A 60,948-nucleotide genomic window follows, 5' to 3' on the forward strand; every position below is an offset into this window, starting at 1 on the left:
GTGTCCTCACATGCTCTTTTATGGCCCGCCTGGAACCGGCAAGACTACCACTGCGCTCGCCATTGCTCATCAGCTTTACGGGTAACAGTGACTTCATATATTCTAATGTCTTGTGAATTCTTTATTTTCCTTTATCCTATGATTCAATGAATGCCACTGTACATGTTGTCATGTTCTAGTACTTTCTGTACAGATTGAGTTAACTTTGATGGTAAACAGGTTGAATTAAAACACAACAGTTTCTTTTTTATTTGTGTGCATTTGGTTGCTTTAAATGTTAGGTTATGTGTTTTAAGTATAATAATCTTTCCAAAGTTCTATCGCAATTGAACACTAGGAATTGAACTACTTTTGCATCAAAGCTAACTTGTTCACTAATCAATTTGCTGCCATCGCTGTCTCTTTTTATTTTCAGGCCTGAACTCTACAAGTCCAGGGTTCTTGAGCTCAATGCTAGTGATGATCGTGGAATCAATGTAGTTAGAACTAAAATAAAGAATTTTGCTGCAGTTGCTGTTGGTTCTGCACATCAAGGGTATATAGTTTACCCTTTTTAACTATCATTTTTTGTAAGTACCTTTTGAGTTTTATTTTGATATGATGTTTGCTTGAAATGGATTTCTTTCTCTCTGTGATGTAGTGGTTATCCATGCCCTCCTTTTAAAATCATTATTCTTGATGAGGCGGATTCTATGACTGAAGATGCGCAGGCAAGTTCTCTACCTTTTTACCTATACTACACTTGAATACCTTCTAGATATGATAGTTATATAACTAGACTAATAACATCTATGCATATCTTATTTCATGCAAAAAGGGATTGGTGTTTTAGTTCTTATATAGACAGATATTAACAAGTACTCTAATATGTTTTCGTATTTCAGAATGCTTTACGTCGTACTATGGAGACCTACTCAAAAGTAACAAGGTTCTTTTTTATATGCAATTACATTAGCAGGTCAGTGCTCAAAATTTTCTATAATAATACTTGCTTCTGTGTTAGTGATACATATCTAGAAAGATAATACATTTCTCTACTTTTGTAGATTCTTTTTTAAATTTACTTGTTTTGAAATTAATGAACACTTATTTTTATGCAATTCTTTTTGGTTTCTTGTTCACGCATCTTCAATCTTTCAATTTTGTTTCATCCCTGGTGCAGGATCATAGAACCTCTTGCTTCTAGATGTGCCAAATTCAGGTTCAAACCACTCTCAGAAGACATCATGAGCACTCGTATACTGCATATTTGTGCTGAGGAAGGCCTTAACTTAGACTCAGAGGTGCTGACCTGGTCAACTCTGCATTTTCTACATTTTGTTAATAAAGTTGGCCTGCTGAGTTTATACAAATCTAATTGGTTTGATTGTGATTGCTTATAGGCTCTCTCAACCTTAAGTTCAATATCTCAAGGAGATCTTCGTCGCGCTATAACGTTCTTGCAGGTAATAAAAATTCTCATTTTTTTACATCTAATTTGTCCAATTATTTGTGACATCTGTCTTCTGTTTTGATGTCTCACAGGGAGCTGCTCGCCTGTTTGGATCTTCAATTTCTTCCAGGGACTTGATTAGCGTTTCTGGGGTAACAAGAATTATTTTTAAACAATTAAATGAACAGGGTTTTCTTGTTTGTGTTCGTTTGTTAAGAAAATAAAGTTGTTCTTGTTCGCTTATGTTTGTTCGTTAATAGAATAAACAAATGGTTCACTAACATACACAAGTGAATATAACTGAGCATAGATGAACGTATATAAACAAACATAACTGAGCAAATACCAATTAAAAGTAAATGCGAATACTAATATGTTGAACCTAAAACGGTAATAAAACTAGACTAAATTGTATTGGGTGATATTTTAAATTCAATAAAACTAGACTAAAAGCATAGTTATTAAAAGCACACTAGGCGCAAATTCAAGGCGTAGCGCAGGTAAAGCGCCTGGTGGCAGTTGAGGGCCGCTTCTGGCCAGATTCCGGCTAAATCCTGGAAATTCAGGCCTGAAATGGAAGATAATTACCTGAAGGGAAGAGGATGAGTGCCTTTTTTGTGTTCTCTTTTTTTGTATGTGGGTGGTTTAAAGCACACAAAAGCTGCAGGTTTAGTTTTTTTATATTTTAAATCACACCATTATTGTAGCTGTTCACTGTTGCAACTCTGCTACTCTGCTGCTCTGCTGCTCTGCTGCTACAGTAATTAAAGGTTTGACTTTCCAAATCAATGGATAACTTAAATATATCTTTGTTATAAATGATTTTTAAATTCGAATGAATTTATAATGTTAAAACCTTTTGTTATTGAACTACTAAAATAATATTTGAAGTTTTTATAAATCTTTTTAGCTATCTAATCTCTATATTTTAAAAATTTAATCGTATTGTTTAATTTTTATTTTTATGCTTATTACATAATAGCTTTTGCTTTCTATATATGAATAATAGTATTATCTTTTAATACATAACAAAATTTTATTTTATTTTTATTTTAGTGCGCTTTATTTTTCTCAGGCTCTCGCTTTTTTTTTTGCGCTTTGCACCTAGGCCCTATGCAAGACCTGTGCGCCTGGCACTATTGATAACTATGACAAAGACTAAATTGTAACAGGCTTGACAACTAATGTATACACATGCGAACATACTTAAAACAAACATAAACTAACGAAGGTAAATGAATGTCCACGAACATAAATGAACGAATGGACATAAACGAACTTCAAGCCTCACTGAACGTCCTGTTCGTTTACAGGCGTACACATGACACATTCTGTGATTTTCTAAGTTGGCCTGCCAAATCAGAGAATAGTGTGACGTGTGACTTGTTTAATGCTGGTTTACGTTCTAAGTTCCTTTCATAATGAAGCATCTTTCAAATGTCTTTTAGATATAAATCCTTTCTCTAATTATTTATCAAATACTGAGATTTAGATTTTATCAGGTCATTCCACGTGAAGTTGTTGAGGCTCTTCTTGCAGCTTGTAAAAGTGGATCATTTGATGATGCAAACAAACAGGTCAATAATGTTATTGCAGAGGGGTATCCAGTCAGCCAGATGCTTTCCCAGGTAAATGTTGTTTTCTTAATTTATAGTATTATTATGTCAAATTGTGTCTTAAATGGTTATTTGATGAGATTGCAGTTGTCTGACATGGTTGTTGAATCTGAAGATGCATCTGATGAACAAAAGGCAAGAATATGCAAGAAGCTTGGTGAATCGGATAAGGTGCTCATCATATCTAACTACTAATTTAAGTATTACATGTGGTTTTTAATACCTCCTGACACATTTTTACTGTAATTTTTTTTTTTCAAAAATCATAATAATAATTTTAACGTTTAGATCATGATTAGTGTTTGGGGCTAAGACTTATTATTATGGGCGTCCCACTTAGAACACATTCATACATTCATCTCTAATGGGACATGAAAGTTGACATTTACCAATGATTCAGACCATTTCGGAACAAGTGGTAGGGTCAGACTTTCAACATAAAGGGGCCGACTATATATTAAAAATTAATATAAACTTCGGAGAAATAGTAACACTCTTCAAGTAAAAGAAATGGGTTGGTGTAAAGTAGCGTACTCCTGTTAACAAGACGGCAGCGTTTGACTGCAGATTTTAGTAGTCTTTTTGGCTAATAATCAAAATTTGAAAATATACATTAACAAAAGAACATTGAGAATATGTATATGGAAGTCGAATGTCATAATTACAAATGGATAAATAGGATATTTAGATTGAAATTTTAATCGACTCGAATATGGGATTTGCCCTTAAAAGTTAAGATACATGTAACTTGTTTGCACTTGTTAAACAATACGAATATGCAAAGTTGATTGTTCTTGTATTATGCAGTGTCTTGTTGATGGGGCAGATGAATACTTGCAACTGCTGGATGCTTGCAGCTCTATGATCAAAGCATTTACAAACATGCCTGAAGTATTTTCCAATGAGATGTAATGTTTCTTCATCATTTTACTATGAGCCCGTCCTCGGATAATTTTGGTGTATGACCGCGTAAGGCTTTAGCCTAATCATGCGATGCATGAAATCTTCTAAAGTACCATATTCTAATGAGCTGGTTTGAACTGACCAAAAAGCGTGCTCACAATGCACAAAACCTCCAAAAATGTCACATATTGAAGGCCTTATAAAATGAAAATATATTCTACTTGTTATGTGATTATTTGTTAGATGTGTTTTAAAACTTACATTCTAATGTGATCAACTTATTTTTAGATGTAAATGGTTACCCAAAACCGGCTCGTGTCATCGGCTTTTGACTTGCTTTTTTTTTTTTGCTTATATTACCAAACTAAACAATTCAATAAATCAATAATAGATGTGCCCTCTATTTTTATCACACGTTATATGATATTATATTGGTGATAATTGATAAAAAGAGACTGGTTCACATGATAAAACCAAAACTTAAATCATTAATAGGCGTGTGTTGGATTCACACGGGCACTTCAACATCTCCCATATGAATGCATACAGGCATATATCACTGAAGAAACACTAAGTGACCCCGGGCAGATTACGGATAATCTGGGGGTTAAGTAGATGTTTCCCACGAGGGTTAAGTCCGGCAAAGATGGTTCTTCAGATGACCTGCAAAACAGACACCGTGAGCTCGTCACTGAGAAGGGGGAGTACCTCCTTGTGACCACCCTCCGGCGTGAGAATCAGACTAGATTGCTCTTGAATATAAGTGTATATTAAGAGAAAATGACTAGAGCAGATATGATGGTATGAGATAAGATGATAATACCGTCCCAAGGTGTTGGAGTATTTATAGCCGAAGGTAAGTTTCCAAGCAGGTACAGCCGGCTGAATAGTATTCCTGTTCTACCAACTGTGTGCTACGTACGTGCCATGCTGGTGGTTGGTGGGTAGGCAGCGGCTGATAGTGACCAGGCCGGCTGTGTACTATTCCTTTCCCACCAACTGCAGGCTATGCATGTGCTACGACAGTGGTTGGTGAGTATGCAGCGGCTGATAGTGACAGGGGTTGGTGAGTAGGCAGCGGCTGATAGTTTCCAGGTCGGCTGTGTACTATTCCTTTATCACAGTGAGCTGTCGCAGCTTTGGTCAGATCTTTTGTCCATACCTTGACAGGTACAGTACAAAAGATCCTCCAGTAATGTACGGACTGGCTCATTTGGGCGGGAGTATTCCCGGCTTTGTGCGGGAGTATTCCCGGCTTGCTCATTCCTTCTTCAGGTGACTACTGAATTATTTGAGTTAGTGCCTTGTGCGTGTAGCCTTGCTGTGCGGGTAGCCTTCCCTGATGGCTAGTACCCGTAGCTGCGGGAACAGGCGGAGTACGTCACCATTGGGAGGCTTTTCCTGCGGGAACAGCTTGCGTACTGCGCGTAAGGACGTCGCGTCTCTGAGCGTGGTTGGTCCTGCGGATCCAGTTGGTCTTTGCGCAGACGTCCCTCGAGTCTTGCGAGTTCAACTGCGCAGACGTCTGTGTTTAAGGTAAGTCTTGCGGGTCCAACCGCGCAGACGTCCTTGTTCAAGGTGAGTCTTGCGGGTCCAACTGGGCTCTGCTGGGACCTACCTCTTCAAGTCCCCCCAGTCCAATATTCTTCTCATGAATTGTTAATAAGTGAGGTGAACTTTTGGACTTATGCAAGGGGTTTTGAAAAGGGTTTGGTTTTAAGGTTTTCCATGGGGATTCTTCCCGCGGAAGTCCTAATGTCACGTGCAGAATTTCCCACTGTTCTGCTTGATCTTTGGGTATGATGCGGGTAGGTGCGTAACCTTCTCGCAAGTCGGGAGCGTTGAGTTTCACTTGTGTAGATTCTCCACGGGGTTTTGGTAGTTTTAAACATAGTGATCAATTATGTTAAACAACCAATTCCATCTTGGAGCTTCCCACAATCTAGTTCTTAACGTTCCCGCTATGCGGTGATGTTATATCCCTTTCGGCAATCATGGCCCAGAAGATCCTTCTTGGTTTCAATTCCCTGCGGAGTGCTAAGTATGTGAAGGGTTTTGCCTTAACACCGTACCCGCACTCGTCTTATAGTTACTTTACTTCCAAGGTAATCCTGGCTTCAATTCCCTGCGGGTGCTAAGTATGTGAAGGGTTTTGCCTTGACACTATACCCGCACCCGTCTTATAGTTACTTGGTTGCCGAGGTATTCTTGGCTTCAATTCCCTGCAGGTGCTAAGTATGTGAAGGGTTTTGCCTTAACACTGTACCCGCACCTGTCTTATAGTTACTTGGTTGCCAAGGTAAGGGGTATGGTCTCGCTTACTTTTGAATCTTTTTGATTTGCGTTATAAACGTTATATGACTTGCTCGTGCATATTTTAGTTTAACTTAGCAATTTTCTAAGTGTTTTTGATAAGTTAACCTGTCGACGCGCGGTTGTCAATAGGTTAATAGTTTCCTCTATCATGATTGTGCGGGTAGAACCGTCACTTTCATTTAGTGGGATGACCAACCTTTACCTATAACTGACCTGCGTGAAGGTTTTCCTCATCTTTTCCTTAGAAATTTTTGCCGTTTTTTGTGTTTATGCGGGTTTTGCCGCCGTCCACACGCAACGACTTCTTGCCATATTTATGCGGTGAATATCGGCATATCCGTCCGGAAAGTTCATAAGTGTAAATGTAAGACTATCAACACAATGTGATAAAGAAGAATCATTTCCATTAGAAGTGGCTCTAGGCCGTTTCTTTATAAGTTTGGAATTGATCTACATGTAACATTTGCGTAATTGAGCTCCGTTCCATGTTCTCGGGACGGGAGTGCCATCGAGCCTTTCGAGCCGGTATGCGCCCTTTCCCAGAACTTCTTTAATAATGTATGGACCTTCCCAGACCGGGGCCAGCTTTCCTGGGCGTTCTTGGTTCGAAGCCTCGTTGTTACGCAATATGTAGTCTCCTACATTGAAGTTGCAGAGTTTTACCCGCGTGTTGTAGTATTTTTGCATTTGTCGCTTGTAATTCTCTTCACGCGCTGCGGCTAAGTCTCTGCGTTCTTCGGTTAGCATGAGTTCTAACCGTCTTTATGCATTATTGTCTTCTGGTTGAATCATGACCCTTGGTGAGGGTAGACCAATTTCGACCGGGACCATGGCTTCAGTGCCATAAGTGAGGCTGAACGGGGTTTCTCCCGTGCTTGCCTTTTTCATTGTTCTGTTTGCCCAAAGGACGTGTGGAACTTCGTCCACCCAGCCGGATCTGTGTTCCAAGAGTCTTTTCTTTATGCCGTCGACGATACTCTTATTTGCTCTTTCCACCTCACCATTACCCTGTGGGTGCGCCACTGAGGTAAAGGTGTGGGTGATTTGAAGTTCTTTCAGCCACTGTTGTAGCTTCTTGTCAGCAAAGTTGGTGCCGTTATTGCTCACCAAATTCTGTGGGAGTCCGAAACGACAAATTATAAATTCCCAAATAAATTTTTTGATATGTTTTGCGGTTGTTTGGGCTAAGGGTTTTGCTTCTATCCATTTGGTGAAGTAGTCGATGGCTACTACTAGATACTGAACGTTCCCTGATGCTGTGGGGAACGAGCCTGTCACATCGATGGCCCATTTCTGAAATGGCCATGAGGAGGTGACTGGAACAAGCTCATTCTTCGGGCGATGCGTGTTAGGTGCGTGGAGTTGGCAAGACCTGCACTTTCTGATGTATGCCAGCGCATCCGTATGCATCCCCGGCCAAAAGTATCCCGCGTTGTTTAGCTTAGCTACAACAGCACGTGGACCTGCGTGTATCCCACAGATGCCCTCGTGTACTCCCTTAGGAGGTAGCCAACATCCTGGTCATCCACGCACCGTAAGAGTGGGCCAAGAAAGTTACGTCTGTAAAGGATGTCATCGATGAGTTGATAGTTCAGTGCTTTACAGCGTAGTTTTCTTGCCTGCGTTTTTGACTCTGGTAGTATACCCGCCGCAAGGTAATTTATTATTGGTGTCATCCACGTTCTTGTGCCGGTTTGGATGACACAGACTTCCTTGTGTGGGACTGATGGTGCTCCAAGGAGTTCAATGCGGATGTCTTTTCCCAAGTGGGTGAAGGCCAATGACGCAAGCTTGCTTAACGCATCCGCAGATTTGTTTTCGCTACGCTTGACGTGTATGACTTTACAGTTGTTAAAATCGCGCATAAGGGTTTTTGCTTGCGCGAGGTACAGGGCCATTGTGTCGTTTACGGCCGTGTACGTCCCGTTTATTTGGTTGGCTACTAACATGGAATCCACGTGGGCTTCCAAGTTCTTCACTCCCATTTTCCGCGCAATTCTCAGCCCGGCCAAGAATGCTTCATACTCAGCTTTGTTATTCGTACTTGGAAAATCCAGTCGAATAGTGTAAGTGTATTCTTGGCCTGCTGGGTTGGTTAGTTTCAACCCTGCGCCTGAGCCCTCGTTGTTGGATGTTCCATCAGTGTAGAGCCGCCAGACATCATCGATGTCCTGTGCTGGAGAGGGTTGAGCCTCTTCCTGGCACTCTTTCTCCCGCGAGGCGGGGACTTCTGCAATAAAGTCGGCCAAGACCTGGCCTTTTATGGCTGGCCTTGGCTTGTACCTTATCGCGTATTCTCCCAATTCTATTGCCCATTTGGCTAGGCGTCCCGATAATTCGGGTTTGCCTAGAACGTTTGTGAGGTTGAAGTTGGTGAGAATAGTGATTGGGTGACCCTGGAAGTATCGTCTTAGCCTGCGTGAAGCCTGTACAAGTGCTAAGATTAATTTTTCCAGGGTAGAGTACCGGGTTTCGACGTCTGTTAGGAGACGGCTAACATAGTAGATTGGCATCTGGATGCCTTTTCGCTCGACTAGCAGGACGGCCCCGGTTGCTCTATCTGTGGCGGAGAGGTGTAAGATTAATTCCTCTCCCGCTTCTGGTGCTGTGAGCGTTGGGAGTTCGATCAAGCGTGACCGAATTTCCTGAAAAGCTGCTTCCGCTTCTGGTGTCCAGCGGAAGTGCGTTTTCTTTAAACAGTTTCTCAGCGTTGACACGAATGGGAACGACCTATCCGCATGGTTTGCCAAAAAGCGGTTAAGCGCGACTAGGCGTCCATTCAGTGTCTGAGCTTGCTTGATGGTAGTAGGTGATTCCATTTTAATAATGGCTTCGACCTTCTCAGGGTTCGCTCTGAAGCCATATTTAGTAACGATGACTCCTAAGAACTTCCCTTCTTCCATCCCAAAGGTACACTTGCTCGGGTTGAGCTTCATGTTTATCTTTCTGAGTGTATTGAAAGTTTCTTCGATGTCTTTCAACATCGTTTCTGGGTCAAGGCTTTTGATAACCAGGTCATCCATGTAGACTTCCAAGTTCCTCCCAATTTGGGCGTGAAACTCTTTGTCCATCAGGCGTTGGTATGTGGACCCGGCATTCTTGAGTCCGAATGGCATCATTTGATAACAAAATATGCCATCGGGCGTCCGAAATGCGGCTTTGTCCTGATCGTCAACGGCCATGTGGATTTGATGGTACCCTTTATACGCATCAAGGAATCATTTAAGGCGAAACGGTGCTAACGAATCTACCTTAAGATCAATTTCGGGTAACGGGTAACAATCTTTGGGGCATGCTTTATTTAAGTCTTTGAAATCTATGCACATGCGCCATTGTTTGTTAGACTTCGGTACCATGACGGGATTTGCAACCCATGTTTGATATCTGCTAACGCGTACGATGCCTGCGTCAAGGAGTTCCTTGACTTGGGTTCTACACGCGTTAGCTTGTTCCGCCCCCATTACTCTGCGCTTTTGTATGACCGGCGTAAAAGCCGGGTCACACTTGAGCTTATGCTCTGCCTTACTTCGGGGTACACCAGTCATGTCAGCTGGTGTCCACGCGAAGGTGCGCTTTCGCAGCTTTGGTCAGATCTTTTGTCCATACCTTGACAGGTATAGTACAAAAGATCCTCCAGTAATGTACGGACTGGCTCATTTGGGCGGGAGTATTCCCGGCTTTGTGCGGGAGTATTCCCGGCTTGCTCATTCCTTCTTCAGGTGACTACTGAATTATTTAAGTTAGTGCCTTGTGCGTGTAGCCTTGCTGTGCGGGTAGCCTTCCCTGATGGCTAGTACCCGTAGCTGCGGGAACAGGCGGAGTACGTCACCATTGGGAGGCTTTTCCTACGGGAACAGCTTGCGTACTGCGCGTAAGGACGTCGCGTCTCTGAGCGTGGTTGGTCCTGCGGATCCAGTTGGTCTTTGCGCAGACGTCCCTCGAGTCTTGCGAGTTCAACTGCGCAGACGTCTGTGTTTAAGGTGAGTCTTGCGGGTCCAACCGCGCAGACGTCTGTGTTTAAGGTGAGTCTTGCGGGTCCAACCGCGCAGACGTCCTTGTTCAAGGTGAGTCTTGCGGGTCCAACTGGGCTCTGCTGAGACCTACCTCTTCAAGCACAACGGATGTAAACGGATTGAGAGGTACTTGATATTGACTCGTTAAAAGTTTGAATGTATTCGAGCTAGCCTGGCTCAAACTTATATTTTAACCCACTAACTAATAAATTGTGTCGTCTCACATTCCCACCCAACCCACTACTCACATTCATTCTTCAAGTTCTACTACCTGGATATTTCCAACTCGGTGCACACCTGCCACACCAGGGTGGTGTGCGGACCATTATGAACTTGCAAGGTGGTGAGTAGAGTAGCGTGTCCTCCCTTAGAGATTTAGAGCTTTTAACACGCTAATTTCAAGTCACTCATGAGTCGTATGGGCTTATTTACACTCCTAATTGCAGCCATTCTGCATTTCAAGTTCCAACGGCGAGCTAATTAGGATTTGTTATTGACAAAATTGATCCTTCCACTTTATTTCTTTCACAACCGTTACTGTTAGCAATCGTAATTTGATTTTTAACTCTATTTCAACACAGTTCATGAACCGAGCCGAACTGAACTATTTGAATTTAAAGAAACTAGCAATAAGTTCATGAAGATCCTAACAACATAATGGCTTCAAACTATGCATATGGTCGTCATGCTCCCTTTGTCAACCAAATCCTGGCTGCCATCATCCAAAACCGCCCATTCGACTCACATCTCGCAAAATCATCATCCTTAACCAATCATTTTTCAAACCAACCATGGGCAACAGACCTCGTCACCGAGGTACTAAGATCCATACCCAGATACTTCTTCCAATCCACACGATCCATCGGCCGTCATACCGGTTTTCGACACCGAACCCCTCTCAAACAGCGAAACCTTCACGAAGAATCAATCAAAATCCGCGAAGGCATGCTTGTTCTCGGTCCAGCTGCTTACAGGGACCCACAAAAGGTAAAATTAGGGGTGCATAAAGCCCTCGACTTTTATTACTGGATTGAGTCCGAATTAGGGTTCAGTCATAATGAAATGACTTGTAGAGAGATGGGTATTGTTTTAATTAAAGCAAATAGGTTGAAAGATCTTTATGGTTTCTTGAAAGATATGTCAAGAAGAAGTAGCGGCGGGCTCGTTACGACCGCGACCATGACCTGTTTGATAAAAGTCCTGGGAGAACAAGGGCTTGCAAACGAGGCGCTGTCTGCGTTTCATCGAATGAAGCAGTTTCACTGTAGACCAGATGTTTGCTCGTATAATACGGTAATCTATGCGTTATGTAAAGTCGGTAATTATAAAATGGCTAAGTTTTTGTTTGAGCAGATGGAGCTGCCCGGGTTTAGGTGCCCGCCCGACACCTTCACGTATACGATTTTGATCAGTTCGTATTGTAAACATAGCCTGCAAACCGGGTGTAAGAAGGCTATTAGAAGAAGAATGTGGGAAGCTAGCCACTTATTTCGGTTAATGCTGTTCAAGGGTTTTAAGCCCGATGTTGTGACTTATAACTGTTTGATTGATGGTTGTTGTAAGACTTATAGGATCGAGCGGGCTTTGGAACTGTTTGATGATATGGTTAAACGTGGTTGTGTTCCAAATCGCGTGACCTACAATTCTTTCATAAGGTATTATTGTGCAACTAATGAGATTGATAAGGCGATAGACATGTTGCATAGGATGCAAGAATTGAATCATGGGTTACCGACTACAAGTTCGTATACTCCTATTATTCACGCGTTTTGTGAAGCGGGAAACGCGTTAGAGGCGTGGACTATTCTTGTTGAACTGGTGGATAGAGGGTCAATACCTAGGGAATATACATACAAATTGGTTCATGAAGTGGTGAAATCTGCAGGGCGAATGGATTTGTTAGATAATGAGATTTGTGGAAGAATTGAAGACGGGATTAAGGTTAGGTATAAGCAAGTAATGAAACTGAAACCGGCTATGTCTGCAGAGGCCTGTTTTTCTGTGGGAGATGACTGTGCTATGGAGTAACATGGAATTCTGATGTAATGAAAGCTTCTCTTTATCTATCAAAGGTAACATGAGTTTGTTATGGTTTCGGATTTTAGACTTGGGTTAAGGCTTTAAATAACCATCAACTCATTAACCAAATCCAAAATCTAACCAAAAACACTTATTATTCAGTTTATGACTTGATGGTTATCAGTAGGTTTTCTATGCTGAGTGGACCTGCCCTCAAACATTTCTTATTCAAGATTTACTTTTACATAAACAACTAAGGTGTCAAATCTGACTATATAAACTATATTATTCAAACATTTTTTTGTATGAAATGATATATGATGTTTAATGCACAAAAGTTACATTGTTTTTAACTTTTTATTGTTGGGGACTTGGGGTGTATCATACAGTGGTCTTTTTTGGGTCATTGTTCAAATACACAGCTAGCAAATGGCAATGGAGTATTTGGCATAGCATTATGGGTCAGGGTATGCTCGGGCCGGAACTGTTTGTGCTAATTATTTACAACCAAGATACAATTGTGAAAAAACATTCTGCTTGAAATCATTTCACAAGTCATATATGCTGCAATTTGGTGGAATGACAGGCTGCTATGGACCATGATTGGATTATAACAGGGAATGACAGGCCCATCTGCATAAATATATAATCATTAAGGTTAGTTTCAAACTTATCTATTAGAACTAGAGGTAGCAAAATGGACTCTTTAAGTAGTTTAAGCATATAGTTAGCATGTCAAATAAAATTACAAAATTACATAGTTACCATAATAAGCTACTCTTTGGATAAAATGAATGAGGAGCTACCTGTTTGGCCTGTTTCCTTATAACTTTTTATTTTCTCTGTTTTATCCATTTGAGCTTTTATAGATAAAGCATAACCCATCCCATGGCATCCATAAGCAAGCAGATCATCTCAAATCAAAATATTTCTTAAATGTGTATTAAACACGTTCGGTCAACGGTTAATGTGTTTTTTTTTTTGCCCCAAACTCATCACATCAGTTGGGGTCTCAAGAAACAGTTGCTCGATGTCTAAAGTCGAATATCATGATCTTGCACGTGTTGTTGAAATCTGTTGGATCATTAATATGCATATTGTCCTTGATTTTGTTAGCTTTTAGCTGTGAAATAGTTTGAATCGACGCTTATTTGGTTCATCGTTGAATTTGCAGCTTTTGTTGGCTAATGGATGGAAATTGGAAATAACTGAAAAACATTCGTGGAAAGTTGGCAAGAAAAGTGAAAATTTGGATTTTGGAGATTAAATGGCCGTTTAGGCTTTGTTTGGTTGTTTAAACCTTATCCCGATCATATCTTATAAAGCCAGATATATAGGGAGTTAAACGACCGTTTACGTACATCTTAAACAAACATTTAGTCTTAAGGGGTGTTTGGGTGAGCTTCTAAAACTTGTTTATTTACTTTTTTAAAACCAAAAACACTTTTAAACACCTTTTGCTTTTCAAAAAGCAAATAAGCAAGTTTTAGAAGCTCACCCAAGCACCCCCTTAGATGGTTTACTTTAATGTCAAACAACCAATTACTTAACACAATTCATTTTAAACTGTCGGCTTGTTTGCAAATGAGGCCATTTTTTGGGAGCAAAAATCCTGAATTTTTCTTAAAGTTCAAAAGTCTGCTCAGATTACTTCATAAAGCCATAAAGGTGAAGACTATCAACTCCAGAAGTATCTACTGATCTACAACTCATATCATCTTCGTTTCGGCTTTGATACATTCTTGTTTAAGCTATGTTTCATGTCGCTTTTAAGTGTTTTTTTGTTTTTGTTTTAGCTACAATGAGCTAAAGTTCGTAATTTACTTATTAGATTAGATGAATCATTAAAAGGTGTATATACTATTTTTGGTGATGAATATGTTGATGGCCTTAACTTGTTTGTGAAGCCTCTTCGTTAATTACGTGTGGTTGTTTAACATGATTAAGTGTTTGATCCCGTGGGCATCTTTCAACATAAAACCCGTATGCGTTAAGATAATTTATTCATAAATATGTATGTGCGTGTGTTTTTGGTGATGAATATGTTGATGGCCTTAAGTTGTTTGTGAAGCCTCTTCGTTAATTATGTGTGATTGTTTAACATGATTAAGTGTTTGATCCCGTGGGCATCTTTTAACATAAAACCCATATGTGTTAAGATAATTTATTCATGAATATGTATGTGTGTGTGTGTGTTTGGTGATGAATATGTTGATGTCCTTAACTTGTTTGTGAAGCCTCTTCGTTAATTGCGTGTGGTTGTTTAACATGATTGAGTGTTTGATCCCGTACCATAATTAAGTGCTTTATCTTTTAACATAAAACCCGTATGTGTTAAGATAATTTATTCATGAATATATGTGTGTGTGTGTGTGTGTGCCAGTTTGAGTGTGACTAGGAACTGCGGACGGGGGTTTTAACATTCTATGTTTGTTAAATCAACCGTTACGTTTATTGTGGATTCCTCATATCATTGTGTATGTGTGAATATGGTTTATTTGCATGAACTTGTAGCTCATATATTCGTGGTATAGGATTCACAAGTTGAGGAATTTTATGATAATAATTTCATTACGTGATTCGAGATGGTTACTTGGTTGGTACGTGTTATCGTAAGAGCTTTCTAAAGGATTTTGGGATATCATTTGAGATGGTGAGGTCACATTACATAGGGTGAGGGAAATGGTAGTAGACAAACTGATTTGGCAATGAAGATTAAATCCACCAGAAATAAAATCAACATTTCAATCTAATTCAATTAATTCTAAAATTAAATCTATTTATTCAAATTAATACAATTAACTCTATGATTAAGTCTATTTATTTCAATTAATAACCATCTTGTCAAATGTCTTTCTTTCTTTTTAAGTTTATGTTTTATTTTAAAACCAAAAAAAAATCATTTAAGTTCAGTTTAAACTAAGTGCATTTAAGTTTTATAACTTGGTATTTCAAATAAATTTAAATCATTAGTAATTTAAATCATCAGTTTAAACAATGTGAACACGTGGCCTCTTTTTAAAGTGTCTGCATAGCACGACACATAAGCTATTTCTAAAATTAAACCCTATTTAAATATATTAAATTAATTTTCTATATTTATTATTATTTTTAAAATTCCTAAATTAAATTATCATTAACTCTCATTTCATGTTTTCAGAAATAAAAAAATGTTTAAGGTTTATTTATTTATTAGATCTTTTAAACTAATTTTTTAAATACTTTATTTCAAAATATTATTATTAAAAATATTCTTTTGATTTGCATAAAACAACTAACATATGCCTAAACTATTAAAAGTCTATTTTTGAGCGTGTAAACATTTAAATACCCAGAATTTGCCTTATATGAAAATTTAGTTAAACTTGGCTTGACTCTTGATTTATTTTTTCATTTTAAAACTTTAAAGTTATCCTTTCGTACCATTGGATAATTAATATGGGAAAACCACATATGTTATGTACAATGAGATATTTGAAGGTTTTATGAACAATTTTTGTATTTAATCTTTTTTCAAATTTATATATAATGTAATATTTAATTTCATATATGAGAAATTGTTATAAATTCCTAAATTATACCATCTATATAAACGTTTTTTAATTGATGCTATATTCTTTATTCAGCCCGTATAATGATTATTAACCTAGTTAACAATTAAAGGGCAATGCTAAAGATAGTTACGTGCACCATACCTTCTTACCATACTCCACCCGTAAAAATCACGTCGAAACTTGTCATATTTCTTATTTTATAAAATTATTTTTTAATTATGGTTTATTTTAAAAAAATCTAAAACCCCTCTATTTAAAATTGTAACTTTTAATAAGAAAAAACTTTAAAAAATATGAAAACCGTTTAATTATTTAATGACAAATCTCTAACTAGTATTTTCATTTTATATAAAACATATTTAAAAGAATAAACATATAAGGTTCTTATAAAAACAATTAGAAAAGTTATATATTTTTTTTGTCACACTCCCTCTACACCACCCAAAAAACAAATTAATTTGACTTCTATTTGTTTGATTCGAGTTTATGTGATTAATACCACTAGAGGAATATGTAATTAATGTCACTAGAGGAAAGAAGACGAATAGCTGGTGATGAAACCGAATGTTTTGAGTTTTATTTATTTATTTATTAAAAAATAATATAAAAAAATACTATAAAAATATAAATTTTTTTTGAAAATTATTTATAAACAACACTCTCTAAAAGGGAAAAAAACGTTCTTTAGAACAATTAGGAACATTTAAAAGAAACTTAAATAAAATACAAAAACCAAAAAAAAAATGGTTTGTATTAATATAAAACTTGAAGGAGAATGTATTTTTTTTTTTATTTATATTAGTTAAGTGACACGAAACGGCCAACCTTACCCCGATAGCTTTGTATCTCAAGTGATAGACATCCAAATAAGAAACAAAATGATATCGATTTAAAAAAAAATCTTAATCCGATGCTAACGGCAAAAACATACCCATGATTTAGTGGCCTAGTGGTATGATATTTGATCTTTTGAAAACAAGATGGTGGACTCAAATGTTTGCAAGTGTTTAAGTGGAAAATTTTTACTGTTAAAATAAATAAATAGTATATGAGTTTCAGGATCAAATACAAATCATTTTTAACATGAAAACAGTGAGAACCAAATTGCTGTTATCATTAGGTTTGTTTTTTTGTTATTTGCTAATTTTCGATTATGAAACGTTATAAGTATTTGTTGATTTAAATTTTATTGTTATTATTAGTTTTTTTCTCTTATAATGTTATAAGTATTTGTTATATTTTGTTGCTACATTTGATTCTTTTGTTGTTATTATTATGGCTTTTTTTTATTTATTATTATTATAAAGCATTATTTATGTAGATTGATATGGTTGTTGGTATTGTTTCCTACGTTCACATTTTTAATAAGTTAGATATATTAAGTCATTTTGATCGTAAACCTTCCCTTATATATGAAATAGGTAACTAAAGTCAGCTGGTAGTTGTCATGTCAACTCAAAAATCAAAATACACCCTATGATATTGTTTTATATATTCACACCTTTTCCCTATTTTCAAACATTTAATTACATTAAAATTGTTACGTTTTAAATTAAATAATATTGTTTTATATATATTCTTTTTATTTCATTCACAACTATTTTTAAACAATATTAAAAAATTAATAAAATGTAACAATAACTTTTAAAATATATAGAAATATCACTACATTTATACCTAATTAGTTCATTTAATTAAATTTAGGCTTCTATTTTAGTTGATTTCTTTGTTTATTTGGTATTAATTGGTAAAAAAATAATATTACACCCTGAAGTAGTAAAGTGTAGTAATTTCTCAATAACTCATTGATAACACTTGAGATTACTATAATCATGGTCCATTATTATAGTAAGTGATATAGTAAAATACCCGCTATTTCTTATAAAATTCAAAACAATTACAATAAAGTGGCAGATAAACGGGCAACAATATACATCATATATTTGCTACATAAAAAGATCTTTGCTATTCATTCTATATTTGCATATATATTAACAGTTTTGGTTTGGAGATTTGATTTTGTTTGTGACTATCTTTGGTTTTGGTCCCATGAACCTAGCCGAACAACCATATAAATCAAAGGGTCGGTTTTGATGACCAAAACAATTCTCGAAGAACCTGCTAATCCATTTGATTTGAAGGGGTGCTTTTGATCCTTGGATTCAAATCTATCATCTTCACTTCGAGCATTTGCTTTTCATCACTATTGTATCTGCTTTCCATCACAATTGTATGTACTTCTAGTCACCACAACATTATGGTTTAGTGACACTGAAAATGTTTTTATGTTTAGTTGATGAAGTATGGGGGTGGCTTTTCAAGCGGGGCCAATAAATATAGGAAAAAGAAATTGATTTTAATAATAAAGAGTATTTTGGTCATTTTGAAGGAAAAAAGAACAAACGATTAAAGAGAATTATGATTTACGTTTCTTTAATCCTTAAATGAGGAATTGAGGATGATTATGCCTTCCACAATTCATGTGACATGCTTTGCTTTCTCGCTGATACACTTCACGTGTAGGTAATGTTCTCGGCCTCACGTGATCCTACATCGTCTTTCTTAGTTAAAATGAAAAAAAAATGCAAAATATCTTTTAATTTAATTTTATGATATAAAACAGATATTAATTGTTTAACATCAAACTATTGTTTTCTTGATCTACTAATAATTGATCAACTCTTTAAACCAAAAAATTTGTAAGTATACTTGTACAAACTCATTTTTGTATTTTACAACCTTGTACTAAAATCAGTATATGCTCATATGAATAAAAAAATAATATGTATGTATGTATGTTTGTTCCACACTTAAATAATGAGCATAACCCACCAACCTATAAAAACCATGTTTGCCGTGCAATGCAACAAATATGTTGTTTGTCATCTTTAACAACTCCGCCATCTCTTTCCATTTCATTTCACAACATTTTAGTCCCAATGTATATTGCATCTCAAGTTCCTCTCTCTCACTTTGTTTTAGACAGAGAATTAAGAGACGATGTGGTTCCGGTGGTGCGTTATTCTACTAGCGGTGGTCAGTGGCTGCGCGGTGGAGGGAGCAAATGTGAGTTATGACGGGAGGTCGCTTATCATCGATGGGCAACGCAAGATTTTGTTTTCGGGTTCAATTCATTATCCTAGAAGCACTCCTGATGTAAGTACACATATTTTTCTTCTCTTTTGTTTTATTGTTAAAAGGAAAATGTTTTGGCACACCAATTAGGATTCATACACGTTATGTTGTAAACGGCCGTTTACCTTAGTGTAAACAATAATTTACATGGGTTTGGTGGTGTATGAAACCGTAACCCTTTGTTAAATCATCTCTCCTCTACCTCTCACATGGTTGGAGGTTTTATTGTATTATTATTATTATTATTATTATTATAAACAATCAAATATGATCAAGAGTTTTAATTATAAAACCCATTTCTAAAATTCTATGTGTGCTAAAATTATGTCTGAACCGGAATTGTTCCTATTATCTTCATATGGTCCGGTCTACGCTTACCTCTTTGGCTCTTTCTATACTTTTGGTTTCTAAAACCGGATTGGCGGTCCGGTATGTTTTTTTTAGTGTTTTCCGGTCAGCTGAGGTCGGTTTATGAAATGTTCATATAACCTACTAAAATTATTATCATGATTCATGAAATACTTTACAATTTATGAAATTGGCATATATAGGTAAAAATCTAATAAAGAAAACACGATATTCCTCTTGGGAAAAGCATAATAAAAGATTTATTCCGTTTAGATATGATAAATGTTTTCTTAATATATAAAAGGAAGACTCTATACATGTTTGACTCGTGAATAACCGCTATTAATGATTCCTTTTGTTTTAAAGACTGCTATTTTAGCCCAATATATTTTTTATTCACACAGAAATTAAAAAAAAAAACAATTTATTGTATTTAAATTTGAGTGTCACACGAATAATTGAATGGGCTATAATTAAAATTTTTAAACATTTATAGAATAAATAGCGGGAAAATATTTGCCGAGGAGCTGACCAACAACGTTTTCTGTCGGTATATGTTGTGGCGCCAACAAATCACAAGATTGCCAACTGTGCCTTGTGCATTCAGACGATCTTTTCCATGCCTTCCTTTTGTTTTTTCTGTTTGTAGTGTACATTATAATAATAAATATATAACATACAAAGTGATTCTGACATTAGAAGCTATGAAGTAATCTGAGTAATTAATTAATATAATTGAATTCTCATCCAATCCCTTATATTATGTGAGTAGTGTTTTTATAATTTAGAGAGTGATTCAGGATGTTGTGAGTGAAGAGTTTTTATATTTTAGAAAAAGTAGTGATTTTTCTGTATATTTGAAAAGTTACTGTTCATCCCTTATAATTTTTTAATATATTTTGAAAGTGGTTGTGAGTGAAAGAAAGAGAAAAGATAATGATAAAATATATAAAAAGTATTATTTAATTGAAATGAAGAGAGAAAATAAATTGAGTTTTAGTGTAATTTTTGGTTTTAAGATAGATAGGGTGAGAACGCTCTAATATTAGTTAATGGTTGAGATACTTAAGGTGTGACACATGTATAGAGAAAATTATGTGAACCTACCGAGTTCAAAACTGATGAACACTGTATATATGTTTAGCTAAACGTGTATACTGGTTCGACCCGAGACTAATTTCCGAATCTATTTAGATTAAGTTCTAGTCATATTTTCTTGTCGTGTTAGAAATTCACATTTTCATACCCTATATGTTTTTAACTTTTTATAGTACCCAAAAAAAGGTATAGGGACATTTTAGAGATCTTAATGGTTGACTATACATGTGAAATTATGGGCAGATGTGGCCATCTTTGATAGATAAAGCCAAGCAAGGTGGTCTAGATGTCATACAGACCTATGTGTTTTGGAACCTCCATGAGCCACAACCTGGCCAGGTCTCTCTCTAACTTACACCCATGTGATAGTAACATGTGTTAACTAATCATATACATATAACATAGATGTATATATAAGGGAAAATCTCACATAATTGTAACCAACTTTCAAAAGTGTTCTAATTAGGTCACTCGTGCATATTTTCCCCAAATCGGGTCACTAAATCTTCAAATCGAGTCTCACCAGTTTTGTTGTGCGTTAAGAAAGAAATGAAGGATAAGATGTGGGGGTCGGAATTTGCAACATATGTAGTTAAGTTTAACAAATTAAAAAAACGTTAATTATATTAAAATTTAAAAATAAAAAATATAATCCATGTCGCCACTCGACGTCAACTTCAAAAAAAAGATAAAAAGATTTTCTATGTGAAACAAAAAAGAAAAAGGCTAAAAAACTATGTTAAAACCTTTAATTTAATAAAATATGAAAGTTGAGTGACTTAATTAGAACACCTTTTAAAGTTGAGTGACCTAATTGGAACACTTTTGAAACTTGGTTACTATTATATGAAGTTGCCCCTATATATAATTAACAATGTGTTTTTTGGATCAACTTGTAGTATGATTTTACTGGTAGAAATGACATAGTAGGTTTTATTAAGCAAGTGCAACAACAAGGTCTTTATGCAAGTCTTCGAATTGGACCATTCATCGAGGCCGAATGGAAATATGGTTATGTAAATAACATTTGTAACTAGAAAACATATATAGCTTCGGATCGAAAATTAGTCACTATGAACCTGTCTTTCAGAGGTTTGCCATTTTGGTTGCATGATGTTCCAGGCATTGTCTTCCGAACCAACAATGAACCATTCAAGGTGATCACACTTTTGACCCTCCAAATCAAAGTCAAAGTCAAAGTCAAAGTCAAAGCAAGCTTAAATGAGTAATCCGAGTTATAATAAAAGTTTTGCATTTTGTAGCTTTACATGCAAAACTTTACAACCAAAATTGTGGACATGATGAAGGCAGAGAACCTGTTTGCTTCACAAGGAGGCCCAATTATTCTTTCACAGGTTTACAAGTTTAATGCTTAAAATGAGTTGAACTAAAACATTAACACGTGAAAATATTATCTTGTATGCCATGATAAATGTTATAGATTGAGAATGAGTACCAAAACATCGAAGGAGCGTTTCATGATGACGGATCACGATATGTGAACTGGACCGCGCAAATGGCAGTTGGTCAAAACACAGGTGAACCATGGATGATGTGCAAGCAAGACGACGCCCCAGATCCTGTGGTTTGGTCTCTTAATCATACTTTTAAGCAGTAAAAACTCCTTTAATTACCCTCTAACTTTAAAGGTCAAACATATAATTGCAGATCAACACTTGCAATGGGATGAGATGTGCTGAAACATGGAAAGGGCCAAACTCACCAAATAAGCCTTCCATGTGGACTGAAAATTGGACTTCTTTGTAAATGCTAATTGCCTTCTTATTAAACAAAAGTCAAAGTCAAAAGTCAAAACCAGAGCGTTACTAATTAACTTATTCGTGTTCTTGAAGCGTGCAAGGATATGGAGAAGTTCCATACTTGAGATCAGCCCAGGATTTGGCCTTTCATACAGCAATGTTCATCATAAAGATGAATGGAAGCTTTGTAAATTACTATATGGTAATGTTACAAATATATTATGGGAATTCGCATAGACAACTATTAATGTGCTTGACAAAAACACAAGATCCGCCATTATACATGTGTATATAGATTATTTAAGTAAACATGCTTGAACTATACCTTTTGTTTTATGACAGTACCATGGAGGAACAAACTTTGGCCGGTCAACGGCCTCGTTTATTATTACAGGTTATTATGATCAAGCTCCTGTTGATGAATATGGTATAACCAGACAACCGAAATACGGTCATCTCAAGGATATGCATGCAGCATTGAAGCTATGTTCACAGACATTACTGTATGGAAACTTAGCAATTGAACATATGGGTGATAATCAAGATGTATGTACATGTGTTTCATGTCACATTTTATGTTTGTTGTGCCTATATAAGTTATAACAATCGCGGTTATGCATTTAATCGTATAGGCGTATGTCTACAATGGAAACGCAGGCGAATGTGCTGCATTTCTTGTTAATAACAATAGCAAAGAAGGTGTTATGGTGTTTAATAATACTTAGTACACTTTGCCATCGAAGTCAGTTAGCATCTTACCTGATTGCAAAAATGTGGCCTTCAATTCTGCCATGGTATGTTTTCTGGATTCTAGCTAGCATATTTGTTTGGGAATCTATGTGATGAGATTAATGTTTTTCTAAATGTAATAGGTTAACACACAAATTAGTACGCGATCAATGCAGCCGATCATAAGATTCGACTCGCCTCAACAATGGCAGGCCTTTAGTGAAGCTGTACCTCAATTCGACCAGACTTCATTGAGGTCGGATACATTGCTAGAACAAATGAATACCACGAAAGACACTTCGGATTATCTTTGGTTCACAATGGGGTAAGGTTAACTATTATGTGATTAACCGGTAAAATGAGAAAACACTGTAATAAGCAATTTACAATCCTATTTATTAAAACAGTGTTGACTGAATATAATCATGTGTAACGATGAAATCATTTATTCCATATGATTTTTCCTAGTAATTAAACAGCAAACATATATAAATGTAATGTTTATGAACATATATATAGGATGCAGACAAACTCCTCAGAAGCTCAATATATGCTCAAAGTGACCTCTTTTGGACATGCTTTACATGCTTATGTTAATGGAGCTCTTGTGGGTATGGATCTTGAATTAATATTTGTATCATGTGATCATATATTCATATGTACTTATAACCTATTGTGATTAATAATCTTGCCTTGTAATTTGTGTTAGGTTCTGTACACAGATCTCGTAAAGTTACAAACTTCACGTTCGAAAACACCATTTCTCTCCCAACTGGAATCAACAACATTTCCTTGCTAAGTATAATGGTTGGATTACCGGTAGGTGTCCTAAACTTTAATAGCCAAATTTAGTACCAAAAACATAAAGGGAGGTTACTAAATATTTGGTCGAATGATCGAGTTTTGAAGGATTCAGGAGCGTTTATGGAGCGTCGAAGCGCAGGGTTACGTGAGGTGTTGATTCAAGATCTCAACTTCACAAACTCACATTGGGGATATCAAGTAAGCCATTCCAGCCAGCAAAATATACATACATTTACTACAAAAAAATAATAAAAATAATAAGTTTAACGGAATCATTTTCTCAACTTCTACACTTTCATTAATCAATAAAGATCGGATTGCTTGGGCAGAAGCTATCGATTTACACAGACGAAGGGTCGAGTAATGTCTCGTGGAGTCAATACCAAAACCCTAGCACTCTAACTTGGTATAAGGTGAGCTTTGGAACCTTTCTGACCTCAAGTTGATCTTGGATATAATTATGATCATTATTAACATAAACTTCCAGCATATTTATGTGTTCTTTTACCAGTGGTGATCATTGTTTTGTACTTAACAGACAACATTTGACGAGCCTGAGGGCACCGAACCGATTGCATTGAACCTTGGTTCGATGGGGAAAGGAGAAGCTTGGATCAACGGCCAAAGTATCGGAAGATATTGGGTCTCCTTTAAGACTCCTGAAGGATCTCCTTCACAAACATGGTTTGAAACATGCATCCAATATTTTCTTACATCACATGTTTGATTGATCTTTGTGACATACAAAAGTTTTGGTCTATGTTTGACAGGTACAATGTAGCCCGGTCTTTCCTTAAACCAACGGGCAATCTACTAGTTTTGTTCGAGGAAGAAAATGCAAACCCGTTAGGCATTTCTCTAGATACTATTTCGATCGACAAAGTTTGTGGGCACGTATCAGATGTACATCCTCCTAGGGTAAACTCATGGAAAGTACTTGAACACTATCGATGGAGACCAAGACCTAGATTGCACTTGCGATGTCCTGAAAGCCGAATCATCTCCAAGATCGTATTTGCAAGCCACGGTAACCCTTCGGGTGACTGCAAAGGCTATTCCATTGGGAAATGTCATTCCTCTAATTCTCAACAAATCGTTGAAAAGGTGATCTAGCTTCTTCTGTGTTAAATTGCATTCATTTACAAAGTAAATAACTCAGCTCATAACTTTTAATATTTCAGGCTTGTTTAGGGAAAAGGCAATGCTCGATTTCTCATACGACAAAATATTTTGGCGGAGATCCATGTCCAGGCACACCTAAAACACTTTTAGTGGATGCGCGATGTGAATAACAACAAGTAGTTTACTTCGTCTGCACACAAAATAGGAAGAAATAAACACACAAGAAGTGATATAATTTACATGCTATTTAACATACTCATATTCATTTATTATACTTCGATATATGTTTATTTAGATTGTAAATTGATAAAAACTCGAATACAAATAAAATGCAATGAGAAAGCTAGCCAACTACATATGTTGGTGTAGCGTGAGTATTACAACCCTTTGGTTATGTGTAAATACATAACTAAGTTTAAACGTAAGAATGAACTGTGAAAATCGTACAACTATTTCTACGATGCGCTAATAAGATCTTTATAAGAAAAGGAGGACGGATTATGCGGTTAGATAATCGTCTATTACGCACATAAATTATGGGATTCCATTCCTAGTTATAATAATATTTGTTCAAATTCGTTAAAAAAGTTCATTAGGATCGTTCACAAGTGAGTTCGGTCCAACGTACGAGTTGTACTCCTCGAGCCAAATCGGTCCACGTGCCAAATCTGGTCGTTGTTGTGTACGAGTAAGCTATCAACAGGTCGAACTTGACTCAAAACATGTATACCAATACGAGCAAGCTACCCACAACCCAAAGAGTTCGAGTCAGAGCTAATGTACACTAGCAGACACACAATTACAGTCCACGAACTATTCAAATAACACTAGTCTTAAGTATATAAATTTGAAGGTAAGTTTTAGAAATATTTATGCACTATTTAAATAGTTTAAAACAAGATATTAGCTCTAATGAAATAAGAATTAATTACACAAATGAACTTTTACAGTTTGGTTAATTAAGTCACACCTTTAACCATTTATAAAATTTCTGAGATATCAAAAGGGGCACAGATACTTTATTTATCACTAGGTAGAGTGTTATGATACAAACGTAAAAAAGAATAGATGATATTTTGTGTCATCGGCTCTAGTTAACAATCTTGTATTTTGAACATGAAGAATAAAGAAGCCATTGCAATTGTTGGAAATACTAGGCCTACTAAAGGGATTAAAATAGTAGGAAAGTTAAGAATTATCATAGATAGATTAGGTACCTCGATTGACTATAAAGTTTCAAAAGTTGTAAATATAGAATTTTGGGTTTGATTTTGTAACATATATAAGGACTTAGACTAACTTTTGTTATGTTTGAGTAAAAAGAGCAAATTACTCTCATGACGGACCATGAATTTTTAAAACTAACTGTGAGCATGATTTACTCTATGATGCTTTGTTTTTCTCTCATAATTTTTAATATACGATGTATAAATTCCGAGTATGCTGCGATGGGTCTATTTTTATCTACATCTCGATATAACTTTTTTTTTCAGAGACCAAGTTATAAGTATTAATGTACAAGTAACTGAAGCGCAAACGTAAATGTTATGAATGTTATCAAAACTGCCTCACTTTTAGTTCTACTTTTCTCTTAACTGACTCCGTTTACCCTTTCCGTAATTCTTTAATATAATGTAATGTTTTATGAAATTCCGAATATATCATTGCAGCATACTTATAACGAACCAAACTGACACCTTTCTAACAATTGGCAAATCTGTACTATCGCGATTGTTACTAATGTTCGTTTTCATAGTTTTCAATTGATGTAAAATATGTGTTGAATTGTATCAACTACAACCGAAACTGAACAACTTTTTACTGAAACACAATAAACCATGGATGGCTGTTGCTGTCACATAAGTCATGTTTAGAAACTTAACATGATCCAATGCCGTCGATTTAGGACAACCCATCATGGGTTTTCCGTTCTCAATCTTCTGCTGCAACTGTCTTATCATTCTTACGGAAACGAATTGGATGTGGTAAAGTCATCCAACAGGATGATCACGGAATACATCCGTCAAGGCGATCTTGATTCAGCCTACAATGTGTTTAACAACATGTCAATTAGGACTACGGTAACATGGAACTCAATGCTAACCGGGTATTCGAAAACAGCAGGAAGATTTGAAGATGCCCGCCAACTGTTTGATAAAATACCTTAACCAGATATTGTCTCTTATAACACAATGTTGAGTTGTTACATGCGTAACTGTGGCTTTAAGGCTGCTCGGGCTTTTTTTGATCAAATGGTGGTTAGAGATACCGCGTCTTGGAACACGATGTTATCGGGTTTGTGTCAGAATGGGATGATGGATCAAGCCTATCAACTGTTTGATGAAATGCCCCAGAGAAATAATGTGTCGTGGAACGTTATGATTTCGGGGTATGCTGCTACGGGTGATTTGATCGTTGCGGAAAAGCTGTTTAGGATTGCGCCTTCTAAATGTGTGGTTGCGTGGACTGCTATGGTGACGGGCTACATGAAGTCTAGAAAGGTTGATTCGGCTGAGAAACTGTTTGATGAAATGCCTGAGAGAAATCTTGTGACATGGAACACGATGGTGTCGGGTTATATGGAAAATGAACGGGCAGACGATGGTTTAAAGGTGTTTAAAACAATGGTTGAAACCGGGGTTAAGCCAAATTCGTCAACTATAAGCAGTGTGTTACTCGGTTGTAGTAATTTGTCTTCGCTAAAACTAGGTAAGCAAGTGCACCAGTTCACAAACAAATCTCCACTTTCTTTACACACCATGGTGAATACATCTTTAATCAGTATGTACTGCAAGTGTGGTGAGTTGGAGACAGCGTGGAAGTTGTTTCACGAAACTTTACATAAAGATATCGTCACATGGAATGCTATGATTTCAGGATATGCTCAACATGGTGAAGGCAATAAAGCTCTTATGTTGTTTGATTCCATTAAAAAATCGGGACTTAAACCTGACTGGATCACTTTTATAGGAGTTTTAACAGCTTGCAACCACGCAGGATTGGTCGCTCGTGGGATTGAATACTTTGACTCAATGCAGAGAGACTACAAAATCAAACCAAAACTTGATCACTTCACTTGTATGGTTGATCTGCTTGGTCGAGCCGGTAAGTTTGTTGAGGCTTTAAGTTTAATAAAAACCATGCCTTTTAAGCCACACCCGGCTATATTCGGGACCCTTCTAGGTGCTTGTAGGGTTCACAAGAATTTAGAGGTGGCTGAATATGCAGCTAGAAGTTTGCTTGAATGTGACCCGTCAAGTGCAGGTGGTTATGTTCAACTTGCTAATGTCTATGCAGCAATGAAGAAATGGGACTGTGTATCTAAAGTTAGAAGATCAATGAAAGACAATAAAGTTATTAAATTTCCTGGGTATAGTTGGATTGAAGTGAAGAATACTGTACACGAGTTTAGATCAGGCGATAGAGTCCACCCTGAACTGGTTTTAATTCATGAAAAACTTAACCAACTGGAGAAGAAAATGAAGGTGGCTGGCTATGTTCCGGCTCTTGAGTTTGCATTGCATAGGGTGATGATCTTAAGGAAAAGATGTTATTATGGCATAGTGAGAAACTGGCAATTGCTTATGGATTGATTAAAATGGCAAAAGGGGTTCCAGTTACGGTTTTCAAGAACTTAAGGGTTTGTGGGGATTGTCATGAGGCCACGAAGTTTATATCTGCAATAGAGGAAAGGGAAATCATTGTGAGAGATAATTCACGGTTTCATCATTTTAAGGATGGAAAATGCTCTTGTGGTGATTATTGGTGACCTTTGCAGTGGTTTACCGCAACGTGTTCGTAAACCGTCCAAACCGAAACAAGTCGGCTGGTTTGGCATCCAGACAGCTTGGTTTACAATTCCGTTTGGAGATCCAAACAGTAAAACTTTAAGCAAAGAAGGCAATTCCACCACAGTTGTTGGGCGGATATCTTTAAAGGCTGGTCAGAACTGAAATACTGTTGGATTTTGAATATGTCGAGTGGGGATGGTGTGTTTTGGACTAAAAGCTGGCTTTGAGTGAGCTTAAAAGGTAAAATATAGAAATTGTCCCTTAAGGAGACCTCAAATGGCTTGTTAGGATAGACAATCGATCAAGGATCAAAGACAACAAAACAAGTGGTTCTAAGTTAAAAGACTCTTCTTTGGTTGTTGCTTGTTTAAGGTATGCCATAGATTGCAATTGCATATCAGGATATGATTTTGGTAACTTTTGGTTGGTTCTTACAAATCCTTTTTAATAATTCTTTTTGAGTACTTACATGTGTCAAAAGGGTTCTAGTAGAAATGAGTCATTATAATACAGGTTGAAATTGGTCGGAATCGGATTGATCTGACCCGCAAACATTTCTCTTCATTTGTTAAAAGATTTATATTAAAGGGTTGTATTACATTTAATGTTTGATATGTAGGCTGTTAATCAGTAATATGAAGCTCTAGACTGTCCAGATGTTGTTGGAGTGCCTTTGTTGTGTAGTCTTTTTTTTTCATGTATATATTTTATTGTCTATTGCATAGAAATAGACTTATTTAAAAAATAAAAATAAACTATGATAAAAAGCTTTTGCTTTTGAGTGATTTTTCAAAATGGTCCGTTTCGGTTTTGACCGTTTTGTCACAACCCACTCTAACCTAAACCAAAATAACTATTAAATGCCCCGTCTTGAGCCGAACCAGTTGACCCCACCTGCCCATTTTGTCAGGTCTATAAGTTTCACTTTTGTTAAACACACACTCATGGATGGTTGCTTTGGTAAGATTAGATTGCAGTTTTAGTCGCAAAAATTGTAATTACAATTAAAACAAGTTTGGTTATCACCGTTTGTTTACCTGTAACACGTTTGGTCTTTGACATTAACCAGTAAAATTTCTGTTTAATTTATATGAAACAAACAAAATAGCCCTTTTATTTAAAAATGCCAAAAAAATAAAAATAAAAAGAATTTATGACCCCAACACTCCAGCTCTCTTCTCTTCTCTGCGGTGTAACATACCACCCTCCATGGGGTCTTGAAAGAATTTTGTTGATCAACTTCAAATAAACAACAAACAAACACAGGCAAGCTAGCTTAGACGGATGAAATGATGCATTTGAAGGCAGACAACAAAATAAGCAGTGATAGCTGGACCTATGTGATATGACAACAAACTTTTGGTGATTGGACTTTGCTCTTTTTAGCAACGATAATACCAAGTGGTGTTTGAATACATCCTTATACTTATTTGATTTTTTCAACGACTCAAGTAATCAGATTTGAGTTTAAAGAAATAAACAAGAAATATCAATATAAATATTACTTATTAATTTACCACTTTTAATTATCAACTTCTTGAAAAGAACAAAAAAGGCATCCAACTTTCTGTTCCTTTCCTTATTTGGTTAAAAACCCAGTTAGTGAGCATTGCTAGATATTTCGATAATAGTTGTTAGGCAACTTAGGTCTAACATCATCATCATCATCATCGTACTCAGTATATCCCACCAATAGCAACTTAGGTCTAACAATTATGGGGAAATAGTTTAGGTCTGAAAATAATGATTCATCAATCTTGTTACTAAAGAGAGAGGGGGAAGGGCGGGGGATTAATTAAGCGATCAGTTATCTCTAGTAATATTCTTATTGATAAGAAGTTAATTACCATTGAGGGTTGCAACTTACATGACTTCTACTAGGTTGCTACAAATCAGGATATTGACGTGAGCTTGCCACTGCTATGACAAGTTACTACTGATGCGCCCCTAAGATGACGTGACGTGGTTCAACCGTGCAAACATTGCCAATTAGCATCTTCTACTTCCTACATTTGTTGTTGAAAAATGTGTAAGCAGTTCAAGTTACGATTGATGTAATCTCTAACATGGGATGTCATTGATAAAGATAGAGATGATGCAAGTTCTTTGATTTCTTCACGTCTTCGACTTTGCTACTCTTTGTTTTAATTCTCTATTTGTTCTTCGTTTCTTTGATTTCTTTATGCCACTAACTGCTCCATGTTGTTTGTTTTATTTTCTTAAATCGAATCTAGTTCAAGCTCAATTTTTAGCTCGGATAATAAATTTAATCGAAACTCAAAATCTTATTTAAAACTCAAGCTGAGCTGGAGCTGAACGTGGCATTGAACTCACTGTTATAAACGTGTAAGTAAAGAAACATCCATGTGAATGGATGAACATTTTCAACACAAATTTATTGTGTATGTCCCCAAAACAGTAATAATAGTTGTATATATATGTACCTTGTGTAACAAATAAAGATACACACAATCGAAAGTTACTAAATATATATCTCTCCTATTTTCTTGTTTTTTGTCATCTTCAAATTATTTAAAGAATACATTGATATAATTGTTGTTATAATTTTAGTGGTAATATTATAACACGTTATTAGCACGAATCGCTTGTGGCTTAATCAAGAAGATCAACCAAGTAAGAAGACGGCAATCATAAACAAGGTAAACATATAATAATAATGATTAAAAAGATAACTATAATGATAAAACAAAACAAACATAAAAGACATCTTACTATAAACTTTTACTAATTAAAAAACTAATAACTCTTTAACATTTACTTACTATCTCTATAACTTTTATTCGTGTACTAATGATTATTTATGTATCATAAACAAGTTCATCATTATTATTATTATGCATACTAATTTTACATCTTATTTAATAGATTATCATTTGTATCTCATTTATTTTATTACTTACAAGATAAGTTTTATATATATATATATATATATATATATATAACCGTTGACGAAACGGTCATATAGCTGCTGTAAAACGGTTAAAAATTTTTCACTATAAAAAACCAATTATCAATCTCAATTTTTTTTTCACAAATACAAACCTATTCTTCTCAGGAATACCCAAGATAATATTTTTGAAAGATGCTTCACCCAGTTTTAATGTTAGCCACCATAATGATGATAATCTTATTGTTCTTAATTTGTAATCTCCCACCTAAGGAGTTTGATTTTTTCTTTTCCTTTATCTACTTATTGCTCTACCTTTGTATTTTGTTTCAATTTTATTAAGTATGTAATCCTAATATTTATCTAATTTGTGTTTAGTAATAAAATAACGAATATTGCAAAGCGTGAATTTTTGGCTCTCAAAAGTTCTGGAGATAACTATATGCATGGACAACAAATGTCAAAAGACACCTCAAATCAATGGGTGCGTTAGAAGCAATTAATGAAAACAACGCATTGGATGCCCACAATAGAGCAAAAGCTGATGTCTTTATTCATAAACACATCAATGAAATACTTCAGTTGGAGTATTTTAATTATGATAATTCAAGTGTTTTATGAAAAGAATTAAAAAGCAGATTTAATCATCAAAGGGATTCATTACTCCCTACTACTAGAGCCGAATGGAACAATCTAATGTTCCAATATTTTAAAAAAGTGAATGATTACATATCTGCTCTATTAAATATATGTTCAAGGCTTGAATATTGTGGACAAATTATGTCCGGGACAGATAAGTTAGAAAAAACTTACTCTACTTTTCATGTATCAAATATAATTTTGCAACAACAATTACAGTTTGCAAAATTTTCAAACATACTCTTATCTGAATACAAACCTCATCATAGCAGAGAAAAATAATGAGCTATTAATGAAAAACCATCAAGCTCGTCCCACAGGATCATTAGCCATACCAGAAGCAAATATTGCTTATAATAATGATCATAAGAATTCTAGACGTAAATGGGAACAAGGCCGTGGGCGTGGCCGAAACTATTTCAATAAAACCCATTTTAGTAGTCACAACCACTCATTTAAATGGAATAATAATCGTGGACGTGGACACGGTCGCGGTCGTGGTTGTAGCCAAAAAGCTAATAATTACCACGCTAACCAGCAAAACAAGTTTAAAATGATGCTGGTACGTCCCAGAATGATGGAGGCTCATGTTTCAGATGTGGAAGTACTAATCATTGGGCAAAGACTTGTCGAACACCTTCACATCTATGTGAATTATATCAAACATCTCTGAGAGGAAAGGAAAAGGAAGTGAATCATGTCGAAAAAATTGATGGTACCGATATTGAATTGAATATCTCAGATTTTATCAATGAATTTGAACCCTGAAAGTGATATTGTAAAATCACAATGATAATTATGTATTTCATTTCATGTTTATGTCTTAACTATGTTTAATTACTTTTCCTTTCATACAAAAATAAATTCTCTTGTAATAAATTTAGGAATGTATAATATATGCACTTACTGTTTTTCTTTATATTTGAAGATTAAAATGAATTTCATTGGAGCAAAAGATCAATCAAATGATGCTGATTTATGCATAACGGATAGTAATGCTACATACACTATCTTAAAATATCAAAAATAATTTTACGAATTACAACCAACAAAGGGAAATATTAACACAATATCAGGTCCCTCAGACATAATAGGAGTGGGAAAAGCTAATTTGGAATTATCGAATGGTACAAAGCTTTTAGTAGAAAATGCTCTATTTTCTCCAAAATCAACCAGAAATTTATTGAGTTTCAAGAATATATATCATAATGGATATGATACCCAGTCGAGGACTGTTGATAATGAAAAATATTTACATATTGTAAAGAGAAGTCATATATTGGAAAGACTACCAATGCTTCATTCTGGTTTGCATTATATATATATATATATATATATATATATAAATGTGCCTCAAGCACATATGGCAGTTAAAGAAAACTGTTGTGATTCTGGTATCGTAAACTTATGGCATGACAGATTATGCCATCTAGGATCCACAATGATGAAAAGGATCATTGAAAATACACATGGGCATCCATTGAAAGATCAAAAGATCCACAAAATAGATAAAATGCCTCAATGTATATCTTGTTCTATTGGAAAATTAATTACAAGGCCTTCGCCATTAAAAGTTGATAAATTGTCACCAATTTTTCTTGAAAGAATTCAAGGTGACTATAGAGGGAGGGTAGCAAAGCTACCCACAGGTCCCTCATCCAACCCGCAGATCGTCAAAAGACATCCGCATCCCACGGATCCATCAATCAACCCGCGGATCGCCAAAAGACATCCGCACAAGGAACAAGTGGATTGATGAAGCCATCCGCAATCCAAGACACTTCGTGGAACTCCGTCATAACCCGCGGACGGTCACGCGAACATCCACGGAAGGAATCCACGAATAATGCAAGAGACTCATCATACGCATGATCCCCACGTGATATGGAAGAGCAGTTGTAACAAACTACTTCTAGAAGATTCCCTCAAAACCTCCTGATAGCGACATCGGCTAATGGAAAGAAGACACCTGGACACGTAATGGCCATCCCACGATGTGCACAGATAATGGCCACACCATAAACGGGTCCAGGCTTTCGCATCCAATAAGCGCCCGACACGTGTCCATTCAGGCAGGGAGGGAATAACTCGATAATGACAACCCCACCAATCACCTTCCCTCCACCTTCGGCTATAAATACGAAGATCATCTCTTCAAGGTATTCATTCACACTCTCAAGCCTTAAGCAATCACATACTGTGTCTTACTTTATCCCGGTCAAAAGTATGATACTTATTCTCACGCCGGATGGTGGTTACGGGAGCCACTCTATCCTTCCCGTAACGAGACTCAACGGTGTTCTGTTTTGCAGGCATCAGCTTGGATATGTTCTCATCACTTCAGTATACTCACATCTAGGGAAATACCCGGTCAGACTATCCAGCTCGACTTAGTGTTTCTTCATTGGCGCCATCCGGTGTTAGCTAGATACACGGTTTTTATGGTTTTTTCGCTTCACTGATCTGAAAATGAGTCAGAACCAACAGCCTTTTGCTGCTCTGGCTAGGGCCCGTCGTACTGAAATTCTGGACGAATCAGTCCATGAAGGACAAGTGTCGGAGGAACCTCGCCGAAACACCAGAACTCTGGTCTTCGAAAACAGGACCGGAGAAGTTCCAACGTTTGAAGACTTTGCACCACGCAGGAACACCAGAACCCTGAGAGTTCTCAAGGCATAAAGTCACCAAAATCCAACGGACCACTCAAACCGCGGCTCTGGAAGACGGAGCCGGAGAGTTTCCCAGATACGATATGGACGAAACGAGAACTTATCAAGCCAGATCTGGTAAAAGCATTCTCACCCCAGAAGAGTGGTACCAAAAGGAGAAACATCGGCTGAAAGAGGAGTATAAGCGAAGAGTGAGGCGAGACCAGGTCCAAGCCAGGACGCTGACGTACGACTCGCCATCTCCGCCTCCGCCACCAGTACGACATACTCAAGATCTAGAGTTGGAAGACAACTCTAGATCAGCTGGTCGTTCACTGGCAAAGAGCCGCGAAAGAAGTTATCACACCCAGCGTACTCTGTCCCAAAGAACTCCACGAGATACTCGACAGAAAGAAACGTTTCAAGAGGAAGGTTACGCAAGTGATGGTAGTTGGGACTATGGTAGGGAAACCTCCAGCCGTCCCAAGCCGTTAGTCAAGCATGCTGAGTACTTCAGTAATGCGGAAGAAGACTTCACCAAACCATACCGCCCCGCTGCATTCGCGGAAAAATCAAAGTTCATTCTGTGGATAGCAACCGCTCCTTTCCCAACTAACATCAAGATCCCGAGCAATTTTAGAAAATACAATGGGATGACTGATCCAAGGGATCACCTGTTAAACTTCATGGCGGTCGGGGGAGTAAGCGGATGGACCCTGCCCTATTGGTGTCATATGTTCGCATTGACACTAACAGGAGCAGCCAGAGAATGGTTTGAGAAGTTACCGGATGGTCAAATTAGCAGCTAGGACGACCTGGTAGCAAAGTTCTCGCAGCATTTCAGTCAGCAACGTAAACATACCAGATATGCGTCTGAAATCCTGAATGTTATCCGACGAGATAACGAATCACTGGAAAATTTCATCACCAGGTTCAACAAATGAGAGCTTGAATATTGGTGGAATCAGTGAAGACATGCTGCGGGGAGTGTTCCGAGTGAACGCGAGGAGCCCCGAGATGGTCAGATGCTTAACAGGCCGGACTTGGGATGCAATCAAGTCCGCGGCTAAGGTCTTCGCAGCCACAGAAAAGTTGCTAGGGCGAGAGGCACCAAAACAGCAAACAAGAACCGAGCCGCGGAACACTCAGTCGAAAAGGGAAGAGAAGGGTTCAATATGGTCAAGGATACAACCCCCGGAAAGCTCTTCCAAACAGTTTGATGCCAAATCGCTGATCGGGCAGAAACAAAAGGATAGAGCAGCGGGCAAGTCCGACCGACAACATTGGACACCCTTGAAGAAAACCCGGTCCGAAATCTTAACGACGGAGAACATCGAATTCAGGAAACCTCAACCACTGGTTAAGCAGGTAAACCTGAATCCGAACAAGCATTGCATGTTCCACGAGGACATTGGACACGACACAAATGAGTGCATAGCTTGAAGAATGAGATCGAATCCGCTATCAAGTCCGGAAAACTTGATCATCTGCTAAAAAACGTACGACAAGGTCCGCGGAAGAACGCAGCTCCCGCAGACAAGGGTCCCCCGTGAAAGCAGATTAAGGATTTAAATGTACACATGATCCAAGGAGGACCCCCCGGAAGTTCAAGCGGAGAGAAACAGATGAAGACGAGTGGAAAAATAAACCCGTTGTTTTTCCAAGAGTGAAAGGAGGGCCATGCATGAAGCAACCTCTAACCGTCACGGCTTTGTTCGGTCACTATCGGTCTTAGTATGTCTTCTTCGATACTGGAAGTACGTCTGACATAATGTACGAAAAGTGTTTTGAACAGCTAGAAGAAGAAGACAAGGCAAAGTTGAAACCTGTGCACGCCCCAGTTTCTGGATTTGGGTACGAGGTTATGCACCCCAAGGGGGTCATAACATTCCCTGTCACGCTGAATGACGGAATCCACTCAAGGACCGAGAATGTTGAGTTCCTTGTCCTACCCGCGAGATCCAAACATGATATAATCTTGGGGCGGGAAGCAATTGGTGACTTCAACGCCAATCCTTCCACAGCACACAGTGCAGTGGGTGTTCCCACGAGGATTGGAGTAGCAATCATCCGAGTCAACAAACATTGCTACGCAACAGAGGGATCAAAGCCTGCGAAGATACCTAAAAAGACACTGCGGACAGAACCCGAAAAATGTGTCGTCAATCCGGAGTATCCGGAACAAACCGTCACAATCGGGGCCACTATTTCAGAAATGGTGCGCGTCTTTCTGAAGCAGTTGCTGATAAAAAACGCAGATATCTTTGCCTGGAAGCCTTCGGATATGACGGGCGTCCCACGAGATATTTCAGAATATCGGCTGCGGTTTAATCCGGCATATACACCGATCCTTCAGAAAAAGGGAAGATGGGTCCAGAACAAATTAAAGCCATGAACGAACAAGTACAAGACCTGTTAAACGCAGGGACCATTCGCGAGATTCAGTACCAAACCTGGGTCGCGAATCTGGTGATGGTCCCTAAAAGCAACGGCTCATGGCAGATGTGCATCGATTTTAAGGACATGAACAAGGCCTGCCCCAAGGATTGTTACCCGCTTCCAGAAATCGACCTCAAGGTAGGCGCAGTGGCACCCTTCAAATTCAAGTGTTTCCTCGATGCTTTCCGATACGTATGGCGGCCCGCGATGAAGATAAAACCGCTTTCCGAACTGATCAAGGCACATTCTGCTACAAGATGATGTCATTCGGTCTAAAAAACGCGGGAGCCACGTATCAGCATTTGATGGACAACACTTTCCGAGGTCAGATCGAGAAGAACCTGGAGGTATACATGGATGATCTGGTCATCAAGAGTGTGGAGGAAAATCAAATGCTTCGAGACATTGAAAACGTTTTCTCCACACTCAGGAAGATAAACAAGAAACTTAACCCTTCAAAATGCTCCTACGGCATGGAAGAAGGAAAGTTCCTAGGTGTGATTGTCACCGGGGAGGGATTCAAAGCAAACCCAGAGAAGGTGCAAGCCATCGCCCGGATGCCCTCTCCGTCTTCACTAAAAGAGGTCCAAACATTGAATGGAAGAGTAGTGGCTTTAAACAGATTTCTGGCAAATCATGCGGCTAAATCTTACCCATTCGTGTCAACGTTGCGAAATTGCTTGAAAAAGGCGCATTTCAAATGGACACCGGAAGCAGAGGCGGCGTTCCTAGGAGTGAAAAAATGCCTCATGGAGCTTCCAAAAGTTCGGTTTTTGGTTCGGTCCTTGACTCGGAATAAGACCGAGGATGGTTACCACATACCCAATTACCATGGAACTTGTAAAATAACTTATAAATAATAATACTCAAGTTTTACATTCAAAAAGTTAACAATAATGCTTTTAAACAAAAGTTCGGTTTTTGGTTCGGTTCTCAACTCGGGATGAAACCGAGGCTAGTCACCACATACCCAATACCATGGAACTTGACAAATATGAATAATAAACTAAAATATGTAGAAGTTAATCAAGTATAACAAGTTATATGGTTAGATTTGTTAAATATATAAACAAGGACTACAAAGTCCTCCATGTAACCTTGCCTTACTAGCCCGACATTTCAACCGGCCGAGACCGGAGAAATGAAAGACCGAAGGTAAACAAGGAGTGTATATTATATATATGTTGTAACATCAAGCTTTAAGAGTTGAGAAGTTAGTTAAAATGAAAGATTAACTTATAAAGAACAACCTTAGAATTCAAGAATTTGAGAGAGAAATGAAGAAATGAGCAAGCATAAATGAAGAAGATGGGTGTGTATATATAGAGTAAGTTGATTGGGTCTTTCATAAAGGGTGTTTCATGAAAATGGGTTGGTTATAGACCCAAGAAGCACAAACTACAAATGGGTCCTTCAAGTCTCCATTTTGGTAGTTTTAGTCCCTGGAGTTCGTTTTGAGCGTTTTCGGGGAATTTTAAGAACCGAAAAGGGTGTTTTTTTTATCCAACAAATATTTAACATACAATTCATCATTTTGATAATATCGAAAGGTTCGGGAAACAAAACGGGTCGGGTTTACATTAAGAATACAAGTATAAAATAACCCGAAATTGACAAATGTCACAACAACGGTGCTTAGTTCGCCGACAAGCACCTCCAGGAATGGTTATCCGAGTTACAAATCAAGCAGGTGTTCACATCGGTTGCCCACCCCCAAGCTAATGGACAGGTGGAGCGAGCCAATCGCAGCATCAAAGAAGGCATCAAAGCTAGACTGGGAACCAAAAGAACAAGATGGGTTGACGAGTTGCCTCATGTACTGTGGGCGCATCGCACCAGTAAAAAAACCAGCAACTCGGAAACACCATTCAGCCTGACATATAGCACGGAAGCAATGATTCCTGCCGAAATTGGCCTCCCATCCGCAAGAATCCACTTAATGGAGGACAACGAAAAAGAACTCAGGATGAACTTAGACCTCCTGGAGGAAAGATGTGAGCTGGCAGCTATACACGAAAGTAAATACAAGAACCAGCTCCAGAAATACTATGATGCGCGGGTCAAAATTTGTGCATTCCACTAAGGGGACTACGTCTTCCGGAACAATGAGGCATCAAACGACGAATTAACGGGAAAGTTAGCCCCCACATGGGAAGGTCCTTACCAAATTGATGAGGTGTTGGGAAAGGGTTAATATAGATTGAAAAAATTAGACGGCATCCTTATTCCCAGGACTTGGAACGTTGCATAATTGCGAAGGTGCTATATCTAAGCTGCGTAATTCTCTTTTAGGCCTGCGTGCTCTTCATTGGCCTGCGTGCCTTGTTTATTTCGGTTTGCGTACCAAATTTTGTTTCTCTCGAACTAATAATTAATGCAAACACAGTTATGCACAGTTATCGGTTTTTAAAATTTTTAGAATGTTAATTCCTGTACTGATAGGCCTACGTGCCAATACGTATCCTAATCCTATATTTTGGATACATGACGGATTTACCTCACACACATTTATATTGTAATACAAGACAAAATGTAAAATCCATTTCATATAAACATTCAAAAAAGGGATTACAAGAACAAGAGAAAAATATATATATATACAATGATATTATTCTTCATGAAGATAGTCGCGGAACTGGCGAACACCATCCGCCGCCTCAGCAAAGCTTTGGATAGCATCCTGGATGGGGAAATGCAGTTGGTCAAAAGCATTCATTCGTGCATCATATTCCCCATCCACATTCACGCCATAAAGGTCAAAATCTTCAGCAGGGCGACCTTCCCGGGCAAAAGCTACCCCCTCCTGGAAACCTGCCTTGCGCCCCGAATCACTTGATGCGCACAGAAGGTCAGCAAGGCAGTTCCCTAATTCATCTCCTCTATGAATACAGGAGATAACCTACGAAAACAATTCAAGAATCAGCAAAACGAAACCATAAGCAATAATAAAGATGGAAGGACCATTACCTTGGGAAAACCTTCCCGCATTAACCAGGCACGGTCGGAGGAAGCCTCCTCAGCACTTAACTTCAACGCGCCCTGCTCACCAACATACTTGGTGTTTTCCTTGATCAAATCTTCAATTAATTGATCCTTCTCAGCAGCGGCAGTGCGAAGACTACTGATAACTTCCTCCTGAGATGCAAGGCGAGCTTCGATATCACTCTTGGCTTCTTCTGCCTTAGCAAGCTCAGCGTCACGTTCACGAGTCAGAGCACGTGCGGCCTCGAGTGTAGCATTTTGTCGCTGACACGCCTCTTCCCAATCCTTGGCAGTAGCAGCTTGCCGCGCCCTCTCTTGTTCAAGAGCCCGTTCAGAATCTCTCAACTTCCACATATCGGTGGAAGCCGCGAGACGATAGTTTTCCCTTTCTGCCCGGAGCTCCTCCAACAGGTTCTCCTGAGAACCCCAGTTCCGCCCCATGAAGTTCCAGTCCCGGTATATCTCCTCGGTTGTGGAAACCAGGTTGGCCAAATGATATATATATGAATTGCTGACAGATACCCAGGACCGGTTCCGCTGGTACTCGTGCTCTGCAGGAGGCACGCCCTCATGAAGGAAATCAAAACACACTTCCCCGTCAGAAAACCGCGAGGAATGAGTCAGATTCCATTCAGGGACGTGCCGAGTGATACCACCCTACGTAACACAGACCCCCTCCCCCCTCTCGGATTCATGAGGAGGCGGAGGAGGTACCACCACCCGCTCGACAGGTTCTTTAGCTTCAGGAGCAGGGGGCGAAGGCGGCGGCTCCAACCTCTGGACACCAACAGAGGTCGAATCCTCCTTATTCTGCCCCTTACCCGCAGTAGACCGCTGGCCAGGGTCACCCTTAGAGGGGGGAGAGTCCAAGAGAATGACAGGGGCTGCACAAAAATAAACTGCCAAATAAGCAACCAAACAATAAACGCAGGTCCATAAATATATGAGATACCTTTAGCACGGACCGCAAAGCGGTCATTAAGGCGAACCCTCTTCGCTTTCGGAGGAGGGGGAGAGGAAGTTCCATTCCTTGTTTTTCACCAGCCACCTCCAGCGGAGCGTGGCTGGATGACGTTTCCTTCCTCTTGCGACCAAAGGCTGTATCATGAAACATATTCAATAACTGACGAGAATACACGGGAAATTATCCTTGGTCATATCGAAGCTAACTTACCTGTCGCGAACATACCCTCTGAGACCACAGGCTCCGCACGGGTTTGTTCAGGAAACAAAAAATGATCCTTGGTCTTGTCAAGGATGGAGAGTTCTTTCTTGTCACAGGCAGCAATGTGCGTAACCCCAGGCACACCCGCCACAAGAACAGAGAGGAGAAGACCTTCAGCTGCATAATAAACCAAAATTAGAAACCAGAATAAACTCAGAAAGTACAACAAGGATACTTACATCCATCCGGCTTCCGAAAATATGGCACATCGTCCGGATAAGGCCACAGACGACTCATCCCAGCTCTCACAAGAGCAGATTCAGGGATGGGACGCATAGGAGTGGGGGTTTGGGTTAGTTGTTGATACCACCAATGCCTCTCCGGACGTTCAACAAATAGCAAGGTAAGCAGGGAGTGTCCACAGCAATAGCCTTCTGATCAGTCGGAAGGCAAACGTAACGGCCTCCTCTACCATGCAGGCGGTAGAACACGCCGAACTTATCGATAGTAGGCACAATGCCATGCGCCCGGCAGCAAAACTCAAAGTGACACATGGGCATCACCGCCAAAGCATGAAGCTGGGAAATATGAATCATATTCCCAGTTATCAGCTTACCTAGAAACCGGGTAATCAGAAATCGGAGATTCCCATAACTGAAATACTCGGCAAATACGGCCATCCGGAGAATGGCTAGCCGTGGAACTAGGTGCCGGAAATTCCGGCTCCCATTCTGGAGCTATGTCATAAGCATTGACGACATCTTGAAAGCCCTTGATGTCCCAATCAATGGTTACAGAGTCGATGGTCTGGTAATCAGACCTCACTGATGCCATATATTCGGCTAAGAATTTACTACAACGAGCTATGGTTGCCGGAGAAGAAAACGAATAAGACTTTCAGGTTTGAAGAGAGAATACCTCAAAAATTATCTTCGTTGTTCAAATACAAAGTAAGGAGATAAAGATGGAACCGACGGATTATATAGAAGCAACATTAAATGCGTGGAACAGTACGAAACAACTGTTCACCAGTCAAATCGTGCCACGTCAGGCGGGAAAACAAAAGGTCGAAATTTAAAATCCCTAAGTACGGCGAGAACCAGTTGTCAGAGCTTTTTTTGCGCGTGACAGACCTGTCACATCTGTCAAAATTCACATAAAGACGTAGCTCCCCAACCGCGGTAGGCTCGCGACGGTTCTCCTCAATATCCTTCAGGATGTCAAAGGAAAGGTTATCAAAAGAATCTATCCGTGCTTCATATTCCTTCTGACAATCCTGGCCGTGAAGCTCAAACTCGGAGGACGGACATCCCTCGCAAGCCATGGAGTAACCCTCCACAAAACCAACCTAGCGACCTACCCGCGAAGAGCTGACCAGCGGGTTAGCAAGGCAATCACCAAGCTCAGGACCATCATTGATAAGCCTGAAAATCTGATCCAAAGAAAATCAGAATAACAATCCCAATATAAAAAGAAATCGAAATATTTACCTTTGGGATGCCAAACTTGAGGAGCCAATGCCGTTCATCCGAGGCATTGGTGAAGGCCTGATGTGGTCTAAAATATACATGTTATTATATAAATTTTATCTACCCTTTTAAGCATTTTTGAACTTGATTTTATTGAATATTATTCTTAATGGGTTCATATATGTAATTTAAAGGTTTAATGATACAACGAGCTAAAAATATAGAGTTAAGCTAATTGTTAAAGGATCAAATTTTAAACTGTAATTATAAATTATAAATGATAATCTAAATTATATTAAATTCAATAATTGAAAGAAGTAAACAAAAAAAAAAGTAAGAGCCTTGAAAATTTGTAAAAGCTACATCACGAAAAATTCTTTAAAACTAAATAATATTAATTAACTTTCGTTTAATAAATAATTATGGTAGAAGAATAAATGCTTTCAATTATTATAGCATGAAAATTAATTGTTGACTTTTCACCATTGCAGGGATATTAATTATTTTGGTAAATACACTACTTGCACATGCCTACAATTCTACAAATCAGTTTTAATGGACTAATTATTTGGGCTGCAATGAAGTTTAACGGCCTGCTAGCAAACAAACAAACTGGGCTCAATTGTGATAAACTTCGAGATATAGGTCAAACGAGGATGATCGACAAGATTATAAAAGGGAGTTTTTCATTCTTTCTAAGGGGAGGTCACGAGGCAAAGGGTTCGACAAAAAAGGTTTTTTTTAGGCACGCCATCTAGGAAAAGAAAAAAAAAGAACGGCAGATTGGTGAAGGGGAACCCTACGAACTAGAGGAGCCGTCAACGGAAAAACGAATAGAAGGCAAGGAGGAAAAAGAGAGAGCTAGTACTTTGGTTTGAGCAGGGAGCGTCTTGGTTCAACACCTACTCCTCCAAACTTCATTAATATTTGGTTTGAATTTATTGTTTTCGTCATTAACTCATTACTTGAACTTATTTATTTTGGTTTGTTCTTGAGTGTGGTTGTTGGCTAAACCCCTAAGCCACCTAGGTTTATGATGAACTTTTGTTGACGTTGGATTTTAGTTTGGATTTTGCTTTTGTTTATGGTTTATGATTAAGTAAGAGGTTTATTGTTATTCTTTCGATGCATATGTGTGCTTAAGATTATTTGGTGAGTTTTATTATTTCACAGTTTCCTTGGTGATTGTCTGTCATATGATAGGATTCTGTTAGGTCATCTACTGTGTGTTTTTAACTAGTTTATGGTTGAATTGCAATAAAGCCATAGGAACAATATTAATAAATCAAATAGACCTAAGTGTGCTGCTAATCTAAATAGCTGTAAGGCGATAGATTATATGATAAGTCTTGGTTGTTTAAGATTGCTAGATTTAGTTCTTCGTAAGGAGTCCGTCTAGGTTTGATTTTTCAGCTTTGTTTATCTAGTCGAGTGAATGCTTTAAACTACCTTTGATTTCCGCGCTGTAAGGTAGGATTTCTTATAAAGGTACTTGTCATGAAATAATTAACGACCGTAAGCGAGTTAATTAAACTGGTGTTTTTAGGAACTTAATAGAGATCCATAGGTGTATTCTTGAGAAGGGTCAGGGGTCCTGTTCGGGTTTTCTTTAAGTGACTATTTTAAGATCCCGGATCCATAACTTAGCATTTTTCCTACTATTTGATCATTGATGCATTAGGGATTCTAGCCTAGGTGGTTGTTTGTCATCATTTGAGTTAAGTCTAGGTTTAAGTCATCTTTAAGTCTTAGTGATTAATTTAATATTAGTTTTTAGTAAAACCCTCCAATACTAATAAATAAATAGTCGTGTCTGTAGCTGAGTCTAATTTAGCTAGTTTACGTAATTTAAAGAGTCCTGTGGGTTCGATATCCGGACTTACTTAGCTATACTAGAGGCGATCGGTTCACTTGCTGGTTAGTAATGTTAGTTAAGTTAAGAGTCTAGAATTATTACTTAGTGTCTATATTAGCGTTTATTTAGTTAATAAATTAATAACTACTTTTAGCACATCAAGGCCACCTCCAGATCTTCATTATCCTTAGAAACGGAGGAAAGGAGATCATCCTTTCCCTTCACCTCCGCCGCAAGCCTCCGGACATCCTCATCCCGGGCGGCGAAAAACTTGACCTGAGCGGCCACCCACTCCTTCAGACGCTTGTTCCTCTCCTGGGCAGCCAGGAGAGCAGCTTCAGTCTTCCTGGCCTCCGCCAGGGCAGCATCCCTCGCCGCTTCAGCTTCGTCCATATGCTGAACGGCGTGCTCAAGGTCGCCTTGTGATGTAACACAAAGTGTACATCTTATTGCATCAAATTACCTTCATCCCGAACTCCATGCAAATTCATTGTTTTAGGTACTTATTTGAGTTATTTGTGAATTTGCAGGTCCGGGCGCCCGCCCGACAAAGAAAACATGAAAAGAGGGCGTTTCAGGGACAAAATAAGCATTCTGCCAGACCTGCACGACCATGCTTGCCAGTGCCAGACCTGCACAACCATGCTTGCCAGTGCCGAGCCGCACGACCGTGCCACTTTTTGGCATGACCGTGCCAAATCAGAGAAAACTGCAAAATTGGTCAGGAGAAAGCAAAACATTGACTTACTATATCTGGGCACGACTGTGCACTTTTTGGCACGACCGTGCCAAGTGACCAGACAGCTTATAAGCCTTCAATTCTCTTCATTTATGGTGTGGAGTCTTGGGGATTTTCTCTCAATCAAGTGCAGCAATTTTAGGGGATTCTTGGAGGCTTCCACCAACATAAGATTCATCATTCCATCCTTCAATCATTTCTTGATTTTGGTTTGCATTTTTATGTTTAAGAGCATGTTTTGTAAGCTTATTTTTAAATTGATTGTAGTTGTATTATGCCTTATGGGCTAAGACCTTTACCATCTAGACATTGTTGAAGCTTTTACTATTGTGATTTTTATCTATGTATGGTTATGGTAATTTGGTTTTCTTTCAAGGAAATGTTGAAGTTATGAGTTGATATTGATGGTGTTCATGCTTCTTAGAATTGCATACCTTGTTAGTCTTACAAATGTTTAGGCATTCATGTTGGAAAACTATGTTCTAGATGTTTGTTTGTAAAACTTTGAATGTTCATGTTTTCTTTGTTTACATTGCTAAGTTAGGAATGACTAGTAAAGATTAGTTTGGTTATAATATTATTGATGAGCATGAAACCCTACACTTGATATTGGAAAATTGATGAGTGTTATGATTCTTGACTTGGTGATGACTTGCTAGTTAAAGTTTCATAAGTTGATGTTTAATTCACGAGTTTAACTAATTTAGTGTAATCCTAGGTGGTTAGAATGTTGTTCATGCTAGCTTTCCTTTGATTATGAGACTTTGTTGTTTTGACAAACAAGTTAGTCTATGTTTAATTCTTGATTGGAAGCCCATCATGATGATTATTTGTTAGTATTAGGTTGCTTGATTGTAATCTAGTATTTATGTTTAGATTCATGATGTTTACCATATCATTGTTATTTTTTCACATTAGTAGAGTGGATGCTTGTCTAGGTAGTCTTGTTAGATTGATTGTTTCTTGTATTTTTACTTGCTTTGTTTTCATTGTATGCTAGTTTAGTTAGTTAAAAACTCAAATTAAGATTTCTTTGTTCGGTTAGTCGTTTACAAAGATTTAGTACTAGAAAATTACCGAATCCATGGATTGACACTCGGTTCTTGCCGACACTTTATTACAAACGATAGGTACACTTGCCTTTCGTGTGTGGTTTAGTTGTAGATGAAAACCTATTTTTAAAACCCGATTTGTGTGGAACTTTTATCCAAATTTATATATACATTCACACACGTCACTTTCGCCGACCACCCAACCCTTGAATACCTCACGGCTAGTCGACAACACGTTAGCCAAGTGATAGCTAAGTGATTGAGCCAGGCTAGCCTGAGTTTGGGAGTGTATCCTGTTACACTCAGAGGGCGGGAGACAGTGCTCAAAGAACTCTTGGCACACACGCGGATTAGTTAAAAACGCGTCTGGACCAAGGTTCCATGAGGGGCGAAAGAGGGGGTCCCCTTGATTAGAGGACTCCGCCCTTCACCCGTGGAAACTGGAGGGGTTATAGATGTATCTTTTGGAGGCACAACCTCCGTTTCCGCCACTACCTCAGGTGGCGGCATAGGAACGTCCTCAGTAGGCACATCCTCACTAACCTTCTGCAAAACCTCCGGAGGCGGAGAAGGCGGACGCAACTGTAGATCGAGAAACGAAAGTTAAAAGATATCTACAACACGAACCCATAAATACAAAGTACAATTACCTGTGGGTTGGCGTACAACAGTCCGGCTCTTGACCTGGTCCTGAAGCCGGGTCAGCTTGATCTTCTTCAGAGGTGGTTCCTCACCTTCGATAATGGAAGCCTCCCCACCGGCGGGATCATCGGCGTTCCTGGGTGCCTCCCCACCAGCGGGATCATCAGCACCCCTAGATGCCTCCCCACCAGCGGGATCATCGGCAGTCTTGGTAATCTCCCTATCCACGGGATCCTCATCCATATCAGCCTCCCTACCGGCGGGATCATCGGCATCAGAATCCTTGTTCAGGCCTGATACACAGGCCATATCCGCCCTCTTCCTGCGGCGGGCAAGATCTGCAATACGCAACACGCCAACATAAATACTCTTCGGAGTACCGGGCGGGCAACCTTCACTAGTTGAATCCTCACTAGAGGATTCATCACTAGAAGAAAGGACTATCGTCCCGTCCGGGTGCATAACACTAAGAGGTTTAGGGTTAAGAATAAACACACCTTGAGCCACCGCGGAGTCAGTGACCACAGGCTCTGTGTAGCCGCGAGTGGGAAACAGTAAATTACCCTTGAAGTGATCAAGAATAGGCTCTTGATACATCTCCAAAGGCATCCTGAACATATTTCCCACGATGGTGGGGATAAGAACCTCAAATAACGAACACTCCCTTGTAAGAGAAGGAAGCAAACATAAGGAAAGCATAAAAAAACGGGTGCGATGGAAGGAAAACTTACGCCCGTCGTCCCGGGAGAAGTATGGCTGCTCTGCAGGGTATGGCCAAAGGCGGCTCATCCCCATTTGGACTAACGCGGACTCGGGGATCAGTCCCATCAGAGTAGGAGTCCGCGTCAACTCCTGGAACCACTCCTGACCCTCAGTGTCGGCAGCGGGAAGGGAGAATTTAGAGGTCAGCGAGCGGCGGGTCATGGCTAGCGGAACAACGTCCGCATTGACCCACAAAAATTTGTTCTTCCATTCGTGAGCACTCCTCGGAGGCTCAGTCCCTATCGCCTTCCCCTGGACGGAAAAGCTAAACCAGCTGCCGCGGGCCTGAATCTTGTAGATCGCCAGAAAGCGATCTACCGTGGGCTCTATCACCAGAGCCCTATAGCAGAACTCGAAGTGTCGGAGCCTCATCACTCCGAATGGATGCAACTGGGAAATATGAATCCCAGTAGCAACCAAGAAATCACCGAAAAACCTGGTGATAGGCAATCGAAAATTGCCGGTGGTGAAAGAATCACCATACAGAGCAATCTTCTCGGACAGCGGCTGATCGGCCGTAGAACCTTCAAGGTATTTATTCACACTCTCAAGCCTTAAGCAATCACATACTGTGTCTTACTTTATCCCGGTCAAAAGTATGATACTTATTCTCACGCCGGAGGGTGGTTACGGGAAGACCCCCACTCTGTCCTTCCCGTAACGAGACTCAACGGTGTTCTATTTTGCAGGCATCAGCTTGGATCTGTTCTCATCACTTCAGTATACTCACATATGGGAAATACCCGGTCGGACTATCCAGCTCGACTTAGTGTTTCTTCAGTTACATATATGGACCAATTTATCCACAATGTGGACCATTTAAATACTTCATGGTCTTAATAGATGCATCCAGCAGATGGTCTTATGTCTCTTTATTATCGACTCGTAATGTCGCTTTTGCAAAATTTCTTGCTCAAATTATCAAATAACGTGCACATTTTTTCCCGATTATACCATTAAAAGAGTAAGGCTTGATAATGCGAGAGAATTCACATCGCATTCTTTCGATGATTATTGCATGTCTGTGGGGATTGTTGTTGAACACCCCGTTGCTCACGTGCACACGCAAAATGGTTTAGCTGAGTCGTTGATCAAACGCCTACAACTGATAGCTAGACCATTAATAATGAGGACAAAACTCCCTGTTTCTATTTGGGGCCACGCAATTCTGCATGCTGGATCATTAATTCGTGTGAGAGCAAGTGCAAATCATAAATACTCTCACATACAACTTGTTTCCGGCAATGAGCCAAACATTTCCCACCTTAGAATTTTTGGGTGTGCTGTGTATGTTCCTATTGCACCACCACAACGCACAAAAATGGGTCCTCAAAGAATGTTGGGAATATATGTTGGATATAAAACATCTTCCATCATAAGATATCTCGAACCTTTAACAGGTGATGTATTTACAACACGTTTTGCTGATTGCCATTTTAACGAGGCAATATTCCTGGCATTAGGGAGAGAAATGAAAAAGCAAGAAAGTGATATATCATGGTGTGTGCCATCATTGTTACAACTAGACCCAAGGTCAAAACAAAGTGAGACATAGGTTCAAAAGATAATACATCTACAACAAATTGCAAATCAGTTACCTGATGCATTTACTGATACAAAAAGGGTCACTAAATCTCATATACCAGCTGCTAATGCTCTGGCTCGAGTTGATATTCCAAGTAAGCAAAACCATGATAATGCACCTCATGAATCCCAAAAACGTTTAAAACGAGGGAGGCCAGTCGGTTCCAAGGATAAAAATCCTCGAAAAAGAAAAGATTCTGGAGAGGATAAGAATACTAACCATAAAGAAAGAGAAAATGGCAAAACCTTCCCTCAGGAAGAGGTAAGTGATATAACCTTCCCTCAGGAAGAAATAAATGACTCCAACAAAGAGTTGTCAATCAACTATGGTTAAACACATGTAATTTGGGATCGAGATGAAACGAAAAATATTGATAATATATTTTCTTATTCCGTGGCAAGTGATATCATGGAAGAAAATGATGATCCTGAACCAAAATCTGTAGATGATTGTCAAAGTCGACAAGATTGGAACATATGGAAAGATGCCATGCAAGCTGAATTAAATTCACTAAACAATCGAAAGGTTTTTGGACCTATTGTCATAACACCAAAGTCAATAAAGCCTGTAGGATATAAATGGGGTTTTATGAGAAAACGTAATGAAAAAAATGAAGTTACAAGATATAAAGCTAGACTTGTAGCTCAAGTTTCTTATCAAAGGCCAAGAATTGTCTATGAAGAAACGTATTCCCCTGTTATGGATGCTATTAGGTTTAGATATTTAATCAGCTTGACAATTTCTAAAAAATTAGAAATGCGTCTTATGGACGTTGGTACAACTTACTTATATGGATCACTTGATAGTGGCATCTATATGAAAATTCTAGAAGGATTTGAAATGCCTAAAGCATTAAGCTCAAAGCCCAAAGAAATGTGTTCAATCAAATTGCAAAGATCTTTATATGGGTTGAAACAATCTGGAAGAATGTGTACAATCGTCTGAGTGATTATCTTATAAGCAAAGGCTATAAAAATAATATTATTTGTCCATGTGTGTTTATTAAGAAGACAACATCAGGATTTGTGATCATAGTTGTATATGTTGATGATCTAAATATAACTGGGACGCATAACGAAATCCATGAAACGATCATTCATTTAAATAAAGAATTTGAAATGAAAGACTTTGGAAAAACCAAATATTGTCTTGGTTTGCAGATTGAGCATATGAATAATAGAATGCTTGTCCACCAGTCGAATTATACTGAAAAGCTCTTAAAACGTTTCAATATGGACGAGGCAAATCCTTTAAGTACCCCAACTCAATGTCAACAATGATCCATTCCGTCCTTGTGAAGAAAATGAAGAGGTTCTTGGTCCAGAAGTACCATACCTCAGTGCAATTGGAGCGCTTATGTATCTTACTAACTGTACGAGACCTGACATTTCTTTTGTAGTTAATTTGTTGGCGAGATTCAGTTCATCCTCTACTAAAAGACACTGGAATGACATTAAACATATCTTTCGGTATCTAAAAGGAACTATCGATTTAGGTTTATTTTATTCTAATGACTCAGTTGGTTATGCAGATGCAGGTTATTTATCAGATCCCCATAAGGCAAAATCTCAAACTGGATACGTGTTTAAGAATGGAGGAACTGCAATTTCATGACGCTCTCAGAAACAAACACTTGTTGCAACATCCTCAAATCATGCTGAAGTCATTGCACTACATGAAGCCTCTAGAGAGTGTGTTTGGTTAAGATCTATGACAGCTCATAGTAACCTCTTGTGGACTAGAGAGAGAAGCAAGTCCAACACCAATTTACGAAGACAATTCAGGCTACGTCTCACAAATGAAGGAAGGGTATATCAAAACTGACAGAACAAAACATATACCTCCAAGATTCTTCTCATATACTCAAGACCTTATCAAAGATAAACAAGTTGAAATAAGATATGTCCAATCTAGCGACAATTCAACTGATATTTTCACAAAGGCACTCCATACAACGACTTTCAGGAAACATATTCATGATATTGGCATGCGACATGTACGAACAATGTAACAACCTACAACTTGAGGGGGAGCTATATACTGCACTCTTTTAGCTAAAATTTTTTCCCACTGGGTTTTCTTTGACAAGGTTTTTAATGAGGCAAAATTCAAGATCCCGAAGTTTGAAAATGTTTAATGAAAGGGGGAGTGTTATAAACGTGTAAGTAAAGAAACATCCATGTGAATGGATGAACATTTTCAACACAAATTTATTGTGTATGTCCCCTAAACAGTAATAATAGTTGTATATATACGTATCTCTCCTATTTTCTTGTTTTTTTGTCATCTTCATATTATTTAAAGAATACATTGATCATTGTTGTTATAATTTTAGTGGTAATATTATAACACTCACCCCATTTTCCTTATAATTTTTTTTCAATATTTTAAATAATTTATACTATTAATAAAGTTTGTAAATGAAAAACGTTATGAACAGTGGATATCATCCTTTTTATTCAAGTTTATACAAAAAAAAAAAGTAACGTAAGGCGTTTAATATTTGGGCAAAAATTGGTATCACTGTTTTTAGTTCCACTTCCAGCTCTGAAAATTTCAAAGTGTTTTGGAGGGATAATAATAATAACAATACCACCGTCATCTCCGTCACTCGTCAATCTCCAGTCTCCACCAATGTCCTTCACTTCCAGGTCATCCAGATCCTCCATCTCGCCGTTCCGATCCAGAAAGTCATCGGAGCCACCGGACACAACTCGCCGTACCAAACCCCACATTTCTCCGATTCCGTCCCCTAAACCCTCGCACCGTCCGGTTTCAACCAAAGTTAAGGAGAATGTGACGGTTACCGTCAGACTTCGTCCTCTCAAGTACGTGATTCCTGTTATCAGTTTAGATGATTAGATGCATATGTTTTTATCTAATTTGAAGTGTTGGTGGCAGTGCTAGGGAAATTAACAAAGGAGATGAGGTTTCGTGGTTTGCGGATGGAGATTATTCCATTCAGAACGAGTTTAATCCGGCTATTGTCTATGGATTTGGTTAGTTACTTAGTTAGTCAGTTTCCATACCTAATTTTGGTTTGTACTATGAATATCCTTTTGAGGTGATTAGTGTGATTATTGAGAGTTTTGCATTGTTATTTTGCAGACAGAGTGTTTGGATCGGCAACGACTACTAGGCAGGTTTATGATGTTGCAGCTCACCATGTTGTTAATGGCGCCATGGAAGGAGTTAATGGTAAATGTTTATGTGCTTCTTTGAAATTAGTTCAGATGAAACATATGTTATTAGGTTAACGCTACATTATAACATTTTCGTGTTCTTAGTATCGAACCGTATCACATTTACTGTCTGTAGAATACTGATTCATCATTGACATTTAAGATTGAGTTTATACATGGTAACTAGATCTTTTTTTTTTATACTCTCTCACTTCAAGGGTTAAGTACATATCTGTTGGTGTTTTATTCACATGCCATCTATTGACCATGTGACAAGTAGCAAACTTCTAATTAGAATACTTGCATGCAGAGTTAGGTGATTGGTGTACTTGTTTACAGTTTGTCTGATTATTAATTCTTATGCAGGCACAGTGTTTGCGTATGGTGTGACTAGCAGTGGCAAGACTCATACAATGCATGTATGCCTCCATATGATATGTCTTTTGCTTTGCCTTTTTTTATATGAGTGACATGATACTACCAAAATAAATAAATAAATAAAAATTTAATGTGGTTATACCATTTTTAACTTACAAAATACATTATTTGTTCAACCTTTTTTGCTGCTTGTCGTGTTTGGTTGACATTAGATATAACTGTAGTCACTAATGAAAATCTATTCCTTGTATAGGGTGAGCAAAAGTCGCCTGGTATTATACCTTTGGCTGTGAAGGATGTGTTTGGAATTATACAAGAGGTATATGCTAATGCTCCACTTAATCGTTTCTGTTTTCAGTAGATATTTATACTCTGATTGTAAAGTTGGGGCATGTTTGTTTAACTTATACACTCTAAAAATATTGTATTGCATCAGACACCTGGACGGGAGTTTCTGCTTCGTGTATCCTATCTGGAGATCTACAATGAGGTCTGCACATTTTTTTGTACCTAATATTTAATGACATAAGCATTGACTATTTGCAATTTGTCATGTCATAGCAATGTATGAATCTGATTTGTTTCTTGTCTCTAGGTCATAAATGACTTGCTTAATCCAACAGGGCAGAACTTACGAATTCGAGAAGATAACCAGGTTTATATCACATGCTTATTTTAGTCACTCGTCTAATGTTGAGGCGTATAGATTTTTTGTTGGTCTCATATGTGTTCTGCACTTGACAGGGAACTTATGTTGAGGGAATCAAGGAGGAAGTTGTTCTGTCACCTGCTCATACTCTTTCACTAATAGCGTCTGGGGAAGGTATGGTAATTTCTCATTGTCTTTCTTTATTTAAAATGATTTTGAATTTTTATTTTTTCATGCCTGCAGCACATAGGCATGTTGGATCAAATAACTTTAACTTACTCAGCAGTCGTAGTCATACGATATTTACCCTGGTAATTATAAATGTTCATAAAATCTTTCTAGTTGTATACAGTTTACTGGCGAACTTACATGATTCTTATCAACAATCTGCATTAAACATTATTCAGATCATGCATCGTGGCAACATGGCATTCTGGATAGTAATCTAATGAGCTGTTTGTGTATTTGTTTACCAGATGATTGAAAGCAGTCCATGTGGGGAGAATTTGGAAGAGGAAGTAACTTTGTCACAGCTGGTATTTAAAATGATTTATCTCGATTTTTTTTTGTGGACTTTATATTTGTATCAAATTATGTTCATATCTATCACTCTTTTTGTTGCAGCACTTAATTGACCTGGCAGGATCTGAAAGTTCTAAAACAGAGACAACTGGAGTGAGGAGAAAAGAGGGCTCATACATAAATAAAAGCTTGCTTACTCTTGGCACAGTAAGACCACTCATTGTTTTCTTGACTTTTTATAATACGGGAAAGTTTTTTATTTATTGCTGTTGTATGTTTTCTGACAAATCATTGGTGTTGGCTTTCCTAATTTCAGGTGATATCTAAATTAACAGATGGTAAATCTGCACACATTCCTTATCGGGATTCAAAGCTTACACGATTGTTGCAATCTTCCCTTAGTGGCCATGGACGAGTTTCTGTAAGTTCAAAGATATTTTTTATTGCTTTTGGTAACCTCTCTGTTAAATCCATATTCAATGACATTTTTTAAACTTTTATGTAGCTTATATGCACCGTGACTCCTGCATCAAGCAATACAGAGGAAACACATAATACCTTGAAGTTTGCACATCGTAGTAAGCATGTGGAAATAAAGGCTTCTCAGAATAAGGTGATAACCAACATGATATTTGAAGAGAATCATCTGGTTCTAGCAGTTTGTCTGACCTAATTTGATATTTGATTCCTAGATTATTGATGAAAAATCACTTATCAAGAAGTACCAAAAGGAAATCTCCAGCTTAAAACAAGAGCTTCAACAGTTAAAGCGTGGTATGATGGAGAATTCACGTATGATGGCACCGAACCAGCAGGATCTGGTTAACATGAAACTTCAGGTTTGTTACAAGTTTTTTTTTTAAACTAGTTGTAAGCCGTGAAAGTAGGCACTTATAATCTTACACAGTTGCCCTATCTATATTATGTGGCAGTTGGAAGGTGAACAGGTCAAACTACAGTCTAGATTAGAGGAGGAAGAACAGGCTAAAGCAGCTTTGATGGGAAGGATTCAAAGATTGACTAAATTAATTTTGGTATCAACAAAGAACACAATGGCATCAAATGTACCTGAAAATCCAGATCATCGGAGAAGACATTCTTTTGGTGAAGATGAAGTATGTAAATTAACTTATTTATAGAGTATATTAAGTTGTGTAAATTTTGAAAATTTCTTATTCATTATGGTTTTCATTTTTTCAACAGCTAGCATACTTGCCTGAGAAAAAACGAGGGATTTTTATTGATGATGATGCTGGAAGCATTGATTCTGAGAAGTCTGATATGGCGAATCTTGATGAGCTGGTAAAAGATTTCAGGAAGAACAGAAGAAAAGGAATGCTTGGGTGGTTCAAACTAAAGGTATATTTTTAGTGATAAACGTAGCATAATAATGTTGTCTTTTGATCTTTTGAGTTATATTTGCAGAAGCCTGACCATTTATCTGGCTTATCATCATCACATACTGATCATGAAAGCTCGACAAGTGGCTCACCCACATCTTCCAGATCATCAAAATGTAAAGCTGTGTTTAGTGATATGAGAGATGGAGTGAGAAGTTCAGTTGGAAGAAAAGGTGATGACTTGGCAGGTGGTGATTTGCTTCTGCAAAGAACACAAGCAGGTGACTTGTTTAGTGCAGCTTCTGGCAGTAAGCGTTTACCTCCGGTGAGAGAAACTTTTCTGCTGAATGTTAAAATTTATGTCTACTCTTATGGTTATTAAAATTGGATTTTACCAATGAGTGTCTTACAGACAGGAACTACTATAATTGACCAAATGGACCTTATCAGCGAGCAAGTGAAAATGTTATCCGGTGACGTGGCACTTTGCACTAGCTCCCTGAAGAGACTTTCAGAACAAGCAGCTAATAGACCCGACGACTTGCAACTTCAGGTAACCTATTTTAAATCCATGTGTTTCAGCTTAAGATTAAAGTTTTCCAGTCAAATCGTAGGTTGACTTTGTATTTTTCCTTAGGAACAAATGCAGAAATTAAAATATGAGATTAAAGGGAAGAAATCTCAGATACGCCTACTGGAGCAACGAATGATCAGTTCAGTTGAAATGAATCCGCATAACTTAAAAGGCTTTGAGACATCTCAGGTAGCATGATTTAAATAGCGATTAGTTCCATTCTGTTACCATATTTATTTATCGCCTTACTGTACATGCAATTTAGGTTCCCTCCAAGCTTATTACTCAACTAAATGAGAAAACATTTGAACTTGAGGTAGGTTCTATCCTATATACAACACTATGGTGTTATTGAATAATAACTCACTTATTATAGTTTCCGTTAAAAGATAAAAACAGCAGATAACAGGATTCTACAAGACCAGCTACAAGTGAAGGTATCTGAGAACGCTGAAATGCAACAAACCATTCTTTTATTAAGGCAACAACTGGAGTCTCTAACAGTAGACAACAACTCGAGCCCTCGACAAAAAAAATATATATATGAAGAAAAATACACTAATGAAAGCACACCAACTAGTGTTATGAGTTTAAATAAAGTGTTCTCACAAGAAGACTCCAATAGCAGTAGTGATGATACATTTCTAAACTCTAAGCTTCTAATGCAGGTATAGTTAAAACCCTTTTCACCTTTTTCATGATTCTTTCAGTTTTTACTGTTTATGTTGCAAACTGAATTGACTCAGGTGGTGGAGATAGAGACATTGAAGATAGAGAATGCTCAAATAGCTGAAGAAAAAGATGGGCTTATGATATGCAGTCAAAAATTGGCTGATGAAGGTTCATATGCAAAAGAGCTGGCTGCAGCTGCAGCAGTTGAGCTTAGAAACTTAGCTGCAGAAGTAACAAAACTTTCTTACCAGAACGCCAAACTCAACGCTGAGCTGGCGGTTGCAAAAGAAGCCTCCAAGTCTAACTTATGCAAACAAGAAGACGGTGTGATCGTAGAAGAGTTGCAGAAAGAGCTCAATGCCCGACACCAACGAGAAGCTTCTTTGGTTGGTGCACTTTCTGAAAGAGATAAGTTGGAAAGTGAGTTGAGAAAAAGACTCGATGCTGCAAAGAGACATGAGGGGGATTTGGAAGCAGAGCTGGCAAACATGTGGGCCCTTGTTGCAAAGCTAAAGAACTCTTCTGCTGGTTCAGAGGATATTTTTACTGATAAAACAACAATTGTACGATGCAATGAAGTTTTTGTGGAAGATGATGAGACACAGTCGGTCAATGAGTTAAGACTATTGTATGAGAAAGAAAAAGAAAGGCGAGAGGAACTGGAACGTTATGTTTCAAGATTGAAGGTACTTGTTTTCTTTCATAAATGCACATTTTCATCATGGGAGTATTTGTTATATATAGTTATTTAATATCGTATTTGTATTCCTAGGGTGATGATATTGCTAATTTGGACATTAATTCACTAGAGGAGCTCCAAAACCTTAATGTTGAGGCAATAACTAAGATCTGTCATGCAAAGGTAGAGATTGACATGATACTTTCTGTACGTATATGCGCGCATGTGTGTGTACATATATTTTTTACTAACAAATTGCTTATGTTGGTTGTTAATTACACAGGCATCATACAGATGAGGTTGCTATATGTTTCGCCAACTACAGAAGGCTATTTGTAATAGATCTATTGATTTTAAAAATTGTCACTACTAAAAGTTACACCTTGTAACAACTGAATATTATGTACTTATTGGCACTCTATAATAATTATTTCTTGCATTTTCTACATCCGAGTCTGGAACCTTTTTATTTATCAATCTTTTCTTAAGTTACTATGCATAGGCTTGTAAGATCTTCAGGTTGGATTCATCATACTTGCAACGTTCTCTGTGACTTTGAGCTCCATTATAATTTATGCTGCATATAAACAATAAAGTTCTTGTAATAAAACTATAAAAACCTATCTTTTTTATTGGTTAAAGAATTATTAAAAAAAAAGACTTACGACTTTGGGAGTTTGTTGCAGTTTGCTGGAGCCCATCCTATTCATTGATTCTCATTATCGTAGATGATGATTTTATCATGAAATGATGTCTGTAATACCAAGTAAAATAAGCAACTTTATAATATACACTGATGAATGAAATAATATGTACCTCCAATTAGATTAACACTTTCAAGGCCGACTTCTGAACCATTCAAAATCCCAAGGCAAGCATTACCGTATTTCTGCATCAACATATGCAAATGTTAAACAACATTGTAAAAAAAAAGGAGCGTTGTTTTAGATTTCTAGTTACGTCTTACACTAATGATGAGATATGATTCGGGGTCCATCTGAAACCGAACTTTCTTTGATTTTGCAAAGCTCAGCATTATTGGCTTGAACAAGTTTTTGACATCTTGAATGGACTTAAACGGTTTTGATCCTTTCCAACATACCGGGAGACTTTTATCTTCATTTGCATTCTCAATCCGCTTTCCTCTAATGTCTTTCAAAAGCTGCAACCATGAACGACCAATTTCATATATACCCATTCTGAAAACTTGTATAATATCATATTTACCATAGATAGTAGAGCTTTATAAGCTTCCTCACTAAAGTAAGTGTAAGTACTTCCACTATCAAACGCTATAGGGAGACCTTTTTTTCCACTTGTTTTTCCACCAACATATAGCTCAGCAGTTCCTAAGTAGTAGTGATTTCTGTAAAAAGTTCATAAGTCATGACAATTTATAATCTTCAAAAAAGTTGAAAAGTAAAAAAATTTCTTTCTTTTTTACTCTATTTTGGTTGTTGACATTGGTGACCAAATGACTCCTGAAGAAGGGACAAACTCGTCACCGAAAAACAAATGACCGTCTCCTTGCGCACCAAGACAATGAGCCACGACATTTTTAGTGACACCAAGTTCGTTTAATTGGTGCAAGATGCTTGCTTTACCTGACCCGAGACCAAGAACTCCATCTGTGTAAGGTGGGTCCATTGGGCCTTCTACTTCTTGATTGTAACCACATCTGAACATATGAAACGACTAAGACGCTATGAGTCATGCATTGAATAACAGATTGAAAAAATAAAAGAAAACGAGGTTGACCCGAATGCAAGACGAGGTTTGACTACAGTTCTGTTGGTGTATTGCAAGGGAAACCAGTCTTTGACCAAAAGACCAAGAGACGACCCATGATCGGCATACTGAACTTCATAGTCACATTGATCGTTTGGAGACTCGCAGTTGAGTGTTTCTGGCCCATTAACAGATGCACACAGTGGATCCGTGCATGTAACAAGGTTTTTGTTGGGCTTATAAGGCTTGTGAGGAGCCTACAAAGATAAAGAAAAACAATCGTTTGATTCTTGTTATCAATGTTAAATACAGGTCCATGCTATACAAAGATCACTGATGTGCTATCAAGACACCAGTGACGTGTTATACAACCCATATGGTCACAACTTACACTGACAGTATGGTAAGGTGAAAAGTGGTCAAACAAGGCGTTTTCGAAAGAAAAAAAAAAGCTTATACGGGTTATATGAGGGCCAAATCAGCGACTCATATGATTTGTTGACTGACCACTGACAAAGCCATATAACCTTTTTGGCCTAATCAGACGGGCTGTATGGCATCATAACTCGTATGATTGAGCGAAAAAGGTCATACAACCTGTATGACGTGACACGCAAGCTGGTGTACACTTTTGGGGGTAGTGCATTGATAGCATGTCCCTAAAATATACACATAATCCAGTTACTACGAATAATAATAATAATAATAATAATAATAATAATAATAATAATAATACTTTTTATACCAATAAACAAAACATTGTCCTTAGTCATGGTTTAAAAGTTTTATTATGTGTCTGACTTTGTGTTTCCTTTGCTTTTTACCACTTCAAGTTTAAATAAATTTTTAGAATACAAAACGATTGAAGCAATTTAGTAGTAACTAAAATAAAATGACACGATTGGAATTTTCGAGTTTGAATTTACCGGGAAGCATTTGGTGCAAGGTACATCACACTGAAGCCAAGTGAGATCACTACCGGTATCAAGGTCCAACCAATATGGTTTTGGTGGATTCCCTATATTAACTGTCACATAATAATACCTGCATACAGAATTAATTAGAACTCTTCCCTTTAATCACAAACAATAATAATAATAATAATTTTCATAATTCACAACACTCTACACCTACTTCTACAAGTTGTACCAAAATTTTTGTCTCAAAATAACATGTTGCAATAAAGGTCCTAGAGTTAAATAATAATAATAATAATAATAATAATAATAAGCCCAGATATATTGAATATTAGATAAAAGTAAAAATACCCGGTGGGATAAACATTTCCGGTGACTTGGAAGACGATGGAGGAGGAGGATCGGTGGCCGGAAGTTGAGTTCACGGCGGCGTTTGGATGAATTGAGTCTGAATAACATGTTTGGAATTCTGTTAATAAGTAAGAGATGGGTATGACTATAAATATGATGAAGTTGATTCTTGAATGCATGTCGACTTGAGTTGAGTGATTACTGAATAATTATGAGTTACTTTTATAAAGAGAGAAGAAGACGAAGACGTTGACTTGGTTTGCTTCCTCCGTACATGTCTGAACTGAACTCAAGGGTGAGCAGCCTTTGGTTTACTTTTTACACTTTTATTTATTTTACTCAGTAAATTTATTATCTTTTCTATTTTTTAAATATTTATTTGGGGCGGAGATAGTTTGGGCTTGTTTTCGGGAGCATCGGTTAAAGATCGT

At 37.9% G+C, this 60,948-nt stretch overlaps 3 protein-coding genes and 3 pseudogenes across 5 annotated transcripts in view; 5 read left to right on the top strand and 1 right to left on the bottom strand.

The window, feature by feature from the left end:
• The window catches only part of LOC143627799 (replication factor C subunit 2-like), a 4,557-nt gene extending 494 nt beyond the window's left edge, over positions 1-4,063 (top strand). The window contains exons 3-12 of the mRNA XM_077097540.1: positions 2-81; positions 416-535; positions 641-710; positions 885-958; positions 1,163-1,283; positions 1,383-1,445; positions 1,525-1,584; positions 2,935-3,060; positions 3,136-3,219; positions 3,856-4,063. Coding sequence (XP_076953655.1) covers positions 2-81; positions 416-535; positions 641-710; positions 885-958; positions 1,163-1,283; positions 1,383-1,445; positions 1,525-1,584; positions 2,935-3,060; positions 3,136-3,219; positions 3,856-3,960 — 903 coding nt within the window. The 3' untranslated portion in view covers positions 3,961-4,063. The remainder of the gene's footprint in view (position 1; positions 82-415; positions 536-640; positions 711-884; positions 959-1,162; positions 1,284-1,382; positions 1,446-1,524; positions 1,585-2,934; positions 3,061-3,135; positions 3,220-3,855) is intronic.
• A 6,869-nt stretch (positions 4,064-10,932) lies between these two features.
• On the top strand, positions 10,933-12,959 carry LOC143627800 (pentatricopeptide repeat-containing protein At1g77405 pseudogene; annotated as a pseudogene). The gene is made up of 2 exons (XR_013152644.1): positions 10,933-12,352; positions 12,886-12,959. The product of XR_013152644.1 is annotated as a pentatricopeptide repeat-containing protein At1g77405 pseudogene (transcript).
• Positions 12,960-18,820: 5,861 nt separating this feature from the next.
• On the top strand, positions 18,821-25,066 carry LOC143627801 (beta-galactosidase 16-like; annotated as a pseudogene). The gene is made up of 18 exons (XR_013152645.1): positions 18,821-19,009; positions 20,678-20,773; positions 21,334-21,445; positions 21,527-21,591; positions 21,697-21,789; positions 21,876-22,019; positions 22,103-22,197; positions 22,288-22,396; positions 22,537-22,740; positions 22,827-22,988; positions 23,067-23,248; positions 23,443-23,534; positions 23,633-23,742; positions 23,833-23,925; positions 24,039-24,140; positions 24,266-24,411; positions 24,498-24,831; positions 24,909-25,066. The product of XR_013152645.1 is annotated as a beta-galactosidase 16-like (transcript).
• Positions 25,067-26,730: 1,664 nt separating this feature from the next.
• On the top strand, positions 26,731-28,618 carry LOC143627802 (pentatricopeptide repeat-containing protein At4g16835, mitochondrial pseudogene; annotated as a pseudogene).
• A 23,541-nt stretch (positions 28,619-52,159) lies between these two features.
• LOC143627845 (kinesin-like protein KIN-7E, chloroplastic) lies at positions 52,160-57,819 on the top strand. Its single transcript, XM_077097566.1, has 24 exons — positions 52,160-52,353; positions 52,427-52,524; positions 52,634-52,723; positions 53,074-53,126; positions 53,339-53,404; positions 53,522-53,575; positions 53,681-53,740; positions 53,830-53,908; positions 53,978-54,045; positions 54,211-54,270; positions 54,359-54,463; positions 54,573-54,677; positions 54,762-54,869; positions 54,949-55,095; positions 55,189-55,371; positions 55,460-55,615; positions 55,682-55,921; positions 56,009-56,149; positions 56,234-56,359; positions 56,436-56,486; positions 56,560-56,838; positions 56,917-57,528; positions 57,615-57,728; positions 57,805-57,819. The coding sequence occupies exons 1-24, from the start codon at positions 52,160-52,162 to the stop codon at positions 57,817-57,819; spliced, it is 3,204 nt and encodes a 1,067-aa protein (XP_076953681.1).
• A 25-nt stretch (positions 57,820-57,844) lies between these two features.
• On the bottom strand, positions 57,845-60,696 carry LOC143627846 (aspartic proteinase Asp1-like). The gene is made up of 9 exons (XM_077097567.1): positions 60,518-60,696; positions 60,176-60,293; positions 59,280-59,506; positions 58,966-59,199; positions 58,749-58,887; positions 58,489-58,683; positions 58,348-58,410; positions 58,187-58,287; positions 57,845-58,098 (listed from the first exon to the last, which is right to left on the bottom strand). The coding sequence occupies exons 1-8, from the start codon at positions 60,694-60,696 to the stop codon at positions 58,228-58,230; spliced, it is 1,215 nt and encodes a 404-aa protein (XP_076953682.1). The 3' UTR covers positions 57,845-58,098; positions 58,187-58,227.
• Between the last annotated feature and the right edge of the window lie 252 nt (positions 60,697-60,948).

The sequence above is a fragment of the Bidens hawaiensis genome, unplaced genomic scaffold (assembly GCF_021521415.1).
Source record: "Bidens hawaiensis isolate Kalapana, Puna unplaced genomic scaffold, B.hawaiensis_p1.1 tig00004743_1, whole genome shotgun sequence".
In the NCBI taxonomy this organism is placed as follows: Eukaryota; Viridiplantae; Streptophyta; class Magnoliopsida; order Asterales; family Asteraceae; genus Bidens; species Bidens hawaiensis.

Coding starts and splice junctions, on each gene's coding strand:
- LOC143627845 (XM_077097566.1), top strand. CDS start 52,160: ATGTCCTTCACTTCCAGGTCATCCAGATCCTCCATCTCGCCGTTCCGA. Junction 55,096..55,188: donor TGGTTAACATGAAACTTCAG/GTTTGTTACAAG, acceptor ATTATGTGGCAG/TTGGAAGGTGAACAGGTCAA. Junction 56,360..56,435: donor AAGGCTTTGAGACATCTCAG/GTAGCATGATTT, acceptor CATGCAATTTAG/GTTCCCTCCAAGCTTATTAC.
- LOC143627846 (XM_077097567.1), bottom strand. CDS start 60,696: ATGCATTCAAGAATCAACTTCATCATATTTATAGTCATACCCATCTCT. Junction 59,507..60,175: donor CTTGCACCAAATGCTTCCCG/GTAAATTCAAAC, acceptor TTATCTTTGTAG/GCTCCTCACAAGCCTTATAA. Junction 58,684..58,748: donor ATAAAGCTCTACTATCTATG/GTAAATATGATA, acceptor TCATGGTTGCAG/CTTTTGAAAGACATTAGAGG.